The sequence below is a fragment of the Procambarus clarkii genome, chromosome 23, assembly GCF_040958095.1.
Source record: "Procambarus clarkii isolate CNS0578487 chromosome 23, FALCON_Pclarkii_2.0, whole genome shotgun sequence".
NCBI lineage: Eukaryota > Metazoa > Arthropoda > Malacostraca > Decapoda > Cambaridae > Procambarus > Procambarus clarkii.
The window spans coordinates 5,688,068-5,760,156 of NC_091172.1; the positions used below are offsets into that span (position 1 = coordinate 5,688,068).

Genomic DNA, 72,089 nt, shown 5'->3' on the forward strand with positions numbered 1-72,089 from the left:
TTGCTGGGACACCGGTCTCTCTAAGTCAGAAGCGTAAGCCTGGCTCCTCTCCTTCCTCCTCCCCGGCGGGTAAGAAGGCTTCGCTTCCTTCCTCAGCCCCTACTTCTGCCTCTCTTGCTCCTTCCCCTCCCATTTCGGTGGTTGCGCCCCCTGTTCCTGCTATGGAGGTTTCTTTGGCCCCCCCCCCCCTCGCTTCCCTCTTAGTTGCTGCCCTTGCTGAGGTGCGCTCCCATATTTCTACTCCCCCTCTTCCTGCTGTTGTCCTTGACTACTCCTCTCAGTTGCCTCCTCTTCCTCCTCCTCCGGACCCCGCCTGTCCACCTCTGATCTGTTCTCCCGTTTCCTTCCCTCCGTCTTTGCTCAGTTTACCCATGCCTCCTAACCCTGACTTTGATGACCCTGATCCCAACCCTGATATTCTTTAACGTGCTCTGTTGCTCTTTCGCCTTTGTTTCTTCCTTGTTCTCTGTTTTTGTCCTTTCTCTTCTCGTCGATGTCTCTTCTTCAATGGAACGTTTGGGGTTATTACGCCAATTTCCTTGAACTCCAACTTCTGATTTCGCGGTTTTCGCCCCTTTGTGTCTGTCTCCAAGAGCCGATGCTTGGTGTTCGTCCTGGTCGTTTTCGTGGCTATTCCTTTCTCTCCCCCCCCCCCAGCTGTTGCTTGGGCTCCTAACTCTTCTGCTCTCTTGATTTGCTCTGATGTTCCCTTTGTCCCCTTACTTTTTCCTTCGCCTCTCCATTGTTCTGCTGCTCGTATCTTTGTGGGGAAATGGTACACTGTTTGTTCCATTTATCTCCCCCCGAGTGTCCTGCTTTCTTTTCCTGATCTGAAACACTTACTGGACTCCTTGTCGGTGATTGTGCTCCTGCTGGGTGATTTCAATTGTCGTGATGTTCTGACGAACACCCGGGGTCGCCTTCTTGAGCCGTTTATCCTCTCTTCTTCCCTGTCTCTTCTGAATTCTGGTGAGCCCACGCATTTGGACTCGAACCCTTTCCTGTTTTGATCTTTCTCTTTGCTCATCTTCTCTTTATTTAGATTTCATGTGGCAGGTTCTTGATGACCTCCATGGCAGTGACCATTTCCCCATCTTTGTTACCTTTTTCTCTTTTCGCCCGCCCTCTCCTTCCCTAGGTGGTAGTTTGCGAAAACGGACTGGAACCTCTTTTCCCTCAGTGCTACTCTCTCTGACCTCTCCCTTCTGCCTCTCCCTCACTCTCTCCTCCTTTTTTATGACACTGTCTTCGACGCTGCCCTCCGCACTATTCCTCGCTCTTCCTCTTGGGGTCCACGGAAGTGTGTTCCCTGGTGGAATGCAGACTGTGCTCGGGCTGTCCGCTGTAAGTGTGCAGCCTGGAAGAGACACCGCCATCGGCAGACGGCCGATTCTATTCTTTTCTTTCGGAAGGCGAGTGCGGTGGCCTGTAGGGCCATTCGTATGGCTAAACGTGAATGTTGGGCATCTTATGTCTCTACCATTACATCCAAAAATCCTCTGCCACAGATCTGGAAGCGTATCCGCAAGATAGTGGGTAAGTTCGTTCCCGATGTTTCACCGGTCCTTCACCTCCGTGGTACTCTTGTGGCGGACCCGTTGCAGGTCGCTACCGAACTGGGCTCCCACTTTTCTTCTGTTAGCTTTGGTCTTCCTTCCCCAATCTTTCCTTCTTCGTAAACCTGTCCTTGAGTCTTGTCCTTTAGATTTCTGCACTCGTCTTCCCTATAACGATCCCTTCTCTCTCTCTGAACTTCGTTCTACCCTGGTCCTCTGCAGTTCTACAGCAGCGGGCTCCGATGGTATTCATTATGAGATGCTTCGCCATCTCCCTCCATGCACGTCTCAGTATTTACTGAGTCTGTATAATCGGATCTGGGAGTCAACGTCAGTCCCTGAGGACTGGCTCAATGCCGTTGTTCTCCCTGTTCGCAAACCAGGGTCTCTGGTTTGCGAACAGGGAGGACTTTCCCCTAAGGACTTTCGCCCTATTGCCCTCACAAGTTGTGTCTGCAAACTCTTTGAACGTAAGGTTAACGTTCGTCTGATGTGGTTCCTGGAACACCATCACCTCCTCTCCCCTTCTCAATTTGGTTTCCGCAAGTGCCGCAGCACGACAGATGTCCTGGTGAACTTGGAGGTCTATATTCGTACTGCTTTTGCTGCGAAGACCTCCGTTGTTGCCGTCCTTTTTGACCTAGAAAAGGCTTACGACCCCACTTGGCATTATCATATTCTATCCCACCTTCATTCTTTTGGCCTTCGTGGTCATCTCCCTCTCTTTCTTCGCAGCTTCCTCTCTCATCGTTCCTTTCGGGTGCGGCTTGGTACCACTCTCTCTGCCTCTTTTCAGCAATACGAAGGTGTGCCCCAGGGTAGTGTTCTGAGCACTACTCTTTTTCTGGTTGCCCTCAATGGTCTTTCCTCTCTTCCTTCAGGCGTCTTCTCCGCTCTCTATGTCGATGATCTTACCCTTTGCTGTAAGGGTAAGAAGCCACCTTACTTGAACTTGAAGTTCTCTACTACTAAGACTTGTGCCATGACTTTTACTCAGAAACGGGTTGTTCTTCGTCACTCTTTGTCACTTTATGGTCATCCCCTTGAGTACAAAGATTCCGCGAAGCTTTTGGGGTTATTCCTTGACACTCGTTTGTCTTGGTCTCCCCCATATCTCTTACCTCCATGTTGAGTACTCTAAGGCCCTTACCCTCTTTTGGGTATTGTCCCATACTTCTTGGGGAGCGGATAGGCGCACTCTCCTCGCTTTACATTCCTCTCGTCCTGTCTAAGCTCAATTATGGTTGCCCAGCTTACTCGTCTGCCTCTCCTACTCTTCGCTGTCTTGATGCTTTCCACCATACTGGGTTGCGCCTCAGTTCTGGTGCCTTTTGTTCGACTCCCGTCCTTAGTTTGTATGTTGACACTGGCTTCCTGTCTCTCCAGGACCGCCATGATCGCTACTGTCTTTGCTATCTTGCGCGGTCCTTACAACATCCTTCCTCTCGCCTCTGTCGTGCTTTAACTTTTACCCCTCCTGCAGTTCCTGTTCCTCTTCACCACCTCCCTCTTTCTGTCCGGTTATCTCGCTTACAGGATTCTCTTTCTGTTTGTATTTCTAATGTTTCTCCTCCTGTTGTTCCTTCTTTGCCCCCGTGGAGAATCCTCCTTCCGCAGTTTTGTACTTCCTTGACCTGCATCACTAAAGCTTTTACCCCTCCTACAGTTCTAAAACGCCTTTTCCTTGAACACTTTTCTTCTCACTCCCGCTCCGTTTCTGTCTTCACCGATGGGTCTAAGTCTGCGGAAGGTGTTGGCTACTCTGTTGTTTTTCCTGATCGCACTTATATGTGTCGCTTACCTCCGGAGACTAGCATCTTTACAGCGGAGCTTTATGCTATTCTCTATGCTCTTCATCTCTTGCTTTCTCGTTGTCAGTCTTCCTTTGTAGTTGTTGTTGATTCTCGTAGTGCCCTCATGGCTCTCGGGTCCTTTAATCTGGTTCATCCAGTAGTTGCCGAGATCCAGCATTGGCTGTTTCTTGTTCACAGTAAATTTAAGTTGGATGAGTTTTGTTGGGTTCCCAGCCATATTGGTGTGTCTTTAAATGAGCGTGCAGATGCTGCCGCCAAGGAAGCTGTCCGCTCTTGTCCCATCTCTCGTATTCCATATTCTGACTTTTACCCGGTTATCCATTCCTCCATCCTTACCCGTTGGCAGGCTTCTTGGTCATCTGTTACTGGTAACAAACTACGTACTCTTAAATGTTGTGTTTCCTCGTGGCCGTCCTCCTACCACCATAACCGGCGATGGGGAACGGCTCTGGCGAGGTTGCGTATTGGCCATACTCGCCAATTCAAGTGACCATCCATCAAGTGACCATGGGTTAAACCCATGGTCACTTGATGGAGCGCCGCCCTGCTCCTTACTGTCCTAGTTGCATTGTCCCTCTCACGGTCGTGCATGTCCTTCTTGAATGTCTTGACTTCCAGGACGAGCGTGTGTCTTGCTTTCAGACCGCCCCTCGCGGTCACCTGTCTCTCAATAGAATTCTTGGTGACTTGGATACTTTTGATATCGTTCACCTTATGCGTTTTTGTTCTCGTATTGGCGTCCTTGGTGATATTTAGCGCCCTCTGATTGTTTTGCGCATTTGATGGTGCTACATAGCCTTCCCGGTTTGGTGCCTTCTTTTGATAATTACTTACTTACTTCACTAAGTCAGATGAAACTATGTAAAGAGTGTCATATGGAAGTGATCAAACAAATATTTGACGAGCATAATCAAACATGTGCCCAGTTTGAAAAATATATACAGACATCTACAGATAGCTTGAAAGCCAAGTGTGGAATTTGGTGAGAGGTTGTATGGTGAGATGATTATCAAAAGACAGCACGAAGCCCTGAATGGTATTCCAGTATAGCACTACTATATGTCAAGATAATCAAAAGTTTCCACACATCATTCAGGATGCCAATACAAGAGCAGAAAGACATAATACAAGTGACGTTAAAGGAATCCAATTCACCAAGGATTTTGTTGAATTATATACGATTTGATAGTTAAGTAGGAATGCAACATTTCTGATCCTGAAAAAATCAGATTGTACAATGTTATTAGAAAAAGCAAATCTGACAGTAGGGGTGCAGTTTTTTTTGTTCCATTTGGAGAACACGAGTTAATTGTGTGGCAAATATGTAACTTAGCCAGAGACAGGCAGGTGGAAAACGAAGGCAACGGGTCACATTAGATAGTGGGTAATTTATTTATAATAGTTAACCCCTGGGCTGCACAGCTATAAATAGCTGAACAGAGCAAGGCAGTAAAAAATTAAAATTTTCAATTCTAATACCCCTCCGTGGTGCCTCCTTGCCGTGGTGAGGGGCTCGCGTACACCTCCCTGGGACCGATGTGGGTTGCCTGTGCCCCCTCTCCTGCCCCCTCTTTGGGTGGTGTACGTGCTGAAGGGCACCATGTAGGGGCCTTGTGAGCCATCGGACCACCCGCTGGAGGGGTCGCCTGTGAGGGGCCGCCCTGAGTGGATGGTTGGGTGTCCAGGCTAGGGCAATAGGGGGACTGGGGTCTTGGCACCAGTGTGGGAGAATGAACGAAGTAGTAGGACTCCCCTGTTGAAAAGGGGGAGCACCGCTGGGGACGACACACCCTTCCTGCACTGGCCCGCGCTCGGCCTCCCTGGCTGCCCTGGTAGGTGGTATCCCTTGGTTCCAGGTCCCATCTCTTTTGTTTGGTTTGCTGTATGGATAACGACTTGCCTTCTATTACCCAGGCTCATGGGGTGGGTGACCAGGCCCCTGAGTCGGACCGTCCTGGAAGACCGGGATCTGTAGTCCCCGCTACGGGACCCGGTTTAGGCCCAGACCGGACTCTTCCTCCCTGCTCCCCTCCCTCCTCTGTGGTTGGGTCGAGCCCCAAGCCTGCTGTGGTGACTGTCTCGTCCCCTTGCACGGCTCCATCCTTTGTGACTACTGCACCTTTCGACCCGTCTCTCTCTAAGGGTTTTCATCGCCGTCCCCGCCATGGCCGCTCTCGTATGCTCCCTTCCCATCCTACTTCGTTCCATGCTTTGTTTGGTCCTGATACGTGGACTAAATACTTTGACCTCCTACCTTTGGATTCAACTCCTGATGATTTTTCCCTTCATAGGCATCTTATCGATTCCGTGGATGCCTCTTATCACCTTCAACCCTACTCGTCTTGGTACCCGTGTCGTTGCTGCTGCTCCTCAGGATGCAGCCACCCGCTTGGCCGCTTTATCCTGCCTTGGCGAGACCCCTGTTCGGGTCTCAAAGAACGCCCGATTGAATGCCAGTGTTGGCAGTGTTCTCCTCCCGCACCATGTTGCGACCGGTGTTAGGGATCTCAAGGACTGCCACGAGGATATCAAGCATATCCTCGAGGCTCAGGGTCATTCTGTACTCCAGGTGGATACATTTACTCGTCCCCCTCGTGGTCATCGCCGTCTGCCCCTTAGGGTTGTGAAGGTTACCTTTGATGGTAGGTCCCTTCCGCCCTCTGTCATTCTTGCTGGTGTCAGATGCTCCGTTCAGGAATATATTCCCTCTCTGAGGCTCTGCGGTAAGTGCTGGAGGTTTGGGCATGGTACCCTCAAATGCTTTAGTCCTGTCTCTCTCTGTCCCCTGTTTGGAAGCGAGGGTCACTCTAAGTTAGAGTGCACTTCTTCCCAGGCCCGCTGCCTCAATTGCGGTGAGGCCCACCCTACTTTCTCCCGTGCATGTATTCGCTACAAACTTGAGGCGGCTGTCCTCAGCTTGAAGCACCGAGACCGTTTGTCTTTTTGCTGAGGCTCGGCACCAAGTTCATCGTCTCCCCTCTTTCGCCGGTGTCTCCTATGCTCGCGTGGTGCGCTCTTCCTCTCCTCGTCCTTCCCGCCTTCCTCAGTCTCACAACCGTTTCCGAGCCTTAGACCCGGACACACCCACCACCACCTCCCCTGTTTCCCTCCGTTCTGTTCCGAAGGGTCCCCCTCCTGGTTCTCTGTCTAGGGCTCCCCTTCTTTCTACCCAGTCTGTCACGTCTCCTGTGTCTTCTATTTCCTCTCCTTCTAGTCCTCCTTCCCGTCCTTCTCCTCCGTCTCCTGGCTCTCCACGCCGCCTGACTGTGCGGGCCGACGTCCATCGCTCTCCTGATGGTTGTGTTGCTCGCTCTCGATCTTCTTCTCCTATCGAGACACTGGAGTCTGTTGCCCAGTACGTTGCTGCTGGGACGCCTGTATCTTTGAGTCAGAAGCGGAAACCTGGCTCCTCTACTTCCTCCTCCCCTGTCGGTAAGAAAGCTTCGCTTTCTTCTTCACCCCCTCTCTCTGATTCTATCATTCCTTCCCCTCCCACTTCGGTGGTGGTGCCCCCTGTTCCTACTGTGGGGGTTTCTTTAGCCCCTGGTTCCATCTCGGTTACTGCCCTTGCTGAGGTGCGCTCCCCTCTTTCTGCCCCCCCTCCTCCCCTTCCTTCTCCTCCAGACCCTGCTCGTCCATCTTTGATCCGTCCTCCTGCTTCTTGCCCTCCTTCTTTACTCAGTTTACCCATGCCCCCTAACCCTGACTTCGCTGACCCTGATCCTGACTCTGTGCTTTTTTAGCGTGCTGTGTTCCTTCTTCACCTTTGTTTCTTCTTTGCTCTCTGTTGCTCTCCTCTCTCTCTTTGCTGATGTCTTTTCTCCAGTGGAACATCCGTGGATTTTACGCCAATTTCCTTGACCTCCAACTTCTCATTTCACAGTTTTCGCCCCTTTGTGTCTGTCTCCAGGAGCCGATGCTTGGTTCTCGTCCTGGTAGCTTCCGTGGCTATTCTTTTCTCTCCCCTTCCCCAGCTGTCGCTAGGGTCCATAATTCTTCTGCTCTCTTGATTCGTTCCGATGTTCCCTTTGTCCCCTTACTTTTTTCCTCGCCTCTCCACTGTTCTGCCGCCCGTATCTTTGTGCGTAGATGGTACACGGTTTGTTTTCTTTATCTACCTCCCACTGTCCCACTTTCTCTTCCCGATCTTAAACACCTCCTAGACTCTTTGCCGGAGCCTGTGCTCCTGCTGGGTGATTTCAATTGTCGTCATGCCCTTTGGGGTGATGTGCTGACAAACACCCGGGGTCGCCTCCTTGAACCTTTCATCCTCTCTTCTTCCCTGTCCCTAATTAATTCTGATGAGCCCACTCATTTGGACTTTCGGACTCGCTCCCTTTCTTGTCTCGATCTTTCTCTGTGATCTTTCTCGTCATCCCTTTCCTTAGATTTCGGGTGGCGAGTCCTTGATGACCTCCATGGCAGTGACCATTTTCCTATCCTTGTCACTTTTTTCTCCTTCCGCCCTCCTCTCTCCTTCCCTAGGTGGCAGTTTGCCGAGGCTGACTGGCGCCTCTTTACTCTCCGTGCTACTATTTCCGACCTCTCCGTTTTACCTCTCCCTCGCGCCCTCCTTCTTTTTCATGACAGTGTCTTTGACGCTGCCCTCCACTCTATTCCTCGCTCTTCCTCTCGGGGAACGCGGAAGTGCGTTCCCTGGTGGAGTATGGACTGTGCTCGGGCTGTCCGCTGTAAGCGTGCAGCCTGGAAGAGACATCGCCGCCGGCAGACGGTTGAGTCTTTTCTTTTGTTTTGGAAGGCGAGTGTGGTGGCCCGTAGGACCATCCGTGCGGCTAAACGTGCTTGCTGGGAGTCTTATGTCTCCACCGTTACGTCCGAAACTTCTCTTCCACTGGTCTGGAAGCGTATCCGCAAGATTGCGGGTAAGTTCGTTCCCGATGTCTCACCGGTCCTTCGCCTTCATGGTACTCTTGTGGTGGACCCGTTGCAGGTTGCGACCGAACTGGGTTCCCATTTCTCCTCTGTTAGTTCTGGTTCTCATCTTCCCCAATCCTTCCTTCTTTGTAGGCCTCTCCTTGAATCTTGTCCTTTAAATTTCTGTACTTATCTTCACCTTCCCTGTTATGATCCCTTCTCTCTCTCTGAACTTCAATCTGCCCTAGCCCTTTGTGGTTCTTCGGCAGCGGGCTCCGATGGCGTTCATTATGAAATGCTTCGCCATCTCCCTCCGTGCATGTCTCAGTATTTACTGAGTCTGTACAATCGGGTCTGGAAGTCGTCGTCAGTCTCTGAAGACTGGCTCGATGCTGTTGTCCTCCCTGTTCAGAAACCAGGGTCTCTCGGGTCATTCCCCAAGGACTTCCGCCCTATTGCTCTCTCGAGTTGTGTCTGCAAGCTCTTTGAACGCATGGTCAACGTTCGTTTGATGTGGTTCTTAGAGTACTATCGCCACCTCTCCCCTTCTCAATTTGGTTTTCGCAAGTGCCGCAGCACAACAGATGTCCTGGTGAACTTGGAGGTCTATATCCGTACTGCTTTTGCTGCGAAGACCTCCGTTGTTGCCGTCCTTTTTGACCTGGAAAAGGCTTACGACACTACCTGGCGGTATCATATTCTGTCTCAACTTCATTCTTTTGGCCTTCGTGGGAACCTCCCTCTCTTCCTCCAGAGCTTCCTCTCTCGTTGTTCCTTTCGTGTGCGGCTTGGTACTGCTCTCTCTGCCCCTTTTCAGCAGTATGAGGGTGTACCCCAGGGTAGTGTTCTGAGCACTACTCTTTTTCTAGTTGCCCTCAATGGTCTTCTTTCCTCTCTTCCTTCTGGTGTCTTCTCCGCTCTCTATGTCGATGATCTTACCCTTTGTTGTCAGGGTGATGATTCGCCTCTCCTTCAACGCCGGCTTCAACTTGCAATTGATGCCGTGTCGTCTTGGGCCACAGGTCATGGCTTCAAGTTCTCTACTTCTAAGACTTGTGCCATGACTTTTACGCGGAAACGGGTTGTTCTTCGTCCCTCTTTGTCACTTTATGGTCATCCCCTTGAATACAAAGATTCCGCGAAGCTTTTGGGGTTATTCCTTGACACTCGTTTGTCTTGGTCTCCCCATATCTCTTACCTCCGTGTTGAGTGCTCTAAGGCCCTTACCCTCCTTCGGGTCTTGTCCCATACTTCTTGGGGGGCAGATAGGCGCACTCTCCTTGCTTTACATTCCTCTCTCGTCCTGTCTAAGCTCGATTATGGTTGCCCTGCTTACTCGTCTGCTTCTCCTTCTACTCTTCGCCATCTTGATGCTTTGCACCATACTGGGTTGCGCCTCAGTTCTGGTGCCTTTCGTTCGACTCCCATCCTTAGCTTATATGTTGACACTGGCTTCCTGTCTCTCCAGGACCGCCGTGATCGCTACTGTCTTCGCTATCTTGCGCAGTCCTTGCAACATCCTTCCTCTCGCCTCTGTCGTGCTTTAACTCTTACCCCTCCTGCGGTTCCTGTTCCTCTTCACCACCTCCCTCTTTCTGTCCGGTTATCTCGCCTACAGGATTCTCTCTCCGTTCGTATTTCTGATGTTTCTCCTTGTGTTGTTCCTTCTTTGCCCCCGTGGAGGGTCCCTCTTCCGCGGTTTTGTACTTCCTTGACCCGTGTCACTAAAGCTTTTACCCCTCCTACGGTTCTAAAACGCCTTTTCCTCGAGCACTTTTCTTCTCACTCCCGCTCCGTTTCTGTCTTCACCGATGGGTCTAAGTCAGCGGACGGTGTTGGCTACTCTGTTGTTTTTCCTGATCGCACTTATATGTGTCACTTGCCTCCGGAGACTAGCATCTTTACAGCGGAACTTTATGCTATTCTCTATGCTCTTCGTCTCCTGCTTTCTCGTTGTCAGTCTTCCTTTGTGGTTGTTGTTGTTAACTCTCGTAGTGCCCTCATGGCTCTCGGGTCCTTTAATCCGGTTCATCCAGTAGTTGTCGAGATCCAGCATTGGCTGTTTCTCGTTCACAGTAAATTTAAGTCGGTTGAGTTTTGTTGGGTTCCCAGCCATATTGGTGTGTCTTTAAATGAGCGTGCGGATGCTGCCGCTAAGGAAGCTGTCCGCTCTTGTCCCATCTCTCGTAAAGGCATTCTGTATTCCGACTTTTACCCGGTTATCCATTCCTCAGTCCTTACCCGTTGGCAGGCTTCTTGGTTGTCTGTTACTGGTAACAAGCTACGTACTCTTAAATGTTGTGTTTCCTCGTGGCCGTCCTCCTTCCACCGTAACCGGCGGTGGGAAACAGCTCTGGCGAGGTTGCGTATTGGCCATACTCGCTTAACCCATGGTCACTTGATGGAGCGCCGCCCTGCTCCTTATTGTCCTAGTTGCATTGTCCCTCTTACGGTCGTGCATGTCCTTCTTGAATGTCCTGACTTCCAGGACGAGCGTGTGTCTTGCTTTCCGACCGCCCCTCGCGGTCACCTGTCCCTCGATAGAATTCTTGGTGACTCGGATACTTTTGATATCGTTCGCCTTATGCGTTTTTGTTCTCGTATTGGCATCCTTGGTGATATTTAGCGCCCTCTGATTATTTTGCGTATTTGATGGTGCTACATAGCCTTCCCGGTTTGGTGCCTTCTTTTGATAATTACTTACTTACTTGACTGCCTTTGGTTATGACTGTGACTGGTTTTGACCGACATGTTGTGACTGACTGGTTCTGACTGGCTGCCACATAATAGAGGCAGTGAAAAGTGTGAAAGGAAAATCTGGAAGTGATCCATGTTGTTGTTGTTTAAGATTCGTTACTCAGAACAATAACTTCCAGTAGCACGGGCTATGGTGAGCCCGTAAGTGGAGGCTCTTTGAAGCCAATTTCTGTATCAGTGGCTGATACTAGAGATCTGGCGATGAATGGGGGTCTTCATGATGGTTTTCAGCCTGGGGGGCTGGCTATACCAGTTATGGAGCTGGAGGGATTAGTGTGGACCTCTAGGTTTTCCGTTTTTTCTTTGCCTGCGACTTTGGCTGAGCAGTGCTGTCGTTGGAGTTTTGTGACATGGCCTCCATGAGGAAGTCTTGAACCGTGTAGGTGTTGTAGTTGTGATGCGGCGGTGGAGCTCCTACTATGATTTCCTCGTCTGACGAGTCTGTAACCTCCGTAGTGGGCGTTTTTGTCTTTCGCCTCGCAACCTTAGGTGTCGTTGATTGGGGGTTGTAGCTACTTCAGGAGCGCTAGTGGTGCCGTTATCGTTTGTAGACAGCACGTCTGCTAGCGCGGCTGCTGAGATAGTGATGGTAGGAGTGTTGGGAGCTGGAGAAGGAATTACCTCTGTGTCGCCCGGGTCATGCGACCCAGAATGGTTCGGTTCTGGAGTCGGTGTTAAAGTTATGACCGCATGGTCGTCTCCTGGTAGTCGTCTACCTGGTGGTAGTCTCCGGAGTGGTAGAGGAGGCAGTGAGATTTATGCTAGTGGCTATGATGGGGGCCAGGCCATTGTCTATGTATAATGCGTTTAGTTCACTGACAAAGCGCTGATTGTCTGGTCCTGCAAGCCTTTCCGCTAGTCTAATAAGACCAGGGATATATGCCAGCACGTGATGCAGGGGGCTGTGAAAGAGTCTTTGGGACCTTGGGTCCCCAATGAGAAGGCTGTGTCGCCTGCTGGGAGGAGCCACATGTTGGTAAGACTGGAAAGTCTTCTGGTCGATTAGTGAGAGCTAATTCTTCGGCTGCGACGCATGTCCTCTCCGGAGACTGGAGGGTTACACCCTCCGAGGTGGAGCCAAATCGCCTCTTTGAGTTCTGGGGGAACCTCTTTTCCAGGCCCTCGCCGCCGGACAACCGGCCTATTGAGTGCGGCTCTGGTCCTGCCGTTCAACATTTATTAGACCCCATATCACCTAGGGAGGTCCAGACCGCTCTACGGACAAGTAAGGTCTCTGCACCCGGTCCTGACGGGATAACTACGCGTCTCCTCGGGTCCATACCACTCAGGGTGCTCACTAAACTGTTCAATCTGTGGCTAGCTAGCCGTTCCCTGCCACGTCCTTTCCGTGCGTGCAAAACGGTGCCGATACCCAAGATTCCTAGGCCAGAAACCCCCTCACACTATCGCCCCATTACCATGTCTTCTACGATAGTGCGGCTGTTCCATAAGATCGTGAACAGCCGAGTTTCTCAAGCAATCAGGATCGACGGGAGGCAGAAGGCGTTCATCCCTGTCGATGGATGCGCTGAAAACCTGGCGATCCTAGATGCTCTTCTTGCCGAGTCCCGCGCGCTAAAACATCCGGCGCATCTTGCGTTCCTTGACATGGAGAAAGCTTTTGATAGCGTTTCCCATGCGGCCATAGATCGTGCCATGGAGTGCAAGGAAGTCCCTAAGCCTCTTAGGGACTATATTATGTCGGGCTATGATGGCGCCTCGACTGTCATTTCCAGCCAGAAGGAGAAATCGAGGGTAATCCCTGTGACTATTAAACAGGGAGATCCCTTGTCCCCGTTTCTTTTTCAACTTGGTGATTGATGAGGCAATCACCAGTGCTAAGAAGTTGGGGTTGGGGATTCGTCTGGGGGAGGAAAGGGTGTCAGTACTAGTATTTGCTGACGATTTGGTCGTGGCAGCGGAGACGCTGGCCGGCCTTGAGGCGTTGATTGACGTTATATGTGATACCTTGAGCGGCGCTGGCCTGAGGGTCAACGCGGGAAAGTGACATTCACTGAGTTTACAGATCGATGGGAAGCGCAAGAAGTGGTATCTCGCGTCGCAAACGAGATTCCACGTCGGAGGCGCAGCCATGGATTCTATTGGCATCAGTGATGAGTATAAGTACCTTGGTATTCTCGTTGGTGCCGGTGGCAGGGGCCTCTCCTATGGCTCTATGTTTGAGGAGGGGATAGTTAACATCACGCAGGTCCCCCTCAAACCCCAGCAGAGGTTATACGTGCTGAAGCACCACCTTATTCCTAAAATGAACCATCGTCTAATTCTGGGTATGGTGTTTAAGACTCAGCTAGCGAGAATTGACCGGAGGATGAGGCAGGCTATTCGTAGCTGGCTCCATCTTCCGCACAACACCCCGAATGCGTTCTTCTACACCGACTGGAAGGACGGTGGTCTTGGGATGCCTGAGTTTGTCTTGTCAATCCGGCTGCATAAGAACAGGCGTTTCAGTAATCTGTTGGAGTCGGCTGACCCAACGGTTCGGGCAGCGGCCCTTCTACCAGCTATCCAGGATAAGATGCTTCGGTGGATTGGCCTGGCCTCGATTGGGGGTGAGCCAGTAACCAACAGAGCCGAGTGCTCTCGGACATGGCGAGAGCAGCTCTTCCACACGGCCAATGGTGCTACTGAGGTCCTCATGCGAGGTTCCCTCGTGCCTGAGGTGGATCTCGTCCGGCACCCGCCTTTTGAGCGGTGGGGAGTTCGCTCATGCTGTCCAAGTGAGAGCTAACGCTTTGGCCACGCCGTCAAGGGCCACTAGGGGTCTCCCAGGTGCCAGCGGCATGTGTGATACATGCAGGAAACCTGGCACCCTTGGGCATATCTCACAAGCATGCCCAAGGACACATGGAGCACGGGTGGTACGTCATGACGATATCACCCGGTTCGTAGCTGGTCGTCTGAGACAGCGAGGGTATGAGGTGGTGAGGGAGGTGCGGATACCCGATGGTGGGACCTTTTGCAAGCCAGACATCATTGCTTGGAAAAGTAACTAGGCCATAATCTTAGACACCCAGGTCTCGGCTGACGGCTTTCCACTCTCCTGGCCACACCAGAGCAAATGTGACCGGTATGGCACCCCCGAGATCCTTCAATGGGTCAGGGATTACACCGGTGCTAATGCAGTCTCTGCCTCTTCAATTACTTTGAATTGGAGAGGTGGGTTCAGCATTGAGAGTGCCCGTGTTCTTAAGAGGTTGGGCTTGACCAACGGAGACTTGGAGATCTGCTCCGTACAAGCCCTAACCTGAACCTACTCGATCTATCGTATGTGGTCCAAGAGCACGGGAAGGGGTTGATAATGATCACCCCTGGACATGGGCATGGGTGGACTTCCCTTGTGCCCCGACACCCAGAAGTACTAGGGTCAGTGGACTCCGGCTAAGTTTACCGGACGTCATCTTGGGGTACCACTTCCCCAGTGGCTTCACTTTGGAGATGGTGAGTGGATTGACCAAACCCGTGAGAGGATAAGCTACGGCTGGAGGAACACATGCGTGCATGTTCGCTGTCCTCTCCGAGGACTTGACTTGTTTCAAGCATGTCCTTGGCATGTCCTTCCCGTGACATATTTTTTTCATGCACGTATGCCATTAAAGTTGATAGTCTCCTCTGGAGACGAATTCATTCATTTAGTGACATGCCATTTTATTTTGTTTGTATTAGATTTAAATACCATCCTTTTTTATGTATCTCCAGGTGCATTTATTTTTCTTTTTGTTTTTGCGCACAGTAGGCCACAACACGAGTTTTAGTTTCATTTAGTTGTAATGTGTTTTTAGGGTTATTGCTGCAGGGCCTCGTGGCCCATGCCTTGTGGCTGGGTCGTGGGGCTCTATAGCTAGATCAAAACCCTTCCCCCCCCCCCCCCAAAATAGCAAGGAGAGAAAAGGGGACAAAAAAAATGGTGGGTTGAACGCTTGGGATCTGGTCAAGGAGGTAAGTAAGTAATTATCAAAAGAAGGCACCAAACTGGGAAGGCTATGTAGCACCATCAAATGTGCGGAATAATCAGAGGGCGCTAAATATCACCAAGGATGCCAATACGAGAACAAAAATGCATAAGGTGAACAATATCAAAAGTATCCGAGTCACCAAGAATTCCATTGAGGGACAGGCGACCGCGAGGGGCGGTCGGAAAGCAAGACACACGCTCGTCCTGGAAGTCAGGACATTCAAGAAGGACATGCACGACCGTAAGAGGGACAATGCAATTAGGACAATAAAGAGCAGGGCTGCGCTCCATCAAGTGACCATGGGTTAAGCGAGTATGGCCAATACGCAACCTCGCCAGAGCTGTTTCCCATCGCCGGTTACGGTGGCAGGAGGACGGCCATGAGGAAACACAACATTTAGGAGTATGAAGTTTGTTACCAGTAACAGACGACCAAAAAGCCTGCCAATGGGTAAGAATGGAGGAATGGATAAACGGGTAAAAGTCGGAATATGGAATACCTTTACGAGAGATGGGACAAGAGCGGACAGCTTCCTTGGCGGCAGCATCCGCACGCTCATTTAAAGACACACCAATATTGCTGGGAACCCAACAAAACTCAACCGACTTAAATTTACTGTGGACAAGAAACAGCCAATGCTGGATCTCGACAACTACTGGATGAACCTTCATGACGATATCACCCGGTTCCGAGAGCCGAGACCCGACCCGAGAGCCATGAGGGCACTACGCGATTCAACAACAACTAGAAAGGAAGACTGACAACGAGAAAGCAGGAGACGAAGAGCATAGAGAATAGCATAAAGCTCTGCTGTAAAGATGCTAGTCTCCGGAGGTAAGCGACACATATAAGTGCGATTAGGAAAAACAACAGAGTAGCCAACACCGTCCGCAGACTTAGACCCATCGGTGAAGACAGAAACGGAGCGGGAGTGAGAAGAAAAGTGCTCAAGGAAAAGGCGTTTTAGAACCGTAGGAGGGGTAAAAGCTTTAGTGATGTGGGTCAAGGATGTACAAAACTGCGGAAGGGGGACTCTCCACAGGGCAAAGAAGGAACAACACGAGGAGGAACATTAGAAACACGAACGGAAAGAGAATCCTGTATGCGAGATAACCGGACAGAAAGAGGGATGTGGTGAAGAGGAACAGGAACCGCAGGAGGGGTAAAAGTTAAAGCATGACAGAGGCGAGAGGAAGGATGTTGTAAGGACCGCGCAAGATAGCGAAGACAGTAGCGATCACAGCAGTCTTGGAGACACAGGAAGCCAGTGTCAACATACAAGCTAAGGATGGGAGTCGAACGAAAGACACCAGAACTGAGGCGCAACCCAGTATGGTGCAAAGCATCAAGACGGCGAAGAGTAGAAGGAGAAGCAGATGAGTAAGCAGCGCAACCATAATCGAGCTTAGACAGGACAAGAGAGGAATGTAAAGCAAGGAGAGTGCACCTATCCACTCCCCAAGAAGTATGGGACAATACCCGAAGGAGGGCAAGGGCCTTAGAGCACTCAAAACGGAGGTAAGAGATATGGAGAGACCAAGACAAACGAGTGTCAAGGAATAACCCCAAAAGCTTTGCGGAATCTTTGTACTCAAGGGGATGATCATAAAGTGACAAAGAGGGACGAAGAACGACCCGTTTCTTAGTAAAAGACATGGCACAAGTCTTAGAAGTAGAGAACTGAAGCCATGATCGGTGGCCCAAGACGACACGGCATCAATCGCAAGTTGAAGCCGGCGCTGAAGGAGAGGCGAATCATCACCCTGACAGCAAAGAGTAAGATCATCGACATAAAGAGCGGAGAAGACACCTAAAGGAAGAGAGGAAAGAAGACCATTGAGGGCAACCAGAAAAAAAAAAAGAGTAGTGCTCAGAACACTACCCTGGGGCACACCTTCGTATTGCTGAAAAGAGGCAGAGAGAGCGGTACCAAGGCGCACCCGAAAGGAACAACGAGAGAGGTAGCTGCGGAGAAAGAGAGGGAGATGACCACGAAGGCCAAAAGAATGAAGCTGGGACAGAATATGATATAAATAAATATGATATCGCCAAGTGGTGCCGTAAGCCTTTTCCAGGTCAAAAAGGACGGCAACAACGGAGGTCCTCGCAGCAAAAGCAGTACGAATATAGACCTCCAAGTTCACCAGGACATCTGTCGTGCTGCGGCACTTGTGGAAACAAAATTGAGACGGGGAGAGGTGGTGATGGTGTTCTAGGAACCACATCAGACGAACGTTAACCATACGTTCAAAGAGTTTGCAGACACAACTTGTGAGGGCAATAGGGCAAAAGTCCTTAGGGGAAGTTCCCAGAGACCCTGGTTTGCGAACAGGGAGGACAACCTCCCTGGTGGGTATGGTGAACAGGTCTTCATCTGGACACACTGAAGGTGTCTCTATCATTATACACAGCACAAATTAGTAGCTGGTAATCCAAAAACAATTTCACACTACTGTACAGTGTTACCTCAGTTTACGAATTTAATCCGTTCCCAGAGATGGTTCATAACCCGAAAATTCGTAAACCGAAACATATTTTCCCATAAGAAATAATGTAAATTGAATTAATCCTTTCCACACTCCAAAAAATATTAACTTCAAAGTAAATGTTATACCTAATTCCCCCAAATCTTTAGTACTAAAGTATGTATAAGTTATTGCTTACCTTTATTGATGACTTGTTGGTGTATGGCAGACGGTGAAGAAGGGGTAGTAGGAAAGGTGTTAGTGTTTGGAAGGAGAGTACCTTCCAGTATAACATCAGGCAGTGATGACTTCTCTGGGATACTCTTTTTCCTACGTTTTGCAGTACTACTAGGACCTGGTTGTGACTCGCTGTTTGCTTGTCTTACCAAGAATCTGTCTAAAGATACTTGTTTTCCCTACATTTTAACACTTGTCTATAGTGAGAGATCACATTTTCATTTAAAAGGTCAATGCAACGGCCTGCTACAGCTCTATCTGGGCGAGTTTTTTCAACAAGACTATGCAGTTCTTCCCATACATCACACATTTTCTTAATGAGGAATGGACATCCTCTACTCAAAACTATTTTCTTAGGTTGAACCTTACCACTGACTCTTTTAGGACCCCATGGCAAGATATATACAGTGGGGCCTCGATTTACGTTGGAAATCCGTTCCCAGAGACGTATCGCAAGTCAAATTTATTTTTCCCATAAGAAATAAAGGGAATTGAATTAATCCGTTCCACACCCTCCAAAATATTAACTTAAAAATACATTTTATACTAAATACAATTTTTTTCTTTAACTACAATACAGTACCTATGTTTATCTTACATTTATGGAGGACTTTTGATGGCGTATGGAAGATGATGAGGAGGAGGGAGGAGAGGTGTTACTATTTGGAAGGGGAGTCCCCTTCCATTATAACATCAGGCAGTGAGGACTTCTCTGGGGTACACACTCTGTCACATTTTGCCTGCATACTACTAGGACCTGCTTCTGGCTCACTGCTTGATTTTCTCACTAGAAATCGTTCCATTGAACATTGTTTTTCCCTTCTTTCCAACACTTGTCTGTAGTGAGGCATCACATTGTCATTAAAAAAATCAATGCAACAGGCTGTTACAGCTTTATCTGGGTGATTCTTTTCAGAAAAACTTTGCAGTCCTTCCTATACTGCACACAACCCCAGTCTGGGGGTTACCTGGGCACATCTAGTCTCAAAATAAACTCTAACCTTCGTGTTTTTCTACAACAGATTCAAAAGTCAACAATAGCTGTCTGAAAATAGAAATGCACAAGCATATGAGAAATGTAAACAAATAAGATGTGGACAATGTTCTTAATACATAATACTAATGTGTAGAGTAAGGTAAGGTAATTATCAAAAGAAGGCACCAAACCGGGAAGGCTATGTAGCACCATCAAAGTGCGAAATAATTAGAGGGCGCTAAATATCACCAAGAATGCCAATACGAGAACAAAAACGCATAAGGTGAACGATATCAAAAGTATCCGATTCACCTAGAATTCTATCGAGGGACAAGTGACCGCGAGGGACAGCCGGAAGGCAAGACAAACACTCGTCCTGGAAGTCAGGACATTCAACAAAGATATGCACAACTGTAAGAGGGACAACGCAGTTCGGACAATAAGGAGCAGGGCGGCGCTCCATTAAGTGACCGTGGGTTCAGCGGGTATGACCAACCCGCAGCCGTGCCAAAGCAGTTTCCCACCGCCGGTTACGGTGGTAGGAGGAAGGCCACGGGGACACTACGTTTGAGAGTACGCAGCTTGTTACCAACCCACAGAGGACCAACAACCCTGCCAACGGGCAAGAATGGAAGAATGAATAACAGGATAAAAGTCGGAATAAGGAATACTTTTACGGGAGATGGGACAAGAACGGATAGCTTCCTTAGCGGCAGCATCCGCACGCTCATTGAAAGAAACACCAATATGGCTGGGAACCCAGCAAAACTACCGATTTAAATTTACTAGAAATAAGAAACAGCCAATGTTGAATCTCGATGACCACCAGATGGACAGGATTAAAGGACCCTAGAGCCATGAGGGCACTACGAGAATCAACTACAACCACAAAGGAGGAATGAGAATGAGAAAGCAAGAGACGAAGAGCATAGAGAATAGCATAAAGTTCTGCCGTAAAGACGCTAGCCTCCGAAGGGAGGCGACACATATAAGTACGGTCAGGAAAAACAACAGAGTAGCCCACACCGTCCGCAGACTTAGACCCATCAGTGAAGATGGAAATAGAGTGGGAGTGCGAAGAAAAGTGCTCAAGGAAGAGGCTTTTCAGAATAGTAGGAGGGGTAAAGGCTTTAGTAATACAAGTCAAGGACGTACAAAACTTGGGAAGGGGAACTCTCCACGGAGGTAAGGAAGGAACAATGCGAGGAGAAACATTAGAAATATGAACAGAAAGAGAATCCTGAAAGTGAGATAACCGGACAGAAAGTGGGAGACAATGAAGTGGAACAGGAACCACAGGAGGAGGAAAAGTCAATGCACGACAGAGGCGAGAGGAAGGATGTTGGAAGGACCTGAGAGGAAGGATGTTGGAAGGACCTCGCAAGATAGCGAAGACAGTAGCGATCACGGTGGTCCTGAAGAGAGAGAAAGCTAGTGTCAACATACAAACTAAGGGCGGGAGTCAAACGAAAGGCACCAGAGCTGAGACGCAACCCAGTATGGTGCAAAGCATCAAGACGGTGAAGAGTAGAAGGAGAAGCAGAAGAGTATGCAGGGCAACCATAATCGAGTTTAGACAGGACGAGAGAGGAGTGCAAATAGAGGAGCGTGCGCCTATCCGCTCCCCAAGAAGTATGGGACAAAACCTTAAGGAGGTCAAGGGCCTTATAGCATTCAACTCGGAGGTAAGAGATATGGGCTGACCAAGACAAACGAGTGTCAAAGACCAACCCCAAAAGCTTCGCGAATTCCTGTACACAATGGGATGACCATAAAGCGACAAAGAGGGACGAAGAACGACATGCTTCCGAGTAAAAGTCATAGCACAAGTCTTAGACGCAGAGAACTTGAAGCCATGATCGGTGGCCCAAGACGACACGGCATCAATCGCAAGTTGAAGCCACCGTTGAAGGAGAGGGGAATCATCACCCCGACAGCAAAGGGTAAGATCATCAACATAGAAAGCAGAGAAGACGTCAGAAGGAAGAGAGGAAAGAAGACCGTTGAGGGCAACTAGAAAAAGAGTAGTGCTCAGAACACTACCCTGGGGTACACGCTCATACTGCTGAAAAGGGGCAGAGAGAGCAGTACCAAGCCGCACACGAAAGGAACGACAAGAGAGGAAGCTCCGGAGGAAGAGAGGGAGGTTCCCACGAAGGCCAAAAGAATGAAGTTGAGACAGAATATGATACCGCCAGGTAGTGTTGTAAGCCTTTTCCAGGTCAAAAAGGACGGCAACAACGGAGGTCTTCGCAGCAAAAGCAGTACGAATATAGACCTCCAAGTTCACCAGGACATCTGTTGTGCTGCGGCACTTGCGAAAACCAAATTGAGAAGGGGAGAGGTGGCGATAGTGCTCTAAGAACCACATCAAACGAACGTTGACCATGCGTTCAAAGAGCTTGCAGACACAACTCGTGAGAGCAATAGGGCGGAAGTCCTTGGGGGATGTGTAGAGTAAAACATACACTTTTAGGTTGACATGGTCTGGAGTCTTCCATAAATGGATAGAAACCAAATTTCCAAGTGAGACACTTATTAGTACTTGACCCAGGAATTTGAAATTATAACTATCAGGGAGCCGGTCGGCCGAGCGGACAGCACGCTGGACTTGTGATCCTGTGGTCCCGGGTTCGATCCCAGGCGCCGGCGAGAAACAATGGGCAGAGTTTCTTTCACCCTATGCCCCTGTTACCTAGCAGTAAAATAGGTACCTGGGTGTTAGTCAGCTGTCACGGGCTGCTTCCTGGGGGTGGAGGCCTGGTCGAGGACCGGGCCGCGGGGACACTAAAGCCCCGTAATCATCTCAAGATAACCTCAAGATAGATCAGCTTGTGAATAAAAAAATACCATCTGTATTTTAAGACTTTGGAGTCTATAAATTAAACTACAGTATGATAGCCCAGGTAAAGGAGCAAATTTTATTTTTATCAACGGTAAATAAAATCAAAACTATGATTTATCTAATGTAATTTACATGCTGTACAAATATTGGGATTCCAAAGTATTATCTACAGTATCAGTTTATTATGCCATATTCAAACACATCTCCAGGAGTTTTTGGCTTCTTGACAATGACAGCAACTGCATCCTTTGTCCTGTTGAAGGATAAAACTTGTTAATAATCAAAAGTCAATAGTATAATGAAATTCAAGTTTAATAACAGTTAATTACAAAATAATCTTTGTTCTTGATGATTCTTAGCTTTTTTTTTTTTTTTAAGTGTATAAAAGGTTTTATTTAAGAACCTTACATTAGCCGAAGCCTGAATAAAAATACAGGGGTACCTCGGTTTAAGAATTTAATTCGTTCCTAGAGACGGTTCGTAACCCGAAAATTCGTAAACCAAAGCTAGTTTCCCAATAAGAAATAATGGGAAATGAATTAATCCGTTTCTGACTCCCCAAAAACTTCACTACCAAGTAAATTTTATACCCAATTCATCCAAATCTACACTACAAAAGTATGTTCAAGTTATTACATACCCTTGCTAATGACTCTTGTTGGCATATGGAAGATGGTGAGGATGGGGAAGGAGGAGAGGTATTACTGTTTGAAAGGGGAATTCCCCCTTCCATTATAACATCAGGCAGTAAAGCTTTTTCTGGAGTGCACACTCTGGCACATTTTGCCTGCATACCACTAGGTCCTCGTTGTGGCTTACTGCTTGATTTTTTCACAACAAAACGATCCATTAAAGATTGTTTTTCCCTTCTTCGCAACATTTGTCTGTAGTGAGACATCACATTGTTAGTGAAAAGATTAATGCAACGGCCTACTACAGCTTTCTCTGGGCGAGTTGTTTCAATAAAAGTTTGCATTTCTTCCCACATCTGACACCACTTTCTAAATGTTGAGGAAGGGACTTTCTCTTCTGCCTCATCCTCCTCTGGAGAAATATCCTCAGCTGCCTCTTGTTGCTGCTCCTTTTCAAGGGCTTGGAGTTCTTCCGTGGTCAGTTCTTCGTTGTGTTCTAGTACACAATGTGTCAACTTTGTGAAAGAGAAAACATGCACTCTCTTGAACATTATATTGTAGAATGTCCCATACTGACTGACTTTCGCCCTCCTGGGCTAAGGTATGCTGAACTCTGTAATTACTATACGAGTACTGGAACACTTGATGATATATTGGACTTGTACCCAAGACTGACCATGTAATGTATCAATTATACAATGTATATATGTATGTATGTGATGTAACTATATAACCTGAGCTTGTAAAAGCACCTTAATCACCTTCAGTGATTAAGTCCTTAATTGCACACTAGTTTCTCTATCAGCTATCTCACCCTGTCAGAGTAAAAGAGACAAATGTATGCAAATGCATGTGTGTGTATATATGTATGTATATATGTATATGTACGTATGTGTGTGTGTATGTATGTGTATACAGTATATATGGACGCTGATCAGAATTACATTTCACCTTTGTAAATGCACATTAATGACACTATGTAAAAGACACATTGAACACTTTATGTAGGGCATACGTAAATCTGTTTATGTACGGTGGCACCTCGACTTACGATGTAAATTTGATCGAAAAATGCGACTCGACATACGATGGTGTCGTCGACTAATGATATTTGTTGGTACATGTTTGGGTCGACTGAGCGCGCGTTTCCCGGTCACGCGGGCCGACCTGCCTCAGTTTTCTACAGCTGCTCACTAAGTGACGATCACGCCTATAAGAAATTCCGTTTTTGTGGTGATTTTTTGCTTTTTGAACATAAAAGTAATTATTATATATCACGCCATGAGTCCCAAGAAAATCAGTGGTAAGGTTCAACATATGAAAACCCATGTAAGGATGACCTTAGAGCAAAAACAAACGATCATTCGTAAATATGAAGATGGTGTGCGGGTTGTTGAACTAGCTAGGCAGTACAATAAATCTCAGTCAATGATATCCACTATACTGGCTAAGGAAAAGGACATTATAAGTGCTATAGTGGCAAAAAGCGTATCAATAATCACGAAACAGAACACAAACACTTGAGGATGTTGAACAGTTATTATTAATTTGGATACACAGCAAGGAGATAGCGGGTGATAGAGTTTCAGAGGCCATCATTTGTGAAAAAGCAAGGAAATTGCATGAAGACCTTTTAAAGAAACCCCCTGGAACGAGTAATGCAAATGCAAAAAGAGTTTAAGGCGAGCAGGAGATGGTTTGAGAAATTTAGAAAAAAAAAGTGGAATTCATAGTGTTGTGTGTTGCGAGCTGGTGGAGAAACACAGTGAAGAACTGACCACCGAAGAACTTCATAAGGAGCAGCAACATGAGACAACTGAGGAAATTTCTTCAGGGGAGGAGACAGTACAGAATGTCCCTTCCTCATTAATTAAGAAAATGTGTGCAGCATGGGAAGAATTGCAAACTTTTGCTGAAATGACTCACCCAAATCACGGTGCAGTAGGCCGTTGCCTTAACCTTTTTAATGACACTGATGCCTCACTACAGACAAAAATGAAAACATATGGAAAAACAAAAATCTCTGGAAATGTTTTTAGTGAGACAAACAAGCAGTGAATCACAACCTAGTGATTGTCCTAGTTGCAGACAAAACGTAGGAGAGAGTGTACCCCAGAGAAGTCATCACTGCCTGATGTTATAATGGAAGGGGACTCTCCTTCCAAACAGTAACACCTCTCCTCCTCCTCACCATCTTCCATACGCATCATGAGTCCTCCATAAAGGTAAGATAAACATAGGCACTGTATTGTAGTTAGAATAAAACATTGTATTCAGTATAAAATGTATTTGTAAGTTAATATTTTGGAGGGTGGGGGAACGGATTAATTCAATTCCCTTTATTTCTTATGGGAAAAATCGCTTCGACTTACGATATTTTGACTTACGATCCGTCTCTGGGAACAGATTACCATCGTAAGTCGAGGCCCCACTGTATTTACGTATGTAGGTTAGCTTAGCATTTTAAAAGCACTGAACCACCACCTATGGTTGATTGTTCAATAAACCCCTGAATTATATGTTTAACACATCTCTAACCCTGTCCATGGAGGACAGAAGAGAATGTATATATGCTGGTTAGCATTGTAAATGTGTGGCCACGTCTGTGGTAGAAAAAATAATAATAATAATAATAATAATAATAATAATAAATCTCCTCCACATCAGCACCATCCAATTCCAAGACCATCTTCCGGCCCAGAGTAACAATTTCCTCAACAATAGGCACTTCATTTACAGGCTCAAACCCCTCAAAGTCTAGTTCAGGCACACATTCAGGCCACAATTTTCTCCAGTCAGAGAGCAGGGTTCTTTGAGTCACTTCTTGCCAGGCTTTGTCAACAAGTTTTAAAGCACTACAAATGTTAAAATGGTGTTTCCAGAACTCTTTGTGGGTGAGGTTTGTGGCTTCAGTCACTTCAAAACATTTCTGGAAAAGTGCCCTTTCATAAAGTTTCTTTAAATTCGCTATGATTTTCTGGTCCATAGGCTGAATTAGAGGAGAGGTGTTAGGAGGAACTTTATTGTGAGAAAATTAAATCTGTTCAACAATGCATCTTCCAAGCCTGGAGGATGAGCAGGAGCATTGTTGAGGAGAAGCAGGGCCTTAAGTGGCAAATTTTTTTCTCCTGCAGATATTTTTGTATGGCAGAGCACACCACATCATTCACCCACTCCGAAAAAAAATCCTAGTCACCCATGCCTATTATTTGCCCCTCCACATCACACACATTTGGTTTTTCTGCACACCATACTGTTTGAAAACCCTTGGATTTTCAGAATGATACACAAGCAAGGGTTTAATTTTCAAATTGCCACTCGCATCTCCACACAGCACAAGAGTAAACCCATCTTTCATAGGCTTGTGTCCGGGCAATGATTTCTCTTCCTTGGTAATGCCTCTTAGGCAATCTTTTCCAGAACAGTCCTGTCTCATCACAATTAAACACTTGTTGCAGTAGGTATCCCTCAGCCTTTACAAACTCTTTAAATTCTTCAATAAATCTTTCAGCCACTGGGTTTGTCTGAGCTGGCAGCCTACCTATACCTCACAACACTATGAATGAATACCACTTTTTCTAAATTTGTCATACCATCCCCTGCTTGCCTTAAAGTCTATTGCATCTGCACTCGTTCTAGGGATTTTCTTTCCAAAGTCTTCGTACAATACCCAGGCTTTCTCACAAATGATGGCCTCTGAAACACTATCACCCGCTAACTCCTTGTTGTGTATACATTTATCCATATTCCCCCCCCTGGGGGGGGGGGGGTGGAGTATGATAAATGAAGCTACAAGAGAAGAAAGTTGTTAGTCAGCTGTACATATATCTGGTACTTCCCATCTGAACTACTGTATCCAAGCATGGATACCGCACCTTCAAAAGGACATTATGCTAAAGAAAAAGTTGAACACACAGTAACAAAAATCATGCCAGAACTAAGTCACAGATGTTCTGCACCAGTATGCATGCCTTAACATCCTGTGTCAAACCAAACCTATTAATATTTAGTCTTAAAATAGAAAATGGGGCGTGTTGTGATAAAAAAAATTATTTAAACTTTAGTTCTCAATGTACAATACTATGTATTTATGAACGAATCTGCATCGACCGCCCATTCCATGGACGGGAACGAACCGAGATAGGCCGTCCGCCAGGACGTTGGACAACACCCCCCCCCCCAGGACGTTAACTGCCAGGAGAGCCAAACCCAGAGAACTCAGCAGACGAGTCACCCGAAGCGACCAGCCCCATAGAGCCAAGGACCGCATCAAACCCCCCACCTCAGTTCAGGCAACGAACCACCGGGGAACAGTCCGAATGGAGCCGGATCGTTGATCCGTGGGCGTCCCGAATCCTCCACAGCACAAACCACACCGTGCTGTAATTACCTAAGTGTAGTTACAGGATGAGAGCTACGCTCGTGGTGTATGCATATGCATGGGACCGACGGAAGGATGAACCCCACTGCCCCTGGCTGGCCCCAGCCAAAAGGTGACACATCCATAAACACACCGAGCAAGGGCTCGGGTAGGCGCCAAGGCACTGAACCCCGAAAAACCCGAAGAGGAAGCCAGCGACGCAGCAACCGACACAAGGACCCCCGGGAAGTCGAACCCAGCGACCGTGAGAGGCGGAAGGGACATCCCCGAAGGAACCAGAATAGCAGATGAAGCCAAACCCGACCCAGCGGGTGAACCTTCATGGCAAAGTTCAGGCTCCCGCACAGACCCTCGAGCAACCTCCGGATGACCCGGGAGCCCTCCAGAAACAAGCACATGCAGGACCTAGGCTGAAGAAGAGACTCTTGAGGAAAAGACAAGGAAGCGGTTCTAGAGTCCCACACAAGACCCAGCCAGATCCGAACCTGGGAGGAAACCAGATGGAAACTTCCTCCAGTTCACTAGGAACCCGAACCTGGCTAGCTGGGAAAGCACCAAATCCCTGGCGAGCAAACATGCAGACTGACTGGGAGCCCAAACCAGCCAGTCATCGAGGTAAGCCAACACCCGAACACCTAACAGATGCAGATGGACCATTATAACCCAAGTAAGACATGTGAAAACGCGAGGTGCCAGGTTCAACCCGAACGGGAGACAACGAAAGCGGTAACTCTGACGCCCCACAACAAAACCGAGCCGGTCCCTGAACCCCGGATGAATCGAGACGTGCCAATACGCATCCTTGGGATCCAGGAACACCATCCAAGTGCTCGGCTCCAACTGGAGCCGGACCTGGGACAGAGTGGTCATCCGAAAGGAGGGGCAAAAAACCAGCGTTGAATATAATGAAACGCCATTTTCTGGGTGAGTCCCGGAGGCTCCCCTGAGCTGAATGGATATGTATAACTTTCTAGCATCAGTCAAAGGGCTTGGAGTTCTTGCCTACCGGGGTCCACGAGCCAGAACCTAGCCGGTAACCCCGGTAGCCGACGGGGCTACCCCCAGAATACCCAGACGGGACAAGTCCAGAATGAACTGCAGGTCCGCACGGTCCCGTTTTGGAACAGGAAACAGGCGGGAAAACCACCTGAGGGACATCATCGGTTCGACCACGCCCAAGCGCACCCACTCCAAGACAACCTGACAGAGCACAGGAGTAGAGGCCTGCCCAGCCAGCCCCGAAGGAGGAGGAGCCAACTAACGCCACCGAAGGCCGTGAGAAACGACCCGAAAAGCCCACAAATCATAGGACCAGGTGTGAGCGATCTAAGATCCTGGGCCCCAAGTGGATTCCAAGGAAGAAGCGAGCACCACCTGCCGACACGCGAGGCATGCAGCAAAAAAACGCAATAGCGCATCCCACAGGATAGGTGCAAACAGCTTCAAAAGTGCAGATGATGCATGAGCAGCCGAGGTCAAGGCGCTAGACCCCAGGAACGGCCCCAAGTGCCTCGACATCCTCCGTAAGTCAGTCGGACGACAGCTCAAGGAGGGAAAAGAAATGCAGGACCGACACCAACGAGCCCCGAGCGTGCAAGTCCTTGTTGGGCCACAGGCGCAGCCGACAGGGAAGGAACCTGCACATGAAGCTGAACTGTGCCAATATCCCGCAGAAGAGCCAGAGCGAAAAGGCACTCATTAACACTATAGCACTCTTCAAATGCAACTTGCGTTCGATTTTTTTCTCTCAAGTCCGAGCATCGGACATGATGTGCGTCTGATAAAAAAATATTTGTATAAAATTAATTTATTTTCCGAGCAACTTCGGGATAGTTTCAAAATGAGCGCCTTTAGAGTGTGCACAATTTGATACCAAAATGAAAGATGTAACACGAAACTTGATGTCAGAACACTTGAAAGATTATAAATATATTAAAAAAATTATTAAAAAATAAAAAATTTAAAAAGGTCAAAATTTTAAAATATTTGCTAAAATACTATTTATTGTGCTATTATTATGGGACTAGTTTTAAAATTCGTGCCTTTAGATTGCAAACAATTTGATACTAAAATGAAAGATGTAACACGAAAATTTGTCAGAACACTGGAAAGATGTAAATCATTTTGTGATGATGAGTGTCCAAAATTAAAATATTTGTTAAAATTCCAGTTATTGTTCTATTATTAAGGGAATAGGTTTAAAATACATGCCTTTATATTGCAAACAATTTGATACCAAAATGAAAGACGTAACACGAAAATTGATGTTATCAAACTGAACGAGTATACACATTAGGTTGCGGTGTGTAAGTTGGTGCTCGTTCATGGGTAATTTTAGGCTTTGAGGGGAAGCCACACTATGCTTTTGGACATTATATGCATATACACCTGTAGGGAATTTATTTGCGAATACTGATACCAAAACGAACGACGTAGCATGAGAATTAAAGTGAGAAAACTAAAACGAGTATACACATTTTAAGGATTTTGTGTGCTCACAGGTAACTTTTGCCGACTTTAGGCTTTGCTGCAGGGAGTCACGCCAGGCTTTTGGACATTATATGCATATACACCTGTAGGGAATTCTATTGCGAACACAATGATACCAAAACGAATGATGTATCATGAGAATTAAGGTGAGAAAACTGAAACAAGTATACACATTTCGGTGTCGCCGCGTGCTCACCCGCATGATCGCCTACGCCGGGGGCGTGACCTCTAAGTTGGCGGCGCGCATGCCCGGGGCGCAAAAGTGTTAAGGTGTGCAAAATCGCCCATCCCTAGGTAAACCTGGACCACAGTGAACACCACATGCCACTCAAGTGTGCGGGTATGGCAGGTGTCCCAAGCATCCATCGAAAACAGAGGGCAGCCCGTAAGCCAGGACAACTCCAGAACCTCATAATGAACCCAGTATGGAGACGAAGACCCAAACCTGCAGGAAGACGGATCCATTATAGAGGCATACTCCGGGTCATGCAAGAGGTAAGCCGCCCGCACCTCAACCGGAGAGACACGGGAAGCCAAAAACCTCCGGAAGGACGGAACCGAAGTACCCGCAAAGACACTGAATCCGAACCCGGGGAGAAGCTGAAACCAAATCCAACTCGAACGCAGAGGGGGAAAAGGAAAACCCCACTCCTTGTAACAACAAGCCCCGCTCGGAGGGTCGGAAAACCCAAGCGGGGTCCAACTAGGGCCTTGGGGCCCCCAAGTCAGCTCCTCCCCAACCCCGGGAACCTCCACCTCAGGTCCCGGGGACGAGTTGTCCTCCAAAGCCCGGCCTCACAAGAAAAAGTCGGAGCGGCTGGAATGGTAGAAAGAGGATGGGCCCACTGGTCAGACCCCGGAGCCACAGCTGAAGGAACCGACTCGAATGCCTCCGTAGCCATCCCGGAAGGGGCAACCCCCCTTTTCCCAGGAGCCCCTAGACTGGGTCTGCTAAAGGTTTACCCAGGCAGGGTACTGCTAACTGACCCAAACTATCAAACAACACTGCTAATGCTGAACCCCCCAGGACATGTCCACTCACGAGGGTGAAGCAGGGGGTACCACCAAACACAAACAACCCTAATATAAAGGGGAAAGGAACAACAAGGCAGACCCTCCCACCAGACAAAAAGAAAAAGAAAAGAAAAACCTTGCAAGACGACAGCGTATCCAGAGGGAACAGAGCCGGCCGCTATTATAGGTGAAAACTAAATACGCAGTATTCTGCGCCCCTACCAGAGCAAAAACTACCACTTACCCCAAGGCAAACTAGAGAGGAAACTCTACAAAACACTGGAGGCAGACAATCGCCAAGCAGCAAAAGCCCAACAGAGGTATATCCAAGGCGACTTTTGGAAGGTAACCCCAAGCCTCTAGGGCGGTACTTACAGGGCACTCAGGGAAGATACCCTAAGCACATGCAGCCCGAGTACCTGTGAATATTACTCCCAGCTCGCACACCACCTAAGAGAAGCACTGAACTCAGGCACAGCACAATAAAAATCTGGAGCTGGCGCCACAACGACCAAACCTTATCCCATCAGCCGAGGAACTGCAGGGTGGATCCCCAGCATGGGGGTCTAGGTCTTCCCCTTCCCCCTTCCGGGGAGGGGGGGAGCTGCGAAGACATGTGATGCGGCTCGTATGACATGTTTGTTCGCTCGTTTTCAATTTGGGAGTTCTGTCCACTTGTTTGTCTATTTTCGTTGTTTTTAACCAGAATAGGGATTTGTTTTGTGTGGCTTACCTTTCTGGGTGCCTGTCCCAGTCTATGGCAGATATAGAATGCTCCAAAATCCCATGTGCATTCTATAGGCCATTGCGCCCCGTGCCTCTCTGAGGAGGCCAGGTTCTGGTTCGTGGTCCCCGGTAGGCCTAGAACACCACTCACGTCGACTGATGCCAAAAGTTAGGACTAGCCCTATCAGCCTGGATAGCTCCGGGGAGCCGTAGGGGCTCCTCCCAGAAAAAAAGAAAAAAGAAACCGTTTTGTGCTTGTGTTAATAAAGCTTAACAAAATAAACCGACTTATAATACTTACTCTGGAGTATCAGATAACAGTTTGGTGGGTCCACTTGAGGAATTAATAGCCAAGACTTCAACTGGTTGAACATCTCGACGGCCATCACGCATGTAGTAATAATTATTAGCAAGTTTGGCACTCACGCCTGGTGGTAAATTTGGAGGAGGTTGTGAACGACAAGCCATAATGTCTGCTTGACGCAGAGCGCTGTTGTGTTCACGCTGTAAATAAAATATAAAATGTAGAATGATAACTACAGTACTGTATATCAGTAAGCAGATAATTCATGATTTAAAAAGATACTTTCAAGAAACTAATTATTAGGAAACATGATATAAGCAGCATAAAGGAAAATTACCCTTAATTTCCCAAGATTAATTTCCTTAACTACTGTAGAGTACTGTCTAAGTTCACTTATCCAATGAACAAATCCACAAGGGCCGTGACGAGGATTCGAACCTGCGTCCGGGAGCATCCCAGACACTGCCTTAATCGACTGAGCTACGACAGGGTTAAAAGGGTTGAAACCAAAGTTCTACTGAACTTACTGGATCCCGTAGCCTCTCCAAGGCACAAACCAGGCTTTTACACGACCCCCTGCACCCGAGCTATGTCAATAGGCTGTTCTCCTTCTTCGCTCTTACATCATCACACACTGATCACACTAACGTGATGCATCAAATGAACAAATCCACAAGGTGATGATGTAAGGGTGAAGAGGGAGAACGGCCTATTGACATAGCTCGGGTGCAGGGAGGGGGGGGGGGGTTGTGTAAAAGCCTGGTTTGTGCCTCGGAGAGGCTACGGGATCCAGTAAGTTCAGTAAAACTTCGGTTTCAACCCTTTTAACCCTGTCGTAGCTCAGTCGATTAAGGCAGTGTCAGGGATGCTCCCGGACACAGGTTCGAATCCTCGTCACGGCCCTTGTGGATTTGTTCATTTGATGCATCACGTTAGTGTGATCTGTGTGTGTGTCACTTATCCAAATTAATTGGTTAGGGCCCACCACCAGATAAGCCAGACATTCAGATATGCAAAATTCTTACAGGCAAAGTCCTAAAACCAGCGTTGAATGTAATGAAATGCCATTTTCTGGATGAGACCCGGAGCTAACCGGGCTGATATGAATATATTAGATTCTGGCATGAGCCAATGCACATGGAGTTCTATGCCTACCAGGGACCACGAGCCAGAACCTGGCCCTCCTCAGAGAGGCACGAGGAGCAATGGCCTATAAAAACCCCCTGTGTGGTTGGAAGTATGTCTGCCATCGACCAGGTCAGGCACCCATAAAGGCAAGCGCCCCAAAACAAGCCCCTATTCTGGTTAAAACATTGCTACTGATAGCCGAACTAGTGGACTGAACTCCCCAAATGAAAAATGAGCATGACGTCACCACGCCGCTGTCTGCGCAACCCCTTCCTCCTTGGGAGGGGGAAGGGGGGGAGCCTAGATCCCCGCACTGGCTATCCAAACCCCTAGTTCTGCGGCTACATGTCAAAACACGAGAAAAAAACACCAACCGGAGGAAGGGAGGGTTGCCGGGGAGCCTTTCGGACTCGCCCAGAAAACGGCGTTTAATTAGATTCATCGCTGATTTTCTGGGGGGGAGCCCGGTCAGCTCCCTGGAGCTACTTGCCCAAAGATAACACAAGAGGGACAAACCCAGCAGGCGAGCGCCAACATAGCAAACTTACAAACATCATGGGCACGAGGATAGACCGCAGGCTGGCTGGACCGAAGTACTCAGTTGACGACCTAGAAGACCTAAACCCTAGAACAGGGAAGAAGGGAAACCGGGTCAACCCAAAGTGCATTTCCCCAGGCCACCAAAGCCGTGGTGCGCAGGAAATGACAACACATGATGCACCCCCAGCCTGACCAACCAAGCATCAACAACCCAAGGAGTGTACTTGTGTGCTCACCATTTTGAGAAATATTTAAACCTCCAGAGGGATATAATTTGGATAGCGGATGTGCACCAATGAGGAGGAAGACCTGTCAACTCCTGTGGGAGAAGTGTAGCAGAACTTATTGGTGTGAGGACGACACTAGGGACTCGGTGACGGCAGGGTCTTGAGTAACTTGTTGACAGTGCTGGGAGGAGTATTGGATATTCCTGCAAACAGCGTACATTGGAAGCGGTGTGGAGCCGAATCGTTTGCAATCCTGGTTTTCAGAAAATCATCCATCGTTTGTTCATATGACGTTGACCCATTGTGCATCTACAAGGAGCTGTCTGATGCCGAATCTACAAGCTGCAGCTACATTTTACGAGGAGCTACCTGATGCACAATCTTCGAGCTGCAGTAACGACATGTCAGGTAGATAAATTTGCCCTCCCATTTTCCCTTTAGTTAGGAAAGGTGTTATAACAAATTAGTGTGTTTATCAAACATTTTGGTGGAATAGCTTTGGCATTGACAGCATTGTCAAAGATATATGTATCAGTGATTATTGACATGAGTTGAGGAGTAGTGACTGAAAGACTACAAACTATTGAAGAGGCATCATAATATATTTTGTATGTCCAGCGATATTGGTGTTTACAAGACAGCCTCATATGGGGTGATTGGGGGCCGACAGCCAGTGTAAATTATCTCCATGTAAACCCATTGATTTTAGGCATGTTTCCTTCTTCCCCTTTATTTCTTGATGTGTTATCATGAAGTGTTTACTAGGCATTATACCTTATTTTTAAAGTGCTAGACTGGGAGATACAAATGCCACCGAGTTTAGAGTAATTGTTGATGTGAGGCGAGCAGAGTCGGTGACTTTGTTTAGGAAACTTTATGTTGGGCAGCTTGACCCGAGTAATCCCCGAGTCCTGTGTCTATGGACACTCAAGTAAGGGGATTAGGGAGGGGTTGAGTTATATCATTCCCTGCAGGGTGCATGGCCGGGTTCGGTGAGGAACCCTGGTCCGTGGGTCGACTGAGGTGCATCCCCCAATGGTGAACAGTGGCACCTGGTAACAAAGGGGTGCCAAGCCCCATAACATATCCCAACATAATTTTGTGGAAGACAGTAATTTTCCTCAGGACCACAAGAGACATTTTAATGTAATAGAATAACACTTTTAATATTCAAAATAATGTACTGGTTAGATGCAGAAAGTACAGTAGATTCCCACTCAAGTCGAAGAATGAGTTCTGAATCCTTCTGTACTATCTGATCTTCACTTTTTTTTTTTTTTTTTTGTGGGTGGGGGGCCAAAATTTATTTTTAATGCAATAGTGCAAATACCTGAAGATACATTTGCTCATTCTGTATTTTGATACAGTCTGTTAATTTTTCTGTTAATTTTTTCACTATTATAGTGGAAAATAATAAGCAGATGAAGTGCAAAGTCCAGAAGGCCACAGTCCAGTACTGTCACAAAATATTAAAGTCTCTGCAAGAAAATAAAAAGTTGAATGTAATGAAGCACCTCTTTCTGGCATGTTGTTGGTGGCTCCCTGTTGCTAGTGCAACTTAAAAAGCTTTTAGCGATTTCTTATATTAATATGTAGTTTACTCTTAGGATAATCAAGGTATGACTTTTTTTTTATATACAAGAGTTCTTACATTCTTGTACAGCCACTAGCACGCACAGCGTTTCGGTATATACATATATCATTAAATTCAAGCAGCCCTGGAATCATGACAAGTTGTGAAACTGATGCCGATTCTGAAGTTGGGATCAATTACTTACATCAAACTATCAGCCTATTAATTTGATTATATTCTGAAAAATCACCGAGATTTGCAAATGACATACATGCACATCTTGAGAAAATGATTAATAAAGACCACACAACATGGCTTTACTATGGGCCAGTTATGTTTAAATAAATTTACTGTTTTCCAGTATACTTAAAGCAGTCGATAGTTGAAAAGATTATAACAGAATATACCACGGCTTCAGTTAATCTTTTGATAATTTACCTTACAAAAGATTGATTAGTAATGTAGAGGCATATTGTATTGGAAGATTAGATAATTATCTTATCTTCTGGATTGGGAGCATGGTTTAATTAACCACTTAACTGCGCCAACCAAGTATTCTTGGTCGGCAGGAAACTGCGCCAACCAAGAAAACTCTCTTTGATTTTTCCGTGCCCATTCTAAATGTGTGCGAGGTTGGTTGTGTACGAAATGGACTCTTAGGACCTCCAGTGAGAGGCAGCCATCTTGGTAAAAATTCCCAGAATGCCCTAGGGCTGCTGGCTTGGTTAGTACTGAGTGAGCAACCATGTGTGGCGCACGCGCCTCTGGCTCCCAAACACCTGTCCAACGCGGTGTTGAAAGATAACTCTGTCAGTGAAATTTAAACCTTATTGTTTGAAGAACATAAGGGTCATAATATTGGTGAAGCTAGGTGCAAATAAGGACCTAACACAAAGGTCAGATGCAAGTGACACAGCACCTATGAGGACGATACAGCTAGCATATCCAGTTGTAGCTTGGAGCGTCACCCTTGCAATCCTATGCTATCTCCAATTTATTTAGATGATACATAGATGAATCGTTTTCTGCGTTCAGTGATGATGCATCTGATACAAGTAGCATAGATGAACAGTGTTAGCCACTTCCATGGTAGTGTTTTTCATAGATATTTTCAAGAATTCCTGAATCTCTTCCTGTGAGGGACCATACAAAGCGATCTTTTCGAGACTACCTTACAAATTTATCTTTTCCTATAATCTTTTCAATACTACCTTATGCATTACAAGCTTGGCTACATACAACCTACAGGTACTAAAGCCAAGGGTGTACGTGAGTGCGTTATTTGCAAGCACACAGAATGAAGAAACAGGAAGCGAAAATTTATCTGTACCTGGTGCACTGAGAGCGAAGTCGCGCTGTGCACCATGGACTACTTCGTTGATTATTACTAACTTCCGAAGTACTGAGTGTGTAATACAATGTGTTACTGTGTAAATAGTGTGTGAAACTGTACATATTGTAATTTTAGTGAATTTTTAACAAGTAATATTGCGACAATAAACATTTATTGTGGACACATTACTGACACATGTATCACAGTTCCATGGAACATTATGAACGTTCATACTGTATATATATTGTAAAGGACACAAATATGCATCATATACGATAAAAACAAATAAAACCGCATTGGAAATAAACAAATAAATGAAAATATATGTGTGGCAACACCCGGTGCTTGAATAGCCTGCTCGACCGTGTCTGGGCTAGTCATGCACGGGCGACCAGCCCCTGATGACGTCACAGCGCACCTTGTCCACGTCCCTACAGCCAAAGTGGAATTTGGTATTTATTTTTACATAGACATGCTCAGGAAAGGGAATATCATTTTACGAAGAAAAAAGAATTTTTTGGGAACACTTTATCTTGAGGTTATCTCGAGATGATTTCGGGGCTTTAGTGTCCCCGCAGCCCGGTCCTCGACCAGCCCTCCACCCCCAGGAAGCAGCCCTTGACAGCTGACTAACACCCAGGTACCTATTTTACTGCTAGGTAACAGGGACATAGGGTGAAAGAAACTCTGCCCATTGTTTCTCGCCGGCGCCTGGGATCGAACCCAGGACCACAGGATCACAAGTCCAGCATGCTGTCCGCTCGGCTCCCCATCCGTAATACGGCCGCATTAGATGCAGGGCAATTTTTTTATACAATTAAAAATAGAGCGCATCTCATACGGCGGCAAATGTGTGCCTAGCAAACCAGGAATCAGCTGAACATTGAAATTGCCAAACCCAAATGCAAGAAAAATCTGAGTCATAATTAAAAGACCTTAGCCTAGGCTAATGTACATATAATTTGTACATATCAATGTACAAATGTTAAAAAAATGGTAATTAAAATACTTTTATTAATAACAGCTGTTAATAATAAGATAGGTAATGCAGGCGATGAGTCACAATAACGTGGCTAAAGTAATTTGACCAGACCTTAAGTAATAAATAAATAAATAAATAAATAAAGTAATTTGACCAGAAGGCTGGTCACCTTCACACTAGAAGGTGAAGGGACGACAATGTTTCGGTCCGTCCTGGACCATTCTTAAGTCGAGTCGATCGACTTGAGAATGGTCCAGGACAGACCGAAACGTCATTGTCCCTTCACCTTCTAGTGTGTGGTCTGGTCAAAGATAGGCAATGTTATTCTCCAACATTATTTTGCCTTAATTATGCCCCCAATTAGATCAACCTATTTAGTTTTGTTTTGGGCACTGTACTTGTAAAACACTGTACATTCACTGTAAAAAAAAAATTGTAGTGGATTTTACAAATCCACTGTAAAAAACAACAGATTTTTTTTTTATAGAATACAAAGTTAATCCCAGAAATTAGAAAGCTTTAATGAAGAGCTTTAGATAGCTTAATTTACATTCTCTAGAAAGGTGAAGAGTAAGGTGGGTAAATTGAAGTATAACACTTAATGAAATGGTATAACAAGGTGGATATTTATAGTGCCAAATAAACCAATAGAAACAATAGAATCAATTGAATGGAAACACATTAGATGTTTAGATTTAGAAAATATTTAAGCAATAACTGGTGTGGAAAGGGGTAAATCAAATCAAAGTGGTGTTACAAACATGCTTGTTTTCTAATTGATATGGCATTTCTAATTGGTCAGTTGGGGTTAGGTTAGTCTAGGTGTGGTTTGGGCTGAGTTGGGAAGGTTTTGAAATTAGTTGGCAAACCATCTTGCGTATGAAGTGACCTGTATAGATTTGGAAATAGGGTTGTTGATTTATGGAACACATTACCTGGGAACATAACAGACCATGTCACTGGATTGTTTCAAAGTGAAGGTTTAATAAATATGAGTGGCTGTGATGAGCTAAAAACCTACAACAATCTCCAATATTATAATGCTGGGAGGGGCCGGTTTTAGTTAGGTTTAGCAAATCACTTCACAAATTTAAAAATCATAAATTTCATTATTTAAGTCATGCCTGTAGTAATGCAATTTGCCAAGTTGACTGGCAGAAGGGATACAAGGTATAGGGTCTCAGTAGTATAGTTATGTTTGTTCTTGACTCACAATCGGGAATCCCGAGTTCGAGTCCCAGGTGGGACAGAAACGGTCGAGCATGTTACCAAACACCTAATGCCTCTGTTCACCAAGCAGTAAATAGGTACCTGGGAGTTAGTCAACTGTTTTGGGGTTGCATCCCGAGAAGGGTCAGTGGTTCGACCCTGGGGTGACCCCGCTATAAACCTAACATATTCAAACACAGGCTGCCTGTCCCCTACAAAATGAATTGTAAGTCATTCCAAACAACCCACAGGCATTAATAATAATAATTTATTTACAAGAAGGTACAAAGGGTTTGAGATTACATAATATTGGTATTTTCTACATTCTTCCAAGGCCCACTATCATGCATAGCATTTCGGTTATAGCGTTAACCTGATTTACCCGAGAGCCACTAACCCTAGTGGCCTCGACGAGAACAGGAAGCCGGCGGCTTGTAGGTCCATCCTAAAAGGAGTACTCACCTAGTTGTGTTTGCGGGGGTTGAGCTCTGGCTCTTTGGTCCCGCCTCTCAACTGTCAATCAACTGGTGTACAGATTCCTGAGAAATCTGTAGTAGTTAAGTAGGAGGCGGAAGGAGTTAATATGAGCGGAAGACTATGTAGTTTGCCTGCAGCACTGGTCGAGGTAATGTATACACACACTCCTACAGCGTGACCCTAAACACCCTTGGGTACATACCCCGAGAAGTAAGTTGCGAACATATCGCAGGAAAGGAGAGACATCCCTGTACGGTACCCTGGGCATGGCTGGTCTTCCCTCTTGCTGTTTTCCTCCTCAGCTGATCGCTCCCGACATACATACATACTCTCTAATAGATATTTATGATATTTTTATTTAGTCAAAGTAAATTTTATTGATTAAATAAAGTTATCAAATTGCAATTGAGGCTTTTATATATATATATATATATAAATTTATAGTGCACAAATTTTAAGGAGAAAGGAATTACTAAGAGGTAAGTTTATCATTAACAGGACCCGGAAATGAACCTTTTGGCTGGGGAACCCAAGTGTGGATGCCATCAACCGGACTCTAATATTATTAAAATTGATTTTACAATATTTTGTTATTTTTTATTATTGGTAAACATATATATTATTCTACCAACAACATATATATTATTCTACCAATTGCAATTGGTAGAATACGCGCTGACACGCTAAATTACGTCGGTTCAAGCCAACAACGATATAGTTTGATTTAATTAGATGCAAAAATAGGTCCAATTAATGCCGATTTCTATCTATAATTTACCTGAAGCCTACTACACTAGTTAGTGACCTAGGCGAGGATTGGAAGCTGGCGGCTTGTCAAATGCCCCCCTCCCCCTCCAAATACCAATGATCTTTTACAGTTGGATTTTAAAATTCAATAGAGTTTTGGCATTTACGGCTTCGGCGGGTATGCAGTTCTATGGGTTTACCTGAATTTACCTTCCTGTCCTCGACGAGGACAGGAAGGCTTGTCAAAGGTCGTCATCATTTGCCCTGATGATCTTTTCAAGTTGTGTTTTAAACTCCAAAAACAGAGATTTTGTATTTACGGCTTCGGCGTGTAGGCGGTTCCGTGGGTTATATAATAATACAATACAATACAATACAATACAATTTTATTTAGGTAAGGTACATACATACAATAAATATTTACAAGGATTGTTTGACTTATAGGTAGAGCTAGTATATACAATGCCTAAAGCCACTATTACGCAAAGCGTTTCGGGCATGATACACTTAAATGACAAGTTTAATACTAATTGAGCATAATGAGTAGAATGAAAACAAGAAATGAAAACATAGATGAAAAAGCAGCACAAATACAATTATGTCGACAAACAGCGCTCTTTAAAGAAAAAAACAGACATTGGTTGACAATAGAAGGGTAAGGTAGGTTACAGGGAATTTATTAGGTATAGCTTCGCTTTTAACTTAAACTGGTTGAGAGAGGTACAGTCTTTAACATGGTTGGGAAGGTCATTCCACATTCTGGGCCCCTTGATTTGTAGAGCATTTCTAGTTTGATTAAGTCGTACTCTAGGAATATCAAAACTGTATTTATTTCTGGTGTGATGCTCATAGGCTCTGATACAACCTTCTATGAAGCTTTTGAGATCAGGATTGGGATTATAGTTTAGCGTTTTATATATGTATAATACACATGAGAGAATGTGCAGTGACTTAATGTCTAACATATTCAGAGATTTAAGTAGGGGTACCGAGTGATGTCTGGGGCCAGAATTGGATATTGTCCTAATAGCAGCTTTGTGTTGAGTAATTAGAGGACGTAAGTGATTTTGGGTAGTAGAGCCCCAAGCACAAATACCATAGTTGAGATATGGATAGATAAGGGAGTAATAGAGAGTCACCAGGGCAGGGCGTGGTACATAATATCTGATCTTAGAAAGAATGCCCACAGTTTTTGAAACTTTTTTTGATATATTTAGAATGTGTCCCTGGAAATTAAGCTTGTGGTCAATGAGAATGTCAAGGAATTTGCCATCTAATTTGTTACAAATTTGGGTATTGTTTATTTTGAGATTTATTTGACTAGAGGATTTATTGCCAAACAGAATATAGAAAGTTTTGTCAATGTTAAGGGTGAGAATGTGTACCTGAATAACGTGGCTGAAGTATGTTGACCAATCCACAAGTGAAGTGAAAGGGACGACGACGTTTCGGTCCGTCTTGGACCATTCTCAAGTTGATTGTGATGAGGGAGGTTGTTGTTGTTGTTGTTGTTTTAGATTAAGCTACTTAATTAGAACAAACGTTGCAAAGTAGCACGGGCTATGGTGAGCCCGTAGTAGACTTACCTGGCACAGGAGCAGGGCTGTAACTCCATGAGGGAATGTTGTTGTTGTTCTAGATTTAGCTACTCAGAACGAAGTGTCCATGTAGCACGGGCTATGGTGAGCCCGTAACCATAAAAAAGAAACTCATCTCCTTCCCTCCATGAGGGAATTGATTGATTGATGAAGATTAAGCCACCTAAAAGATGGCACGGGCATAAATAGCCCGTAAGTGGTGGCCCTTTTGAGCCATTACCAGTATCATTAGCTGATACTGGAGATCTGTGGAGGTGCGACTGCACCCTGCGTGACGGGAGATGTCTCCCGTCATGCGGGAGACATGGTTTGTGGATGAGGGAATGTTGTTGTTGTTGTTTAAGATTCGCTACTCATGCAGAACAATATCCCAACATCACCTCTGCCGACACATATTCCGACCTTAGCTGGACAGTACAAACGGGCATGTCACTTTCAGACAATAACCCATATACTTTCATCTTCCCACTGCCAGCTAACCGTCGACCATTCCCAATCAGGCTTCTCGTAATCAAGCTCTGATTAGCTCCGGTATCTCTTAAGATACCAACTTCTACCTCAGGTTGGCCTCCTATACTGATCCAACCTTTACTCATGAACGGCCTATACCTCTCGTTCACTAAGTTCGCTCTCTGTGGTTTGTCTTGGAACACATTAGTATATTTACTTTGGGGGTCACACATGGCCAGGGTCACAACTCTCTTGCCCTGCCTACAATCTCGCATTACGTGACCCAATCCGTTACAATTGTAACATCTCACCTGGGAGAAATCTCTCCTATATGTACCAGAGTAGCTCTGACTCTACCCACTCGTATTGGAGTTTGTCGGGCCAGACGTACTACTCGTACTCTGTGGAGCTTTACTGGACTCTTGATTCCCTGGATAACGATTAGTTTCTCGTTTAGCTCCTCCATCTTCACTTTCAGATGAAGTGCGCGACCTACTCTTCTGAGTTTTAGGGTACTTATTTTTATCTGCCCATTTATCAAAATTCTTCTCACCCCAGACTCCTCTGGGTCTTTCATAATTTCTTCCTCCCCAGACTCCACTGGGTCTGCTATTGCTGCGTCTCGCATCGCTTCTCACTCTGTTCTCCCTTAAGCTCTTGTACGCTTCAGTAATCATATCCGCCCTATCTGCGGCATTTTTCACCTCCTTTATCCCTGCTTCTTGGATCTTGAACTTTGTTTCGGGATGCATCATCTCCAAGAACTTCTCCTTGACTATCAGTTGCTTCAGGTCAGCGTAAGATCCAACTCCAGCAGCCTCAATCCACTTCTGGAATCGTCTTTCCAGATCCCTTGCTGTCTCAGCAAAAGTACATGCTCCAACTTTGATCATCTCTCTGAAGCGCTTCCTATAAGCTTCTGGGGGTTAACTGAAACGAGCGCAATATGCTGCTCTTTACTGTGGCATAATCCTGGCACTCTTCCAGTGACAATTGGGTGTATGCCTCCCTGGCTGCACCGGTCAATCTTAACTGAACCAGCTGGGCCCATTCCTCCTGTGGCCACTCCTTGATGCTGGCTACTTTTTCAAAATGCTCGAAGAAGCTCTCTGCCTCTTCGGGAACAAACAAGGGAATGTCCTTCTCCCTAACCCTAACATCTGGTGGGTGTGATACCTGGGTGGTGCTCTCTGGCAACCCATGTTCAATCCTTTGCTCAGCCAAGGTTCTATTCGCTTCTATCTGCATTTGTTTTGTTCTCTCTTTTTCTTTTTCGACCTGGGCTTTTTCTTTTTCGACCTGGGCTTTTTCTTTTTCTATTTCCAGTCTGGTTTTCTCTTTTTCTACTTCCAATCTGGTTTTCTCTTTTTCCTTCTCGGCTTCATTTTTCATCTGGAGTTCTAATTTCATCTTTTCCAGCTGGAACTGTCTCTCCTCACGCTGCATCTGGAGCTCTAACTGGAACCTTTCCAAGCTCCTATTTCGGCTACTCCTGCTACTGCGGCTACTCCTGCTGCTCCTACTTGATCCCTGGGATCTCACTTCATCCTGCCCATCATCCTCCTTTCCACTTTCAGCTCCTTTTTGGGCTCCTTGCTCTGCCGCTTCACTTCTGGCTCTCAACTGTCTAAGGATCTCATCCTTCATCCCAGCTACTTTAGATGCTTTCAACCTAATGCCACATGTTTCTGCTATTTGCTTCAATTGATCCCTCGTGCAACCTTCCAAGTCCTCAGGCTTGCCTGACTCCACAAACGCTTGCACCTTATCCATCTTTGTCCTGTGAGTCTTCCCAAGAGAGAGAATATACACCTGCGGTCACGCAGTATATTTCAGCAAGGGTGTACAAATCCACTCTTGGACAGGGTGTGGGTGTGTCAGTTCACTCTCCCGGACACAGGCCCCCAATTTATTATAGACTGTGGGTTGGTGGTGTTGTCGTCGTTGTTCCTCCTTTGCAGACAACCCAACCCACAACTCGGTAGAGTGCTTATACCTCCCTAGGAGATCACCCTTGGCGCTTCTGGCTCTTGGAGAGGGGCTCAACGTCACACGTTTAAGGGATGCGGCTCCAACACTTAGCCTCGTTGTCACGTGCACACACCCACTCGAGCCGCTGTGACTCCCCACTCTCTCCTTAGGTGATATGATCTCCTCAATCCCCTTTTGACTTATTAGTAGTACCTTCTACCCTGTTCACAGCAGTGGTTCTTGTTTCTTTCTCTCTCTCTCTCTTCTTCTGTACTATTTCATGGGAAGCCTCACTAGGACAAGGGCAAACACCAGCAAATTGGGATACATTTACTGGACAAAGCACATACACAATACATACACATATAATAATAATGAATCCGATACTCTATAATATTACAATCGGGTTGCACTCCAACACAACCAGAACTCTACCATCAGCTTATCAAGTGGTATCCTATCTCCTGGTTCACCACCTGATACTATCAACCTCCTCAAGTTGATCAAGTCTACATACACTGTTGCACTATCAACAGGAGAAATATATATATATATCTTTAAATGTGTACAAAGAAAATCAGCATATGAATGCAATAACACGTATCAGTATAAATGTTCCTTGATACACAACAATGATCAATCGATCACTCTATCAGCCCTAGAACACATACATCTGTAGGTAATCAAGCCTACGACTGCAACTCTAAACTTCAGAATAAATCACTCCTTGACATAAGAATGCAAACAACTACTCACCTCTCACTGCGTCTTGCACACTAATGACAACCAAACACTATCAACTCCCTACAAGTAATCCACCAGAACTTCCCTTCCACCTCTGGAAGTTCACTACCCTGATATCTTCAGGTTCTTCCGGGCTTCACTACCGGGATCCTCTGCAGCTCCTCCAGGCTGCTACCATGAAGTTTTCCTTGAGCAACTATGGTGCTCTACTACTTCTGATAGGTTCCTCCACAGCTCTCTTGGCTGCTACACCATGAAGTTTCCTCGAGCAACTATGGTGCTTCACCACCTCTACAGAAGCACGTGACACTCCTCTTCACTGCTTCTCCTTACAGCTCGAGGTCCTCTGCTCCACTACCTTGGAGTCTCATCAACTACTTCATCTGTGCTGGCTTCGAAGTTGTCAGCAACATCTTCCCCAAAGACAAACCTGCAACCCATCGACACTCCAATAAAAATGTTTCCCCTTTAACACATGAACAAAAATAATCACACAATATGTTTGCCTCAAATCTCTATCTGTCCTGTACATACAGTGAGAGTGTACTCCCCCGTTTTGGGCGGGTCCATACTCCACCTCGACCGGCGGCGGTCCTCACTCGCTGGGAGGGTCTTCCTCCGTCAGGAGCCGGGCTCCCTCAGTCGTCTGCCAGAGCTCAGAGGGGACGGACGTCGCTCCGTGTTCCTCCCTCTTCATTCTCCTATTTCAGGCTTTCTGCCTTATTAAAACATGTCTAACGTATAAATAAACATCGCTACTGTCGCTGGGCACACGACCAACTACAAGCAATCACTATGAACTGGCGTATATCGTGCTTACCACAGATTAACTGGTCGAGGGCGCTCTCCCTCTGACGGCGTCTGGTCAGGGCGCTCCAAACAGCCCACGAAAATGCCTCTGAGCAGCTTATTAAACTCTGCTCGTCGACCAGAACTTGAGACCACAACGTTCCCAGCTCGGTTCCACAGCTGGCACGTCTACACACTTCTCTTCTCTTCGAGATATATCACTAGGGGTTCCCTTCTGACGGGAGCTCAAACGGAGCGCGGCTTTCCCCTGCGATGTCTGGCACTCAAGTGAGGTCAAAGCCCCTCCAGAAGCGAGCCTCACGCCTCCAGCAAAATGTCCACATCTCCTAGCCAGTCATTTATCTGTTTTCTTCTTCATTGCCCATAATCTTAAACTGCTCATTGAATCCACCATACTATTTTTCATATGGGTTATCACCTCAATATTTGCTAGACCTTCTAGTTAGGTCAGGCTTGCTGAATAACTCTCAAGGAGGGAGACTCGTTTCTCCTGTAGACTGAGATCATAACAATAATACACATGAGAGAATGTGCAGTGACTTAATATCTAACATATTCAGAGATTTGAGTAGGAGTACCGAGTGATGTCTGGGGCCAGAGTTGGATATTGTCCTAATAGCAGGTTTGTGTTGAGTAATTAGAGGACGTAAATGATTTTGTGTAGTAGAGCCCCAAGCACAAATACCATAGGTGAGATATGGATAGATGAGGGAGTAATAGAGCGTCACCAGAGCTTGGCAGGGGACATAATATCTGATCTTAGAAAAAATGTCAACAGTTTTTGAAACTTTTTTTGATATATTTAGAATGTGTCCCTGGAAATTCAGCTTGTGGTCAATGAGAACGCCAAGGTATTTGCATCTAATTTGTTACAAATTTGGGTATTGTTTATTCTGAGATATTTGATTAGAGGATTTATTGCCAAACAGAATATAGAAAGTTTTGTCAATATTAAGGGTGAGTTTATTGGCCATTAGCCAAAGATGGACTTTATTTAGCTCAGTATTTACTGTGGCATTTAGAGCAAGAGGGTCAGGACTGGAGTAAATGAAGGTTGTGTCATCAGCAAATAGAATTGGTTTTAGGTGTTGGGAGGCATTTGGAAGGTCATTAATGTAGATGAGAAAGAGGAGAGGGCCAAGTATGCTGCCCTGCATAACACCGATGTTGTTGGGTAGGGTGGGAGAAATTGAATTATTCACAGAAACATACTGGAGCCTGTCAGTAAGGTAAGATTTAAGGTATTGCAGGGAGTGACCTCTGACTCCATAATGATGTAATTTAAGAAGAAGGTTTTGGTGGTTGACAGTGTCAAAAGCCTAACGCAGGTCCACAAATAACCCAACAGGGAACTCATTTTATCAAGAGCTGCGTGAATCAAGTTAATCATACTAATAAGTGCATCGTTAGTGCTTTTTTTGGGTCTGAAGCCATATTGACAAGAGCTAAGTATGTTGTGTTTGGCTAGATAAGAGTAAAGCTGCTTGTAGATTAGTTTTTCAAATATTTTTGACAAGTTAGGCAGGATTGATATAGGTCTGTAGTTGTTAACATCTGTGAGATCACCTCATTTGTGGACCGGGGTTACTCACGCTTTTTTTTAGAATATCTGGAAAGGTTTGGAGTTCAAGTTACTTGTTGAAGAGCAATGCAATAGCAGGGGCTAAAGATCTGGAGTTTTTTGTGTAAATTAAAGTTGGTATCTCCTCAAGGGCATTAGACTTGGTTTTAAGGGAAAGGATTATCTCATTAACGTCAGTGGAATTAGTTGGCTTAAGGTACAGAGAATGTGGATAGTTACCTGTAAGATAGTCCTTAATATCAGTACTGGAAGATGGAATATCATTTGCAAGGGATGACCCGATGGAAGAGAAGAACCTATTGAACTCAATAGCAGAATCAGAGGCTGAAAGCTGACCATCGTTATTGGACAGGAGTGTTGGTTTGTTATTTAGAATCTTCTTAGATCCCAGTATTTGTGAAATTGTGAGATTATGTTGGTCCAGATGTGATCTAGAGTCGTGGCAGTACTATCAGTGATTCTAGTAGGTCTAGTGAGTAAGGGTATGAGGAAGCAGGAATTCATACAATTGAGGAAGCTAACAGCAGTAGGGTGTTCAGGCTCGCAGAGGTCAATATTAAAGTCCCCTGGGTTAATTAGATGGTTTTGTTCAGTCTGTTATCTAGTATTAGATTTCTAAGGAATGAGTTGAATTCGGACACATCTGTGTTAGGAATTCTATAGACTGCACCCACAGACAGGACAGACTCAGCACCCTTGACTCTGAAACTGGCGAAGATATACTCCCCATAGCAGTCTCTAGCTCTAATTACATTTAAGCATGTTAGTTCTTAGTGGTAGTAAAGAGCAGTACCACCATCTCTCTGAATTTGACGACAGTTGTGAATTGCCGAATAGTTAGGCATGTTAAAGAGTTGAGTAGTAACCGCTTTTACCCACGTTTCAGTAAGTATAATAAAAGAGAATTTGTTGTCAATAGTTTCAATCAAGGCACTAACATCATCGAAGTGTTTACCTAGAGTTCTAACGTTCAAATTGATTACAGAGATATTGTGATTATGTGTTAATACATTGTTTACATCATGTGCTGTAAAATATCTGCAATTTTGATCATTAAAGTGATGATTGTCATAGATAGTGGATATGAGGTTTAGTTCTGGGTCTATACTTGTCTGCATAAAAAGGCTGGTTGTAGGAAAACAAGGCAAGAATGGCAATTTCAAAATAGAGTTTTGATATAAAAGGGGGAAAATATATATAAACAAGGCCTTACAAAACAAATACAAAATGAAAAAAAAAGAAAATTATTACTCCAAGTAATAATTTGGATTTAAAGACGATTTAAAGCTAAAGATTATTAACTATAAATAGTTTAGTTATGATCGTATAATTAATAAGACCTAAAGAAATATTAAAGTACTCAGTTAATTAAGTTCAATAAATGACTAGTAAAAAGTAAATTAAAAATTAATTTAAAAAGTGAAACAAAGAGACTTAGGATACCTAGCCCGCACTAGGTAACAAGGGGGGTTAATTATGTTGACTCATTGAGAGCGATAATAAGGTGAGACAAACCACATTGGGAGAGGAAAGTGTTGAGGTTATCCTCATTATCAATTATAAACATTTTACCTACTGAAGTCTTTCTTACTTTAATCAAGCCATCTCTAACGAAGCACTGATGAATCGCATCTGGGTTTTGATGACGTACTTCCGGGCTACACCGGCAGACAAAACGTCTTTATAAACCAGCAGCCTAGGTGGCCGCAGTACTTCCGGGCTACACCGGCAGACAAAACGTCTGGATAAACCAGCAGCCTAGGTGGCCGCAGTACTTCCGGGCTACACCGGCAGACAAAACGTCTGGATAAACCAGCGGCCTAGGTGGCCGCAGTACTTCCGGGCTACACCGGCAGACAAAACGTCTGGATAAACCAGCAGCCTAGGTGGCCGCAGTACTTCCGGGCTACACCGGCAGACAAAACGTCTGGATAAACCAGCGGCCTAGGTGGCCGCAGTACTTCCGGGCTACACCGGCAGACAAAACGTCTGGATAAACCAGCGGCCTAGGTGGCCGCAGTACTTCCGGGCTACACCGGCAGACAAAACGTCTGGATAAACCAGCGGCCTAGGTGGCCGCAGTATCTTCCGGGCAACACCAGGCAGACAAAAATTCTGGATACCAGCTGCCTGGGAGGCCGCGGGATCTTACGGGCTACACTGTACACCACAGGCGGAAGAGAGCCCCCACGTGCCCCTCTGGCTTGAGGGGGCGAGGGGCGAACTAGGACCCTAAGGGTACCCTCTAGGTGTAGAAAAACCACGGGGTGGCTGGCCACGTGGGCGGCGCCATTATACATGAAGCGCCACCTCCCACGTGCATAATGAAGCCTCCACATGCACGCTACGTGCATGTGGGAGGGCGCCGCCACCCCCGTGCGTAAAAAATACCTCACGTACACGCCTGCCTGGGCGTCCTCCAGGGCACGGGGCGCTGTCAGAGCCCCTAGGGCAACGCCTATTGCAAGCAAGCCACGGGCACGTGGCCACGTGGGCTGGAACAAGGGCGCGCCAGCATCACATGGCTAATGCCCAACAAGGGCAAGGAACCCTAGCGAACTAGCTAGGGCGGCGACACGTACCGCAAGGGGAACAGCGCTGGGCACACGCTGACACTGGGGAGGATCCTGACTGAACATTTAGAACATAGACACCACTGTACATTAGAGCATGTTGAGTAGAGCAGGTCGCCCCTTGCGGGTCAGTCTGGGAGGACGAAGTGCCCGCGAAGGCAAAATCGGACAGGGTGAGGTCAGGGATCGAGGTAGCAGGCGTAATTTCCATAGCGTTATATGGGAGTCCGGAGAACACAGCAAAAGCAGACTTGAACCACAGTACAGACGATCGGTCCACGTGTCGTTTGCGGGAAGAGCTTTTAACTTGCGAAGCATTGAGTCCTGAGAACACAGCAAAAACAGACTTTAACCACAGTATAGACGATCGGTCCACGTCGTTTACGTAAAGAGCTGTTTGACTTGCGAAGCGGTGCGTGGCGGGAGCAAGAGAGAGCGCATGACCGATTGATTAATTGATGAAGATTAAGCAACCCAAAAGGTGGCACGGGCATGAATAGCCCGTAAGTGGTGGCCCTTTTGAGCCATTACCAGTATCAAGAGATGATACTAGAGATCTGTGGAGGCACGACTGCACCCTGCGTGACGGGAGATGTCTCCCAGACCAAATGGTGACCAAATGGTGAGCTCATGACCGATTGATTGATTGATTGATAAAGATTAAGCCACTCAAGAGGTGGCACGGACATGAATAGCCTGTAAGTTGTACAATTTTTTTTTCAGTAATTCTTTTCAGTATTCTGAGGTTGCATTTAACCATCAAGCTGTTATCGCGGGGAGGATACTGCTTCACAGTCTTTATGAGGGTGTCCAGTTGCTGGACACCTTTGTTGACCAGGAGAGTGGCTGTGTTGATGGCTTCAGGGTGGCCACTGCAAGATTCAGGAACTCTTAAAATCTCTTCTAAGGTCGTTGGTTGCTTCACATTCCAGAAGATAGTGAAGTAATGGCTTTTCTGTGACAGTTTGGCAGAAGATGCACTCTCTCTGTCGGGGTTCACCAATCTCCCAGTTGCATCTGTAACCTAGACGTAGTCTATATAACCGAACTGCTATTTCCCTGTGGATTCCTTTTGGGATATTTAACCTTTCTAATTTGGTTGCCTGAAGATACCATGTTGCAGAGGGCGAACCTTCAGCTATTTTCTGGTGTAGGTAGGCTTTGTTGAGGTGTGAGAGTTTTTTGGTGATGATGTTTTTTAATGTTCTCTAGGCTGGGTTGAATTGTTTTATGAATCACTGGATGACGAGTTGCCAATTTAGCAATTCCATCAGCTTTCTCATTTAATGGGATTCCAACATGGGATGGGATCCAGTTTAAGGTTATGTTGAGTCCTTTGCCTTTAGTGACTGCTCCAAGATACAAAATGGTGGTAATTATTTCCACATTATCTTTCCACTGTTTTTGTCCTAGTATTTGAAGTGCAGCTTTTGAGTCTATGTGTATGATTGCATTTTGAGTGTTTTGTGCAATCACATATACGAATGCCTGTTGTATGGCCAACAGCTTAGTTTGGGTTGATGATACTAGTCCTCCCAGTCTCCAGTATGCCTGTACGCTGGCCGTGCAAAGAGCAGCGCCAGCACTCTCATATTCTGTGTCCATCGATCCGTCTGTGAAGATGTGGGTGGCTCCTGCTATGCTATACATTTGCTCTTCTGTTATGCGCCTTACGATTGTCGGATCATACGCAACCATTTTCATTGGGAGACTTTCTATTACTATTTTGAAAGTAGGCTCTTCCCACGGTGAGGAAGGAGTGTAATTTGGGTGTGGATGATCACCCTCTCTATCAATATTTATGGTTTTTAAATGTAGTCTGTTTAGGACTTTTCCTGCTCTTACAGCCCAAGAGTTTCCATTGTTTTGGCCTAGTCCAACCACCAAGGCCTAGCGCATGACCGATGATTGATTGATGAAGATTAAGCCACCCAAAAGGTGGCACGGGCATGAATAGCCCGTAAGTGGTGGCCCTTTTGAGCCATTACCAGTATCAATAGATGATACTGGAGATCTGTGGAGGCGCAACTGCACCCTGCGTGACGGGAGATGTCTCCTTGACCAAATGGTCGCTTGATGATTGATTGATAAAGATTAAGCCACCCAAGAGGTGGCACGGGCATGAATAGCCCGTGAGCGCATGACCGATTGATTGATTGATTGATGAAGATTAAGCCACCCAAAAGGTGGCACGGGCATGAATAGCTCGTAAGTGGTGGCCCTTTTGAGCCATCACCAGTATCAATAGATGATACTGGAGATCTGTGGAGGTGCGACTGCACCCAGCGTGAAGGGAGATGCCTCCCGGACCAAATGGTGACCAGATGGTTGAGTGCATGACCTTTCCTCCCCCCTATATATACGCCCCCTTTGCGTTGCTAGTAAGCTCTATTCCACGGGAGACATCTCCCGTCAAGCAGGGTGTAGTCGCACCTCCACAGATCTCCAGTATCATCTATTGATACTGGTGATGGCTCAAAAGGGCCACCACTTACGAGCTATTCATGCCCGTGCCACCTTTTCGGTGGCTTCATCTTCATCTTAACACATTCACAAGGGAGACATCTCCCGTCATGCAGGGTGCATTCGCACCTCCACAGATCTCCAGTATCAGCTCTTGATACTGGTAATGGCTCAAAAGGGCTACCACTTACGGGCTATTCATGCCCGTGCCACCTTTTGGGTGGCTTAATCTTCATCAATCAATCAATCGTTGCTCGTACAACTCCTGCGGATCGCGCTGTGCAAATGTCTTTCTTCCGCCATCAGAAAATCCTCCGCTTTCCTGCGTAATGCAGTGGTTATATGTTACAGTAATAACATTTTAAACAATGCTCTTTGTCGACCAAATTGTATATTTGCTATTTTTCTGCCATGTTCACCCCTTTTGTATTTTATATTTTCTCAACACATTTTATACTTTAATCTCAATTAGTATTAAGTTTTAGTCTTTAGTGTTTTTCCTGCCCGAAACGCTTAGCGTAATAGTGGCTTTAGGCATTGTATGTACTAGCCCTATCTATAAATCCATCAATGTTTGTATCGCACCTTGTATGTATGTACTTTACCTGAATAAACGTTTGAATATTTTTTAATTTTTTGAATTTAAGAATTATTCAATAATAAATACAAATTCGTCCCTCACCTATGGTAGAGGAAAGTCTACTTGGAAGGATTTAATTTACATGAGATTAAGATTAGGATACAAATATATCTGGCAATACGGTGTTGATGTCAGTGAAAAATATAAGGAGTGTAAATTATACAGTATGCCGCACGCCCACACCTTAGAACATTATGTATTAGAGTCTCAACGTATTGATAACTATAGAAATAAGGAAATAAGTAGTGTACCACATCAAATTGTTTAGATGTGTGATAATGGTATGATAGACAGAATACTTAGAAACTATAAGAATTTTGCCCCATGAGTGTAACACTTATATGCGGTGCTTACTATATTAACCTGCAATGTTAAATGGGATTCTTGTACTGTGATTTGTGTATTTGTACTCACTGAATTTGTGCGCCCCTTGAGGGACTTGAAGTAGAGAGAGGGGTAGAAATAGCCTAAGCTACGTCTCTATCCCTTTGAGATGTATTTCTTTCTTGTCTCAATAAACATACATGAACTTTAACTTTACAAGTATGTAAACGCATCATGCTATGTACTCTCACAAACCCAATGAAACTTCTTGTATATATATAAATAAATAAATAATCTTAATTAGTATTAAGCTTTAGTCTAATTGTTTTTCCCCAACCCTTGCCCGATACACTGTGCGTATTAGTGGCTTTAGGTATTGCATATACTAGCTCTATCTATAAATCCAACATCATGTTTGTAACTCATCTTCTATGTATGTACTTTTACCTGAATAAACATTTTGATTTTGAAAAATATCATTACATATATGACTTTGAAGTTTCGATGCTTTTTTTTTTCTTTTTTTGCAGGGATATTCATGCGCGGGCCCTATGCCTCTGGCTGGCCCACTAAGTGTTGCTTGTTTTTGCTTTACTTGGGCGGAATATGAGTATTTATTACTCGTATGGTCACTTCAGTAAGATTTTGCCATATGTGTTTAACAACTTCTGCTCTATTGAATCTAAGTTGAAATCTTAATGGGTTTGTAACTGTGCACAGTGTTAGATAATGTTCCAGTGGTCTGTCGGGCATTTCTCCACAGTGTTGACATTTCCTCTCATCTTCCGGAACCTGTAAGCCTATTTCCCATGCACATGGGTATCCTAGCCTGATGCGATGTAAGTGCACTTCTGTTGCTCTACTGCTCCCTTTCATCAAACTAAGTGGGTCGTAGTTGGTTGAATTCTTGTACCAACCCGCAGATCCTGATGTTACTACTGCTGTGTTGTGGTCACTGTACATCTTTTGCATTGCTCTGTTTCTAATTACTTTCTTAATGTGTGATAGACTCTGTGGTATGTAAATGTCTACATTTCTTCTCTTAGTTGCAAGTTTTGCAGCTTCGTCTGCAATGTTATTTCCTATTATTCCCACATGACTTGGCACCCAGTTGATAAGTACCCGTCGGCCTTGTCGTTTGAGTGTTTGCATTAATGATATGACATTTGTGATCAGATGTATGTTATCACATATGTGTTCTTGTTGCAAGGTTTCAATGGCGGTTCTCGAATCTGTATGTATGATAACATGTTGTCGGTGTTGAGCAAGAGCATGTTCCAAAGCCTTTTGAATGGCTAGCATCTCTGTTTGTAAAGTCGAACACGAATTTGAGAGCCTCCAACTGTTTACAGAGTTTCCTGCTTTAACTGCAGCTCCGGTTTCTTGTCCCTGCTGGTCTACTGATCCATCTGTGAAGTAAGTGAAGCTGTCAGATGCCATGTTTGCTCCTATATGCATCTGTGCAATGTTACGTAGCAGATGAGGATTTGTCTGGTTCTTTTTTCCTTCAATAACCATAATCTTAAAGTCTTCTGGCAGAGATTCCCAAAGGGCTTGCATAACAAAGTCTGCATGTATTTCGTCGACACCCTTCTCAGTGACTGTGTTTGTTATATCGAATGTATTGATGGTGTTTATCGCACAATGGGTCCACCTGTTGCTATTGGAGGCTCTTCTGTCCAGAGTTAGTGCTCCAGTGATTATATCTCTAAGTGAACTGATTCTAGGTCTAGTCAATATCTTGGTCAGCATGCACGCAGTAATCCCTTTTATCCTTATTTCAATCGACGTTAGCTTGGTTTCTAGTCTTAGGTTCAATATTTTAGTCCATCTGGGAGCTCCTGTTATGATTCGCAATGCATCGTTTTGAATAACCTCAACGTTTGCCCACTGACCAGGAGAAAGAGTGAGTAAGGCAGGTGCTGCATAAACAACTAGGGAACGAACGGCGTGTATATAAAACATTCTTAACACTTTGTGTCCCGCTCCTAGACAGGGCCTTGTGATTGCTCTCATTATATTTAGTCGTGATTTTGCTTTCTCCTTTAGATATTGAATTTGCTTGTTGAATGTCATTTTAAAATCTATCCACACTCCGAGATATTGATATTGTGTAACCCACTGAAGGTTAATGTCTTGAATGCGTAGGTGCCTGTCTGGAGTGTTGCCACCTAGTCTCATTGCCTTAGACTTCTGTGCAGATATTTTTAGCCCTAAAACGCTGCATTCAGATGTTACTTTATCCAATGCACCTTGTGCTTTATTTAGAAGTGAAGGACCTGTAATGACTAATGCTATATCATCAGCATAGCTTAGCAATTTAACCCCTTCTGTAAATGTCATGGTAACAAGGTTTTCCATAAGGCTGTTAAAAGGACTAGGACTGAGGACTCCTCTTTGTGGAGTCCCATTCTCATGCAGGTGGTAGTCCGACACTTGTCCTTGCAACTTTACTCTGGCATACCTGTGACTTAGGTAATCTTGAATCCATGCTAGCATATTTCCCTTTACACCTTTTTAACTAAGGTGTGTAAAATTGCTTGCGGGCTTGCAAGTTCGAATGCTTTTTCTAGATCAAGGAAGATCACTATAGCCGGACCTGAGTTAACTGTTCCTAGTAATGTTGCTATGCAGTTGGCAGTACCTACTCCTCTAGTGAAGCCAAATATGTGTTTATGAAGGTCTCCAGTCTTCCACAGTAGCCTATTTAAGACCATCCGTTCTGCAGTCTTACTAATGCATGATGTTAATGAAATGGGTCTGTAATTGTCAGGTTCTTCCGGCTTAGGAATCGGTATAATGTCTGCTTTCTTCCAAGAGGTTGGTAGTTTGCCTTGCTGCCAAGATGCATTGATGACGTCCAATATTCCTTGTTCTCCAGCTGGACCTGCATGTGCGATCATTGAGTATGTAATGTTATCAGCACCTGGTGCAGTGTTCTTACCACCTTTTTTGGCTCTGATTAGTTCTTGTTTGGTGAAGGGACAGTCACATTCGTCATTTATAGCTATGCTCTCATGAATGACGGTCAACCTCTCGTGTTTTAAGTGTTCTTGCTGCCTTCGGACCATTGCAGGAAGCAGATATGAAGCTGTTCTTTCTGCAAATTGGAGAGCAAGTCTCTCAGCCTCCTGCAATGGTTGAATACATGCCTGTGGTCGGGCTGGTCGACCTGATATAGTTTTAATCTGACCCCATATCTTGCCAAGAATACTATGTTCATTTAGAGTTTGACACCACTCAAACCATCTTGCCTCCTTTACTTCTCTAGAAACTCGTCTTGCTTCAGATATCACCGCTCTTAGCAGAGTTCTTCCTTCTGGTGTGGGGTTTCTCTTTAGATGTTTTCTGAAGATGTTGACTCTGTGGTTCTGTTCTTTAACTTCATCACTATAGAAACAATAGTTCTTTCGTTTTGTGTTTCCTGTGATAATGATTGGAATAGCTTTGTTTGCAGCAGCTGCAATGGCTTCCTGCAGATGCAGATTGGTCTCGTGTATGTTCAAATCTTAGAATGTGAGTGGGTTCCCCAGTGTTGAGAAGTGTAATTTCAGGTACTTCTCGCAGAGCTGCAGCTAAATGGCTCCCATCTGCATTGGCTGGCCCAGTCGCACCTAACTCTTGATGATGAACATTAAAATCCCCAGCAATAATTACATTTTCCTGCGTGGCCAAGGCAAGCACTGCCTCTGCTTCTAGTTTACGTCTAGGGGGCTTGTAAACGTTGTATATGAGGAGCTCAATATTAGCCATATTCACTGTTACTGCTAATACCTCTACTCCATCCCCACATGAAACTGGGTCTATTTTCTTGCTGGGTATGGTGTTCCTGACTAGGGTCATTAATCCTCTTTGTCTCCCCTGCTCATACGGTATAACATAGTGCTGATATCCAGCTAATCTGAAGGATTTCGTGGCTGGGAAAAGTTTCTTCCAAAAAATTATATCTGCTTTGGTGCTGATTGCAGCCTCCTGAAGTGCGTGGTTTTTATTTCCAAGACCTTGTATGTTCCACTGTAGTATTCGTAACGGCCAGACGACGGTTTCGGTTGGTGTTGCCTGTTCTACCAGAACTCCTCTTCGGGATCGACCTCTATATTCTCCACCTCGCAAGTCGTGTCGCTGCAAATCGGACTGCAATGATTGTTCGTGGTCATCCCCGGCATTGTTGGAATCTGTGCATAACTGTGGTAAATCACTTTGTTGTTGGTATTGCTGCATGTCGGACTGCATTGATTGCTCGTGGCTGTTTCTTGTGTTGTCGGAACCTGTGCATCTCTGCTGTTCAATACGTCTTTGTTGGTGTTGTTGCATATCAGACTGCATTGGCTGTTGTTGTCTGTCTTTTGTGTTGTAAGATTCTGTTGATCTTGGGTGGTCACTGCTTCTTGCAGTTGCTTTTGTGAATGTTGATGTTCTGGTGTCTTGACTACCCGACTGTTGTTGGTAGTCTGTATGTCCATGTTGCGTTATTTGTCCTCTTGTGCTCCGTCTTGTCTCAGACTGTCTATTTCTTGTGTAACTGTGGTCTGCTGCACGATCTTCTCCATTATTACACAAGTGATTTCTTGAGTCTGTTGCTGAGAGGCGTTCTGCGTCATCTGTAGGCAGTTGATAATGGTCTCTGCCATGATCTTCACAATATCTTGTTTTGAAGGAAACAATTCCGGTTTCGTCTACAATTGACGGAGAAACAACGTTGTTGATTACCTGCTGCCCAGCTGACTGGTATTCTGCGCAACCCAGTACGCGGGCGACCCAAACTCTCGTACCGCACTTTATTTTTTTTTTATTTTTATTTTTTAGGATCGTATCACTGACCAGGTCACTTAGAGTCCTACCCTGAAGGGCGAGGCGATACCCTGCGGGTAGTGCCACAAGGGGGCACCTTAGAAGGTGTACTGAGCCTGACAGGGAAAGGTAGACCAAACAGCTCATTTAGGTGTTAGGTATCCCTGATTCCACCTGGGGGAATGATTCTACGACCTCCTTTGGAGGGGAATGAATTTCTCTAGGCCTAGAAGTGTCTCAGGCATTAGGTAGGGCAGTGATTCGGTAGTGGTAGGGCAGTGCAGTAGGGCATGACTCTCTCTCACTACGTGGAGAGAGTCATGGGGAAAGCTAAGAGAAAGAGGTAATAGAGGCAGCTTTCAGACGAGGAGGGACTGTGGACCGAAGTGCAGCAGGCACCGAAGAAAACTGCTATCGAGGCTTCACCACTTGCTTCTACCAGCAAGACAGCAGACGTAATGGACCTAGAGAAGACAGCATCAGTCTCACACCATCCAGTGTCAGACAATGTACCTCTCTCCAAAGGACAACAGTATGAGACAGGAGAGGACAGTACCAGTCACACACCAGCCAGTGTCAGACACTGCACCTCTCACCACAGCCCAGCCACAGGACAGCAGTATGAGACAGGAGAGGACAGTACCAGTCTCACACCAGCCAGTGTCAGACACTGTACCTCTCTCCACAGCCCAGCCACAGGACAACAGTATGAGACAGGAGAGGACAGTACCAGTCTCACACCAGCCAGTGTCAGACACTGTACCTCTCTCCACAGCCCAGCCACAGGACAACAGTATGAGACAGGAGAGGACAGTACCAGTCTCACACCAGCCAGTGTCAGACACTGTACCTCTCTCCACAACACAGCCACAGGACAACAGTATAAGACAGGAGAGGACACCATCAGCCTCACTCCAGACATCGCCAGACTCTGCACATCTTCCAAAATTCAAGATAATGCAGACAGACCAATTTCCTACAGCATATGGAGTAGTAACGGCAATGGAAAAAGAACAACCAGAGCTCAAACTTTCCATCACAGTCAACCTGAAAGGAGAAATAATAATAACACCACAAGACCAACAGACTGCAAATTACTTAGAAAAAGTAATAGTCCTGCAAGGGAAACCTGTATGCTTGGAAAAGCTGGAACCTTCAGAAAGACGCACACGAGTCGTGCTTTTGGGTTACCCAATCGACTTTCCCCTGGATCCAGTACTAGAACACAGGCAAATCCTGAATGCGGAACGATGCCGCACAAAAGTGGACAAGGCAGCGACACGTCAGGTTCTGGTGACCGTCATGGGACATGTGCCAGAAACATTCAGTCTTGGAAATTGGGGAACATACCGACAGAGACCATACGTCCCAGAACCCCTGCGCTGCTTCAGGTGTCAGAAATACGGCCACCATCAATCATGCTGCACCGGATAGGAGAGATGCGGAGTATGCAGCCTGAGACATCCAACCAAAGACTGCATAGCCAAGCACAAGGCAAACCAGGCCACAACAGCCAAATGTCCAAATTGTGGAGGCAAACATCATGCCTGGAGCACAACCTGCTCTGCACGGAAAGAAAAAGTGCAGACAGCTCAGGTCAGGATAAACACACAGACCAGCACTACATACACCAACACCAACGTCTGGAACACTCGTGCACAGCCACAACAGACACTCTCACAGAGCAAAACTTCCCGAATCTATTAATTCCAAATCAGAAAATACACAAAAGTGCTGCAGAAATACAGCAAATGCAAAAGAACAAAAAACAATTACTTTCGGAATCAACACAACAGATATACAGTTTTACCGAGGTCCGTTTCGATGCTCGTAAACTGTTTAGTAAATATAACCAAAGCCGCCAAAGATTGAGGAAAACATGTACAGGCTTAAGTTCTTGCGCAAATGCTTGCTCAATCCTGGCCTAGAGATTTATTCAATTGTATAACTACCTTCTTTTCCATGAAAACAAAATTTTGGTTGTTCGCAGGCTACAGCGCATTTTAAAGAAATACACCAACCCAAAGATAAAAGTTCAAGAAATAAAATATTTGTAGTCTATCCTGTACAAAAAGGCATTTGAAAGAAGCTGGTTTTCTCAAACAAGCTGTAAGACTGATCAATGGTTGACCTATTTTATATGTACCCTGTACAAGAAGGATCTTTAGAAACCTCACCCGAAGATCTTACATTTTCGCGGATATTTTTTCATCTACACTGAAAATAAATACAAATACAATCAATATCTATTTTTAAGTTTTTACCATATCTGAAATTTGACTTGACATTATTTGATATATAGTTTTTAAGCTCAATGAAGATGGGTTGTCAGTTGACTGTGGACTCTAGCTGAGCGTTTGATGTGCCGACCCAGATGTAAACACAGCAGTTCCTCGGTGGGTCCCGGTCACTCATTTTCCTTCTATTTCCTCGTTTGTTTGATTGTGAGACGCTGGCGAAACATAAAACGTCTCCAGAATTGACTTGTCGGCCGAGAGCAGATGATAAAGAAAGCGTTTCCATTGAGTTTTAGGACGTTTGTCGCAGATTTACAAGTTTTCAGTTTTCCGACTCCAGCAGATAGGAAGCCTTAATTGAAGTAATAAAGAAAATTGTGTCGATAAAACATTATTAAAAGTGCTGCAAAACTTTAAAATATTCATTGGCTTGCATGTCCTATTGCTGCAAACTGCGGAAAGGTATATATATGGATATGTACAAGCGACTGGGATTTTACAAGGACTATTAAATTAACTTTAGTTTACAGAATTGGTTTCTATTCATGTTAGGCAAGTCAAAATTGTATTTGGTTTAATAAGTAAGATACTCCTATGATACCCTGTTTTGTTTAATATATTAAGTAGTTAATGTTTACAATTTATGTACTACTGAGTTGAAATTTAAAATGTTAATATTTAAGGTCCTCTAATTATGAAGAGCATTTCAGGCCTAACCTTGCATAACTTTTAAAATTTCATTTGCTCTAGTTAGGGTTAGTCAATAAATCTCAATCAAATTCCCCCAACTCGCTTTCTACATTGGGGTGGTACGCGAACAAGGGATAGGTGAAAACTGAGTACCCAAATGAGCCACAGGGATGTTATAAAGAACTTTTTCAGTGTCAGAATAGTTAACAGATGGAATGCATTAGGAAATGATGTGGTGGATGCTAACTCCATACACAGTTTCAAATGTAAATATGATGGAGCCCAATAGGCTCAGGAATCTGTACACCAGTTGATTGGCAGTTAAGAGGTGGAACCAAAGAGCCATAGCTCAACCCCTGCAAGCACAACAAGGTGAGTACTTGTGCAGATGTGTTCCCATTTTGAGGTCATGCAGGCTCCAAGATAGTGTGTGGCACAGTAATGGCCAGTATGAAGGTACAATGACTTTTTCCAATCTCAATTAATATTTGAAAGCTTGGTTTTCCACAATTGTATCTGGAGACCAACATTAAGAGCTAGAAAAAGTGTCAGAATTTGTTAACCCTTAAGCTGAAATTTTATGTCTCTGATTGATTTTTCTTAGTTTTTGTGACTTTTTAATACCTAACATATGCCAAGTATTGAATGAGGCGTTTGGTCACATTTGTCAAAATCCCCCCCCCCCGCAGTTTTCAAAATATCCTAAACATCCAAATTTCGAGGCCTGCCCCCTATTTTGGAGCCAAATTCAGGCTCTCTGCACGTATTCGCAGTTTGAAATTACGACTTTTTATACCCAACATATGCCAAGTCCTGAAAGCGGCAGTCAGTCACATTCTGCACAAACTCCCCTGCAGTTTTCGAAACCTCCCAAATATCCCAATTTCGAGGCCTGAACCAAATTTTGGAGCCAAATTCTGGCTCTCTGCACGTATTCGCAGTTTGAAATGGCGACTTTTTCAAACTTAACATATGCCAAGTACTGAAAGCAGCGTTTGGTCACATTTGTCCCAATCCCACCTGCAGTTTTCAAAATATCCCAAACATCCCAATTTCTAGGTCTGAGCCATATTTTGGAGCCAAATTCTGGCTCTCTGCACGTATTCGCTGTTTGAAATTACGACTTTTTTATACCCAACATATGCGTGGTACTGAAAGCGGCGTTTGGTCACATTTGTCCCAAACCTCCCTGCAGTTTTCAAAATATCAAAAACATCCCAATTTCGAGGCCTGAGCCATATTTTGGAGCCAAATTCTGGCTCTCTGCACGTATTCGCAGTTTGAAATTACGACTTTTTTATACGAAACATATGCCACGTACTAAGAGCGGCATTTGGTCATATTTGTCCGAAACCCCCCTGCAGTTTTCAAAATATCCCAAACTTCCCAATTTCGAGGCCTGAGCCATATTTTGGAGCCAAATTCTAGCTCTCTGCACGTATTCGCTAGTTGAAATTACGACTTTTTATACCCAACATATGTCAAGTCCTGAAAGCGGTAGTCAGTCACAATTTGCACAAACTCCCCTGCAGTTTTCAAAATATCCCAAACATCCCAATTTCGTGGCATGAGCCATATTTTGGAGCCAAATTTAGGCTCTCTCCAAATATTCGCAGTTGGAAATAACGACTTTTTATACCCAACATATCCCAAGTACTGAAAGCGGCAGTGAGTCACATTTTGCACAAACTCCCATGCAGTTTTCAAAATATCGTAAATATCCCAATTTCGAGGCCTGAGCCATATTTTGAAGCCAAATTCTGGCTCTCTGCACGTATTTGTAGTTTGATATTACGACTTTTTATACCTAACATATGCCTTGTACTGAAAACAGCAGTGAGTCACATTTTGCACAAACTCCCATGCAGTTTTCAAAATATCCCAAACATCCCAATTTCGAGGCCTGAGCCATATTTTGGGGCCAAATTCTGGCTCTCTTCACGCATTCGCAGTTTGAAACTACAATTTTTTATACCCAACATATGCGAAGTACTGAAATCGGCGTTTGGTCACATTTGTCCGAAACCTCCCTGCAGTTTTCAAAGTATCCCAAACATCCCAATATCGAGGCCTGAGCCATATTTTTGAGCCAAATTCTGGCTCTCTGCACGTATTCGCAGTTTGAAATTACGTCTTTTTATACCCAACATATGCCAAGTCCTGAAAGCGGCATCAAGTCACATTTTACACAAACTCCCCTGCAGTTTTCAAAATATCCAAAACATCCCAATTTCGAGACCTGAACCAAATTTTGAGCCAAATTCTGGCTCTCTGCACATATTCGCAGTTTAAAATTGCGACTTTTTTAAACCCAACATATGCCAAGTACTGAATGCAGCGTTTGGTCACATTTGTCCCAATCCCACCTGCAGTTTTCAAAATATCCCAAACATCCCAATTTCGAGGCCTGAGCCATATTTTGGAGCCAAATTCAGGCTCTCTGCACGTATTCGCAGTTTTAAATTACGACTTATTATACCCAACATATGCCAAGTACTGTAAGCGGCGTTTGGTTATATTTGTCCCAAACTCCCCTGCAGTTTTCAAAATATCCCAAACATCCCAATTTCGAGGCCTGAGCCATATTTTGGAGCCAAATTCTAGCTCTCTGCAGGTATTCGCAGTTTGAAATTACGACTTTTTATACCCAACATATGCCAAGAACTGAAAGCGGCGTTTGGTCATTTTTGTCCCAAACTCCCCTGCAGTTTTCAAAATATCCCAAACATCCCAATTTCGAAAGCCTGAGCCATATTTTGTAGCCAAATTCTGGCTCTGTTCACGTATTCGCAGTTTGAAATTGCGACTTTTTTATACCCAACATATGCCGAGTACTGAGAGCGGCGTTTGGTCATATTTGTCCCAAACCCCCCTGCAGTTTTCAAAATATCCCAAACTTCCCAATTTCGAGGCCTGAGCCATATTTTGGAGCCAAACTCTGGCTCTAAGCACGTATTCGCAGTTTGAAATTGCGACTTTTTTATACCTAACATATGCCAAGTACTGAAAGCAGCGTTTTGACACATTGGTCCTAATCCCCCCTGCAGTTTTCAAAATATCCCAAACATCCCAATTTCGAGGCTTGAGCCATATTTTGGAGCCAAATTCAGGCTCTCTGCAGGTATTCCCAGTTTGAAATTACGAATTTTTATACCCAACATATCCCAAGTACTGAAAGCGGCAGTGAGTCACATTTTGCACACACTCCAATGTAGTTTTCAAAATATCCCAAATACCGCAATTTAGAGGCCTGAGCCATATTTTGTAGCCAAATTCTGGCTCTCTGCACGTATTCGCAGTTTGAAATTACGACTTTTAATACGAAACATATGCCAAGTACTGAGAGCGGCGTTTGGTCATATTTGTCCCAAACCCCCCTTCAGTTTTCAATATATCCAAAACGTCCCAATTTCGAGGCCTGAGCCATATTTTGGAGCCAAACTCTGGCTCTAAGCACGTATTCGCAGTTTGAAATTACGACTTTTTATACCCAACATATGCCAAGTACTGAAAGCGGCAGTGAGTCACAATTTGCACAAACTCCCGTGCAGTTTTCAAAATACCCCCAAATATCCCAATTTCGAGGCCTGAGCCATATTTTGGAGCAAAATTCTGGCTCTCTGCATGTATTCGCAGTTTGAAATTACGACTTTTTATACCCAACATATGCCAAGTACTGAAAGCGACGTTTGGTAACATTTGTCCTACACCTCCCTGCAGATTTCAAAATATCACAAACATCCCAATTTGGAGGCCTGAGCCATAATTTGGAGCCAAATTCTGGCTCTCTGCACGTATTCGCTGTTTGATATTACGACTTTTTATACCCAACATATGCTAAGCACTGAAAGCGGCAGTTAGTAACATTTTGCACAAACTCCCGTGCAGTTTTCAAAATATCCCAAACATACCAATTTCGAGGCTTGAGCCATATTTTGGATCCAAATTCAGGCTCTCTGCACGTATTTGCAGTTTGAAATTGCGACTTTTTTTATACCCAACATATGCCAAGTACTGAAAACGGCATTTGGACACATTTGTCCAAATTCCCCCTGCAGTTTTCAAAACATATCAAACATCCCAATTTCGAGGCCGGAGCCATATTTTGGAGCCAAATTCAGGCTCTCTGCACGTACTCGCAGTTCGAAATAACGACTTTTTATACCCAACATATGCCAAGTACTGAAAGCGGCGTTTGGTCACATTTGTCCCAAACCTCCCTGCAGCTTTCAAAATATCCCAAATATCCCAATTTCAAGGCCTGAGCCATATTTTGGAGCCAAATTCTGGGTCTCTGCAGGTATTCGCAGTTTGAAATTACGACTTTTTATTCCCAACGTATGCCAAGTACTGAAAGCGGCGTTTGGTCATATTTGTCCCAAACTCCCATGCAGTTTTCAAAATATCCAAAACGTCCCAATTTCGAGGCCTGAGCCATATTTTGGATCCAAATTCAGGCTCTCTGCACGTATTTGCAGTTTGAAATTGCGACTTTTTTTATACCCAACATATGCCAAGTACTGAAAGCGGCGTTTGGTCACATTTGTCCCAAACCTCCCTGCAGCTTTCAAAATATCCCAAATATCCCAATTTCGAGGCCGGAGCCATATTTTGGAGCCAAATTCAGGCTCTCTGCACGTACTCGCAGTTCGAAATTACGACTTTTTATTCCCAACATATGCCAAGTACTGAAAGCGGCGTTTGGTCATATTTGTCCCAAACTCCCATGCAGTTTTCAAAATATCCCAAACATCCCAGATTCGAGGCCTGAGCCATATTTTGGAGCCAAATTCTGGCTCTGTTCACGTATTCGCAGTTTGAAATTGCGACTTTTTTATACCCAACATATGCCGAGTACTGAGTGCGGCGTTTGGTCATATTTGTCCCAAACCCCCCTGCAGTTTTCAAAATATCCCAAACTTCTCAATTTCGAAGCCTGAGCCATGTTTTGGAACCAAATTCTAGCTCTCTGCACGTATTCGCTAGTTGAAATTAGGACTTTTTATACCCAACATATGTCAAGTCCTGAAAGCGGCAGTGAGTCACAATTTGCACAAACTCCCCTGCAGTTTTCAAAATATCCCAAATAGCCCCAATTTCGAGGCCTGAGTCATATTTTGGAGCCAAATTATAGCTCTCTGCACGTATTCGCAGTTTGAAATTGCGACTTTTTTATACCCAGCATATGGCAAGTACTGAAAGCGGCGTTTGGTCACATTTGTCCCAAACCACCCTGCAGTTTTCAAAATATCCCAAATATCACAATTTTGAGGCCTGAGCCATATTTAGGAGCCAAATTCTGGGTCTGTGCACGTATTCGCAGTTTTGTATTACGACTTTTTATACCCAACATATCCCAAGTACTGAAAGCGGCATTGATTCACATTTTGAACAAACTCCCCTGCAGTCTTCGAAATATCCCAAATATCCCAATTTCTAGGCCTGAGCCATATTTTAGAGCCAAATTCGGGCTCTCTGCACGTATTCGCAGATTGAAATTGCGACTTTTTTATATTCAACATATGCCAAGGACTGAAAGCAGAGTTTTGACACATTGGTCCCAATCCCCCCTGCAGTTTTCAAAATATCCCAAACATCCCAATTTCGAGGCCTGAGCCATATTTTGGAGCCAAATTCAGGCTCTATGCAGGTATTCCCAGTTTGAAATTAGGACTTTTTATACCCAACATATCCCAAGTACTGAAAGCGGCAGTGAGTCACATTTTGCACAAACTCCCATGTAGTTTTCAAAATATCCCAAATACCCCAATTTCGAGGCCTGAGTTATATTTTGTAGCCAAATTCTGACTCTCTGCACGTATTCGCAGTTTGAAATTACGACTTTCTATACCAAACATATGCCAATTACTGAAAGCGGCATTTGGTCACATTTGTCCCAAACCTCCCTGCAGTTTTCAAAATATCCCAAACATCCCAATTTCGAGTCCTGAGCCATATTTTGGAGCCAAAAACTGGCTCTACGCAAGAATTCGCAGTTTGAAATTACATCTTTTTATACCCATCATATGCCAAGTCCTGAAAGCGGCAGTGAGTCACATTTTGCACAAACTCCCCTGCAATTTTCGAAATATCCGAAATATCCTAATTTCGAGGAATGAGCCATATTTTGGAGCCAAATTCTGGCCCTCTGCACGTATTGGCAGTTTAAAATTGCGACTTTTTTATACCCAAAATATGCCAAGTACTGAAAGCGGCGTTTGGTCTCATTTGGCTAAATCCCCCTGCAGTTTTCAAAATATCCCAAACATCCCAATTTTAAAGGCCTGAGCCATATTTTGGAGCCAAATTCTGGCTCTCTGCACGTATTCGCAGTTTGAAATTACGATTTTTTATACCCAACATATGCCAAGTACTGAAAACGTCGTTTATTCACATTTGTCCCAAACCTCCCTGCAGTTTTCAAAACATCCCAAACATCCCAATTTCGAGGCCTGAGCCATATTTTGGAGCCAAATTCAGGCTCTCTGCACGTATACGCAGTTTGAAATTGCGACTTTTTTATACCCAACATATGCCAAGTACTAAGAGCGGCATTTGGTCATATTTGTCCCAAACCCCCCTGCAGTTTTCAAAATATCCCAAACTTCCCAATTTCGAGGCCTGAACCATATTTTGGAGCCAAATTCTAGCTCTCTGCACGTATTCGCTAGTTGAAATTACGACTTTTTATACCCAACATATGTCAAGTCCTGAAAGCGGCAGTCATGCAGTCACAATTTGCACAAACTCCCCTGCAGTTTTCAAAATATCCCAAACATCCCAATTTCGAGGCCTGAGCCATATTTTGGAGCCAAATTTAGGCTCTCTCCAAGTATTTGCAGTTTGAAATAACAACTTTTTATACCCAACATATCCCAAGTACTGAAAGCGGCAGTGAGTCACATTTTGCACAAACTCCCATGCAGTTTTCAAAATATCCCAAATATCCCAATTTCGAGGCCTGAGCCATATTTTGGGGCCAAATTCTGGCTCTCTTCACGTATTCGCAGTTTGAAACTACAATTTTTTATACCCAACATATGCGAAGTACTGAATTCGGCGTTTGGTCACATTTGTCCGAAACCTCCCTGCAGCTTTCAAAATATCCCAAATATCCCAATTTCAAGGCCTGAGCCATATTTTGGAGCCAAATTCTGGGTCTCTGCAGGTATTCGCAGTTTGAAATTACGACTTTTTATTCCCAACGTATGCCAAGTACTGAAAGCGGCGTTTGGTCATATTTGTCCCAAACTCCCATGCAGTTTTCAAAATATCCAAAACATCCCAGATTCGAGGCCTGAGCTATATTTTGGAGCAAAATTCTGGCTCTGTTCACGTATTCGCAGTTTGAAATTGCGACTTTTTTATACCCAACATATGCCGAACCTTGAGAGCGGCGTTTGGTCATATTTGTCCCAAACCCCCCTGCAGTTTTCAAAATATCCCAAACTTCCCAATTTCGAAGCCTGAGCCATGTTTTGGAGCCAAATTCTAGCTCTCTGCACGTATTCGCTAGTTGAAATTAAGACTTTTTATACCCAACATATGTCAAGTCCTGAAAGCGGCAGTGAGTCACAATTTGCACAAACTCCCCTGCAGTTTTCAAAATATACCAAATAGCCCCAATTTCGAGGCCTGAGTCATATTTTGGAGCCAAATTATAGCTCTCTGCACGTATTCGCAGTTTGAAATTGCGACTTTTTTATACCCAGCATATGCCAAGTACTGAGAGCGGCGTTTGTCATATATGTCCCAAACCCCCCTTCAGTTTTCAAAATATCCAAAACGTCCCAATTTCGAGGCCTGAGCCATATTTTGGATCCAAATTCAGGCTCTCTGCACGTATTTGCAGTTTGAAATTGCGACTTTTTTTATACCCAACATATGCCAAGTACTGAAAGCGGCGTTTGGTCACATTTGTCCCAAACCTCCCTGCAGCTTTCAAAATATCCCAAATATCCCAATTTCGAGGCCGGAGCCATATTTTGGAGCCAAATTCAGGCTCTCTGCACGTACTCGCAGTTCGAAATTACGACTTTTTATTCCCAACATATGCCAAGTACTGAAAATGGCGTTTGGTCATATTTGTCCCAAACTCCCATGCAGTTTTCAAAATATCCCAAACATCCCAGATTCGAGGCCTGAGCCATATTTTGGAGCCAAATTCTGGCTCTGTTCACGTATTCGCAGTTTGAAATTGCGACTTTTTTATACCCAACATATGCCGAGTACTGAGTGCGGCGTTTGGTCATATTTGTCCCAAACCCCCCTGCAGTTTTCAAAATATCCCAAACTTCTCAATTTCGAAGCCTGAGCCATGTTTTGGAACCAAATTCTAGCTCTCTGCACGTATTCGCTAGTTGAAATTAGGACTTTTTATACCCAACATATGTCAAGTCCTGAAAGCGGCAGTGAGTCACAATTTGCACAAACTCCCCTGCAGTTTTCAAAATATCCCAAATAGCCCCAATTTCCAGGCCTGAGTCATATTTTGGAGCCAAATTATAGCTCTCTGCACGTATTCGCAGTTTGAAATTGCGACTTTTTTATACCCAGCATATGGCAAGTACTGAAAGCGGCGTTTGGTCACATTTGTCCCAAACCACCCTGCAGTTTTCAAAATATCCCAAATATCACAATTTTGAGGCCTGAGCCATATTTAGGAGCCAAATTCTGGGTCTGTGCACGTATTCGCAGTTTTGTATTACGACTTTTTATACCCAACATATCCCAAGTACTGAAAGCGGCATTGATTCACATTTTGAACAAACTCCCCTGCAGTCTTCGAAATATCCCAAATATCCCAATTTCTAGGCCTGAGCCATATTTTAGAGCCAAATTCGGGCTCTCTGCACGTATTCGCAGATTGAAATTGCGACTTTTTTATATTCAACATATGCCAAGCACTGAAAGCAGAATTTTGACACATTGGTCCCAATCCCCCCTGCAGTTTTCAAAATATCCCAAACATCCCAATTTCGAGGCCTGAGCCATATTTTGGAGCCAAATTCAGGCTCTATGCAGGTATTCCCAGTTTGAAATTAGGACTTTTTATACCCAACATATCCCAAGTACTGAAAGCGGCAGTGAGTCACATTTTGCACAAACTCCCATGTAGTTTTCAAAATATCCCAAATACCCCAATTTCGAGGCCTGAGTTATATTTTGTAGCCAAATTCTGACTCTCTGCACGTATTCACAGTTTGAAATTACGACTTTCTATACCAAACATATGCCAAGTACTGAAAGCGGCATTTGGTCACATTTGTCCCAAACCTCCCTGCAGTTTTCAAAATATCCCAAACATCCCAATTTCGAGTCCTGAGCCATATTTTGGAGCCAAAAACTGGCTCTACGCAAGAATTCGCAGTTTGAAATTACATCTTTTTATACCCAACATATGCCAAGTCCTGAAAGCGGCAGTGAGTCACATTTTGCACAAACTCCCCTGCAATTTTCGAAATATCCGAAATATCCTAATTTCGAGGAATGAGCCATATTTTGGAGCCAAATTCTGGCCCTCTGCACGTATTGGCAGTTTAAAATTGCAACTTTTTTATACCCAAAATATGCCAAGTACTGAAAGCGGCGTTTGGTCTCATTTGGCTAAATCCCCCTGCAGTTTTCAAAATATCCCAAACATCCCAATTTTAAAGGCCTGAGCCATATTTTGGAGCCAAATTCTGGCTCTCTGCACGTATTCGCAGTTTGAAAATACGATTTTTTATACCCAACATATGCCAAGTACTGAAAACGTCGTTTATTCACATTTGTCCCAAACCTCCCTGCAGTTTTCAAAACATCCCAAACATCCCAATTTCGAGGCCTGAGCCATATTTTGGAGCCAAATTCAGGCTCTCTGCACGTATACGCAGTTTGAAATTGCGACTTTTTTATACCCAACATATGCCAAGTACTAAGAGCGGCATTTGGTCATATTTGTCCCAAACCCCCCTGCAGTTTTCAAAATATCCCAAACTTCCCAATTTCGAGGCCTGAACCATATTTTGGAGCCAAATTCTAGCTCTCTGCACGTATTCGCTAGTTGAAATTACGACTTTTTATACCCAACATATGTCAAGTCCTGAAAGCGGCAGTCAGTCACAATTTGCACAAACTCCCCTGCAGTTTTCAAAATATCCCAAACATCCCAATTTCGAGGCCTGAGCCATATTTTGGAGCCAAATTTAGGCTCTCTCCAAGTATTTGCAGTTTGAAATAACAACTTTTTATACCCAACATATCCCAAGTACTGAAAGCGGCAGTGAGTCACATTTTGCACAAACTCCCATGCAGTTTTCAAAATATCCCAAATATCCCAATTTCGAGGCCTGAGCCATATTTTGGGGCCAAATTCTGGCTCTCTTCACGTATTCGCAGTTTGAAACTACAATTTTTTATACCCAACATATGCGAAGTACTGAATTCGGCGTTTGGTCACATTTGTCCGAAACCTCCCTGCAGTTTTCAAAGTATCCCAAACATCCCAATATCGAGGCCTGACCCATATTTTTGAGCCAAATTCTGGCTCTCTGCACGTATTCGCAGTTTGAAAATACGTCTTTTTATACCCAACATATGCCAAGTCCTGAATGCAGCGTTTGGTCACATTTGTCCCAATCCCACCTGCAGTTTTCAAAATATCCCAAACTTCCCAATTTCGAGGCCTGAGCCATATTTTGGAGCCAAATTCTGGCTCTCTGCACGTATTCGCAGTTTTAAATTACGACTTTTTATACCCAACATATGCCAAGTACTGAAAGCGGCGTTTGGTTATATTTGTCCCAAACTCCCCTGCAGTTTTCAAAATATCCCAAACATCTCAATTTCGGGGCCTGAGCTATACTTTTGAGCCAAATTCTGGCTCTCTGCACGTATTCGCAGTTTTAAATTACGACTTTTTATACCCAACATATGCCAAGTACTGAAAGCGGCGTTTGGTTATATTTGTCCCAAACCCCCCTGCAGTTTTCAAAATATCCCAAACTTATCAATTTCGAGGCCTGAGCCATATTTTGGAGCCAAATTCTAGCTCTCTGTAGGTATTCGCAGTTTGAAATTACGACTTTTTATACCCAACATATGCCAAGTACTGAAGGCGGCGTTTGGTCATTTTTGTCCCAAACTCCCCTGCAGTTTTCAAAATATCCCAAACATCCCAATTTCGAAAGCCTGAGCCATATTTTGTAGCCAAATTCTGGCTCTGTTCACGTATTTGCAGTTTGAAATTGCGACTTTTTTATACCCAACATATTCCGAGTACTGAGAGCGGCGTTTGGACATATTTGTCCCAAACCCCCCTGCAGTTTTCAAAATATCCCAAACTTCCCAATTTCGAGGCCTGAGCCGTGTTTTGGAGCGAAATTCTAGCTCTCTGCACGTATTCGCTAGTTGAAATTAAGACTTTTTATACCCAACATATGTCAAGTCCTGAAAGCGGCAGTGAGTCACAATTTGCACAAGCTCCCCTGCAGTTTTCAAAATATCCCAAATAGCCCCAATTTCGAGGCCTGAGTCATATTTTGGAGCCAAATTTTGGCTCTCTGCACATATTCGCTGTTTGAAATTGCGACTTTTTTATACCCGACATATGCCAAGTACTGAAAGCAGCGTTTTGACGCATTGGTCCTAATCCCCCCCTGCAGTTTTCAAAATATCCCAAACATCCCAATTTCGAGGCCTGAGCCATATTTTGTAGCCAAATTCAGGCTCTCTGCAGGTATTCCCAGTTTGAAATTACGAATTTTTATACCCAACATATCCCAAGTACTGAAAGCGGCAGTGAGTCACATTTGGCACAAACTCCAATGTAGTTTTCAAAATATCCCAAATACCCCAATTTCGAGGCCTGAGCCATATTTTGTAGCCAAATTCTGGCTCTCTGCACGTATTCGCAGTTTGAATTTACGACTTTTAATACGAAACATATGCCAAGTACTGAGAGCGGCGTTTGT

At 44.9% G+C, this 72,089-nt stretch overlaps 1 protein-coding gene across 1 annotated transcript; it reads right to left on the bottom strand.

Moving 5' to 3' along the window:
• Window positions 1-21,607: 21,607 nt before the first annotated feature.
• Window positions 21,608-38,852, bottom strand: LOC123764099 (NADH dehydrogenase [ubiquinone] 1 alpha subcomplex subunit 7). Its single transcript, XM_045751651.2, has 3 exons — window positions 38,718-38,852; window positions 31,044-31,246; window positions 21,608-21,752 (listed from the first exon to the last, which is right to left on the bottom strand). Exons 1-3 carry the CDS (start codon window positions 38,781-38,783, stop codon window positions 21,674-21,676), a joined length of 348 nt encoding a protein of 115 aa, XP_045607607.1. The 5' UTR covers window positions 38,784-38,852; the 3' UTR covers window positions 21,608-21,673.
• Window positions 38,853-72,089: the final 33,237 nt, after the last annotated feature.

Bases quoted from the DNA above. Each gene is read 5' to 3' on its own strand.
- LOC123764099 (XM_045751651.2), bottom strand. From the start codon at position 38,783: ATGCCCAGGGTACCGTACAGGGATGTCTCTCCTTTCCTGCGATATGTT. The intron at 31,247-38,717 runs GTATGTACCCAA...TTTTATTTACAG, and splicing joins TTCGCAACTTACTTCTCGGG to CGTGAACACAACAGCGCTCT. The intron at 21,753-31,043 runs GTAAGTATTATA...ATCCTTCAACAG, and splicing joins CTGTTATCTGATACTCCAGA to GACAAAGGATGCAGTTGCTG.